General features: G+C 43.3%; 1 protein-coding gene and 1 long non-coding RNA gene across 2 annotated transcripts; both read left to right on the top strand.

Moving 5' to 3' along the window:
• The first annotated feature begins 15273 nt into the window (after positions 1-15273).
• On the top strand, positions 15274-15597 carry LOC147337472 (uncharacterized). Its single transcript, XR_015124799.1, has 2 exons — positions 15274-15351; positions 15432-15597. It is a non-coding gene; the product is annotated as an uncharacterized LOC147337472 (long non-coding RNA).
• Positions 15598-52216: 36619 nt separating this feature from the next.
• LOC147337471 (uncharacterized) lies at positions 52217-54169 on the top strand. The gene is made up of 2 exons (XM_086308715.1): positions 52217-53263; positions 53423-54169. Exons 1-2 carry the CDS (start codon positions 52217-52219, stop codon positions 54167-54169), a joined length of 1794 nt encoding a protein of 597 aa, XP_086164841.1.
• Positions 54170-72089: the final 17920 nt, after the last annotated feature.

The raw sequence follows: 72089 nt of genomic DNA, 5'->3' as shown, positions 1-72089 counted from the left end.
ATGATTTTCATGCAGGACAATGCTCCATCACACGCGTCCAAGTACTCCACAGCGTGGCTGGCAAGAAAGGGTATAAAAGAAGAAAAACTAATGACATGGCCACCTTGTTCACCTGATCTGAACCCCATTGAGAACCTGTGGTCCATCATCAAATGTGAGATTTACAAGGAGAGAAAACAGTACACCTCTCTGAACAGTGTCTGGGAGGCTGTGGTTGCTGCTGCACGCAATGTTGATGGTGAACAGATCAAAACACTGACAGAATCCATGGATGGCAGGCTTTTGAGTGTCCTTGCAAAGAAAGGTGGCTATATTGGTCGCTGATTTGTTTTTGTTTTGTTTTTGAATGTCAGAAATGTATATTTGTGAATGTGGAGATGTTATATTGGTTTCACTGGTAAAAATAAATAATTGAAATGGGTATATATTTGTTTTTTGTTAAGTTGCCTAATAATTATGCACAGTAATAGTCACCTGCACACACAGATATCCCCCTAAAATAGCTAAAACTAAAAACAAACTAAAAACTACTTCCAAAAACATTCAGCTTTGATATTAATGAGTTTTTTGGGTTCATTGAGAACATGGTTGTTGCTCAATAATAAAATTATTCCTCAAAAATACAACTTGCCTAATAATTCTGCACTCCCTATAGGAAGGCTTTCCAGAAGGCTTAGGAGTGTGTCATATAAATATCTGTTTACAGTCAACAACTGCCTCTCAAAACTAAGAAAGGACAACTCAAAAGTATTTCAGCAAAGTTTATTACTAATTTTCACAGACAGTACTTAGTGACAGTGAGAAGAAAAACTACCTTCTAACAGGAAGAAACCTGTGGCAGAAGGCCAGGGAAGGGTGACCATCTTGGGTGACCCTTTTCTCTCTGTTTAAATTCTTTGGATTTGTGCATCTATATCTTAGATTTCTGTTTCCTTATACATTGAGTACCATAAAGATAGAGGAAAAGGCCTCAGGATAAGGCTACTGTAAATACGAGAAAAGTTGTGTAGAGTAAAATAGATACAGTTCATCAAAATTCTGTTTAGAATGGCATCTGGGTCCAGATCTGGACACCAGTCTGCCCATATAGGACCTAGGCTTTAGCAGAGTCACATGTGATACCAGCGTGTCAAATTGACTCATATCAGGCGTAAAAGAGGGTCTACAGCACAGTATTCACTCACTGTCTCTGTACTGTCTCGCTAGCTTAGCTTAGCTCGTAGTCGACTCATTAGCACCATGGCTACTTCACCTCTCCCTCCTGCACTTTCTTGCTCATTGTGTCAGATGTTTAGTTACTCCTCGGCCTCCTTTAGCAGTAATGATATCTGTAACAAATGTAGCATATTTGCAGCGCTGGAGGCCAGGATTACTGAATTGGAGACTCGGCTTCGCACCCTTCATTCACCCGTAGCTAGCCAGGCTTCTGTAGCTGGTGCAGACGAAGATAGCGTAGGCCCCGCTAGCTGTTCCCCGGCAGATCCCAAGCAGCTGGGGAAAGAGGGCGGCTGGGTCACGGTGAGGAGGAAGCATAGTCCTAAACAGAAGCCCCAGGTACACCACCAACCCGTTCATGTGTCTAACCATTTTTCCCCACTCGGCGACACACCCGCCGGGGGTCAAACTCTGGTAATTGGCGATTCTGTTCTCAGACATGTGAAGCTAGAGACACCGGCAACCATAGTCAATTGTCTTCCAGGGGCCAGAGCAGGCGACATTGAAGGAAATTTAAAACTGCTGGCTAAGGGTAAACGTAAATTCAGTAAAATCATAATTCACGTCGGCAGTAATGACACCCGGTTACGCCAATCGGAGGTCACTAAAATCAATATTGAATCGATGTGCAACTTTGCCAAAACAATGTCGGACTCTGTAGTTTTCTCTGGTCCCCTCCCCAATCAGACCAGGAGTGACATGTTTAGCCGCATGTTCTCCTTAAATTGCTGGCTGTCTGAGTGGTGTCCCAGAAACGATGTGGGCTTCATAGATAATTGGCAAACCTTCTGGAGGAAACCTGGTCTTGTTAGGAGAGACGGCATCCATCCCACTTTGGATGGAGCAGCTCTCATTTCTAGAAATATGGACAAATTTATTAAACCCCCCAAAATATGACTATCCAGAGTTGGGACCAGGAAGCAGAGTTGCAGTCTTACACGCCTCTCTGCAGCTTCTCTCCTCCTGCTACCCCCCCAAAAAACCCATCTCCATAGAGACTGTGTCAGCTTCCAAAAAGACAAAAAACAAACTAAAAACCAGCAACAAACAACTTAAACATAAACAATTACAAAGTATCCACATCTGAACCAAAGAGTAAAACAGTGAAATGTGGATTATTAAATATCAGGTCTCTCTCCTCCAAGTCTCTGTTAGTACATGACTTAATAATTGATCAACAAATTGATTTACTCTGCCTTACAGAAACCTGGTTGCAGCAGGATGATTATGTTAGTTTAAATGAATCAACACCCCCGAGTCATTCTAACTACCAGAAATCTCGAAGTACAGGCCGAGGGGGCGGTGTGGCAGCAATTTTTCACACCAGCCTATTAATTAATGAAAGACCAAGACAGACTTTTAATTCATTTGAAAGCCTGATGCTTAGCCTCGTCCACCCCAGCTGTGAAACTCAGAAACCAGTCTTACTTGTTATCATCTATCGTCCACCTGGGCCTTACACAGAGTTTCTGTCTGATTTCTCAGACTTTATATCTAATTTAGTTCTGAGCTCAGATAAAATAATTATTGTGGGTGATTTTAACATCCATGTAGATGCTAAAAATGACAGCCTCAACATGGCATTTAACCTGTTATTAGACTCAATTGGCTTCTCTCAAAATGTAAAAGAACCCACCCACCACTTTAATCACACTCTAGATCTTGTTTTAACATATGGCATAGAAACTGAACATTTAACAGTGTTTCCTGAAAACCCTCTCCTGTCTGATCATTTCCTGATAACATTTACTTTTACAATAATTGATTGCACAGCGGTGAAGAGTAGACTTTATCAAAGTAGATGTCTTTCTGAAAGTGCTGTAACTAAGTTTAAGAATATAATCCACCCACTGTTATCATCTCCAATGCCCTGTACCAACACAGAGCAGAGCAGCTATCTGAACACTACCCCAACAGAGGTCAATTATCTTGTTAATAATTTCACCTCCTCACTACTCTGGATACTGTAGCTCCTGTGAAAACTAAGGCCTCAAATCAGAAGTACCTGACTCCGTGGTATAATTCTCAAACACGTACCCTAAAGCAGATGACTCGTAATCTGGAGAGGAAATGGCGTGTCACAAATCTAGAGGATCATCATTTAGCCTGGAGAAATAGTTTGCTGCTTTATAAGAAAGCCCTCCGCAAAGCCAGAACATCTTACTATTCGTCACTGATTGAAATAAATAAGAACAACCCCAGGTTTCTCTTCAGCACTGTAGCCAGGCTGACAAAAAGTCAGAGCTCTTTTGAGCCAACCATCCCTTTAAAGTTAACTAGTAATGACTTCATGAACTTCTTCACAAATAAAATTTTTATCATTAGAGAAAAAATTACCAATAATCATCCCACAGATGTAATATTATCTACAGCTACTCTTAGTACCATTGATGTTAAGTTAGACTCTTTTTCTCCAATTGATCTTTCTGAGTTAACTTCAATAATTACTTCCTCCAAACCATCAACCTGTCTTTTAGACCCCATTCCTACAAAACTGCTCAAAGAAGTCCTGCCATTAATTAATTCTTCTATCTTAAATATGATCAACCTATCTCTAATGATCGGCTATGTACCACAGGCCTTCAAGCTGGCTGTAGTTAAACCTTTACTCAAAAAGCCATCTCTAGACCCAGCAGTCTTAGCTAATTATAGGCCAATCTCCAACCTTCCTTTCATATCAAAAATCCTTGAAAGAGTAGTTGTCAAACAGCTAACAGATCATCTGCAGAGGAATGGTTTATTTGAAGAGTTTCAGTCAGGTTTCAGAGCTCAGCACAGCACAGAAACAGCTTTAGTGAAGGTTGCAAATGATCTTCTTATGGCCTCTGACAGTGGACTCATCTCTGTGCTTGTCCTGCTAGACCTTAGTTCAGCATTCGATACTGTCGACCATAATATCCTATTAGAGCGATTAGAACATGCTGTAGGTATTACAGGTACTGCGCTGCAGTGGTTTGTATCATATCTATCTAATAGACTCCAGTTTGTGCATGTAAATGGAGAGTCCTCTTCACACACTGAGGTTAATTATGGAGTTCCACAGGGTTCAGTGCTAGGACCAATTCTGTTTACATTATACATGCTTCCCTTAGGCAGTATCATTAGAAGACATAGCATACATTTTCACTGCTATGCTGATGACACCCAGCTCTATCTGTCCATGAAGCCAGATGACACACACCAATTAGTTAAACTGCAGGAATGTCTTAAAGACATAAAGACCTGGATGGCCGCTAACTTTCTGCTTCTTAATTCAGATAAAACTGAGGTTATTGTACTCGGCCCTGAAAATCTTAGAAATATGGTATCTAATCAGATTCTTACTCTGGATGGCATTACCTTGGCCTCCAGTAACGCGGTGAGGAACCTTGGAGTCATTTTTGACCAGGACATGTCCTTCAACGCACATATTAAACAAATATGTAAGACTGCTTTCTTCCATTTGCGCAACATCTCTAAAATTAGAAATATCCTGTCTCAGAGTGATGCTGAAAAACTAGTTCATGCATTTATTACTTCCAGGCTGGACTACTGTAATTCATTATTATCAGGATGTCCAAAAACCTCACTGAAAAGCCTTCAGCTAATCCAAAATGCTGCAGCAAGAGTACTGACAGGGACTAGAAAGAGAAAGCATATTTCTCCTGTTTTGGCTTCCCTTCATTGGCTTCCTGTTAAATCCAGAATTGAATTCAAAATCCTGCTCCTCACATACAAGGTCTTAAATAATCAGGCCCCATCTTATCTTAATGACCTTGTAGTACCATATCACCTTATTAGAGCACTTCGCTCTCGCTCTGCAGGCCTACTTGTTGTTCCTAGAGTATTTAAAAGTAGAATGGGAGGGAGAGCCTTCAGTTTTCAGGCCCCTCTTCTGTGGAACCAGCTTCCAGTTTGGATTCGGGAGACAGACACTATCTCTACTTTTAAGATTAGGCTTAAAACTTTCCTTTTTGCTAAAGCATATAGTTAGGGCTGGACCAGGTGACCCTGAATCCTCCCTTAGTTATGCTGCAATAGATGTAGGCTGCCGGGGGATTCCCATGATGCATTGAGTTTTTCCTTTCCAGTCACCTTTCTCACTCACTATGTATTAATAGACCTCTCTGCATTGAATCATATCTGTTATTAACCTCTGTCTCTCTTCCACAGCATGTCTTTATCCTGTCTTCCTTCTCTCACCCCAACCGGTCGCAGCAGATGGCCGCCCCTCCCTGAGCCTGGTTCTGCCGGAGGTTTCTTCCTGTTAAAAGGGAGTTTTTCCTTCCCACTGTCACCAAAGTGCTTGCTCATAGGGGGTCATATGATTGTTGGGTTTTTCTCTGTATCTATGAAGCGCCTTGAGGCGACTTTTGTTGTGATATTGCGCTATATAAATAAAATTGATTTAAATTGAATTGACAGGTACACTTACTCACTTATGAAAATCCAACATTTATTAAAAAGAAATGTTTTATAACAGAATCAAGAGAACTTGACGTGCAATAACTGCAGATGTAAAGCTTTCTCACTTTTCCCCCAAGGAGCTAGCACCTGTCTATGTACAATTCCAAAGCAATGAATTGCAATATTTCACCCTCAGGCAGGAGCCGATTTAAGACAGGCTGGATCGCAGAGGGCAGACATGAGCAAATATTAGAGGTGACAATTAGAACTGAGTGGGCTGAATGAAACTGAAAGTCAAGCTCAGCATTTACATCACCAAAAACCATGAAAAGAATGAGTCACTGCAAAACCTCCAACACGCACACATTTTTAGTAATGCTATACTACAGTCTACAAACATTCCAGGCTGACTCTGGCATGCCAACATTACCAGCATAGTGTTGAGACAACGTTGGTCTCTGCGATTCTTTTGGTCCTGGTAGAGATCACGCTGAGATGTTTCCATGTTTTACACAATCCTTTTATTACCCATTATTCTTACAGATGCATCTGGAGATCAGCACACTGCATTCCTATGCAGTCCTATGCTAAAGGCTGATCTAAAGAACTCCACACAACAGTTACAGTTATAACCTCTAGTCTCCTCGACCCTACAGTAAACACCCCCACATTGGAAATACACTAGTACAGTGGCCAAGGGTGCTGACACCCTGACACCCATCTCCTTTTAAGGTAGTGTCCGTTTGCCCTTTGTCTGCCCCTCACTCTCAGTAACTCTTGCTTCCTGGCCTGGGGGTGGGGGTTGATTGTCCTCCTGCCCTGCACCCCAGTTCTTTGTTCCCATTCCAGGCCTTCTTACACCCATTAACAGCCGTATTGTAATATTACAATCAATCCCAAACTATATTCTCTTTAACTCTGATGTATATTAAGGAATCTATTCTCAACAATAGCAAAGTCAACATTTTATGATATCTAAAACTAAAGTCTTAGTTTTAACCATACCTTAAAACTCATTCTCACTCATACTCCAACTGAAAATGTGACTGATATTCAGTATGTAATACTTTACTGAAGGGAAGAAAAGAATGAAAGATGGTAAATCATAGAAGAGCCTCTTTTAGTAAACAAACAGATTTAATGGGTGTTGTCAGCCTTTCTTTGATAGAATAGCAGAGCTGAAGTAAAGAAGATTTCTACTCATGTCACATACTTAGCGACAAGAAATCATTTAAAAGTGTTAATTTGCCCCTGAAGGATTATTCATATACTGATTGTTGAGCATGTCACAGTGTATGTGGGTGCCTGGCATTGACTGATGTGCACCATGTCTGTGTGTTGTCACCCTGTCTTTAAGAACATCTTCTTCAGGCCTCTCGAGACTAACTGAGACAGGTAGACAGGCGGGGAATGAGACAGAAAGAAACAAACTGAGAGTCAGCAGACAGACAGATATATGGATACCAAGCTGAGAGAGGAAATTTCCTAGACAGCCGGCATTTAATCACAGGGCAGATGCTGCAACATGAGACCCAAAGTGGTATTCCATCCAAAATAAATCAAACTCTGTCTCGCTGAGAGCACAGTTAGCTATATTTTGTGTCTCTGTGTAGCCTTTTGCAGACAAAAGTAATGCAGATGATAACGCCAGAGTGGTTTGTGGTGTTTCTACATAAAGCTTTTCTTGTTGCCTCTGAAGGAAACGGCAGAGCCTTCAAGGCACCAGTGAGTGGCTAATTAGCTATATCCTGCCAATAGTATATATCCTTATAGAAGCTCATGGAAACTGAACAAAAAAAATGATGTAGTCAAGGAAGACTCATAAAACAAAGTGCCTAAGATTTTCAGCTGCATTTCAATAGCCGTGTCGTGACCCCGCCTTTACATCACGGCTAACAGAGGTTAAAAGACCTTAACATTCAGCCTTATGTGAGTGAATGTGATCGGTCCTAAAAGGGAGTTTTTCTCTGTTTCCTAATAATAATACGGAAGCGTAGAGCTGCCACCCAGGCAAAAGAATATCACATTATAACATGAAAAGTTTATTGTTCTAACAAGATACTTTTCACGTTTGAACAACATAATATCACGTTATTACAATATACATAATTATCACGTTCGTACACACTATATTGGCCCAGTTTCTTTTTCTTATCATTGTTGTGAGGAGACCTTAAATAGCATTTGCATTTTCTGTTGTACAGTTCATTTGCTGTTATGGAGTTCTTGTTATGGATAAAAAGTGTCCTTTTTTTGTTATAAAATAGTTGATAACTATGCGCTGATAGCTGCCAACATCTGCGAAAAAATATAATTCTGGGAAGTTGTTCTATATAGTGTGTAACTGTTAATATAGAGCGTTATTAAATTTATTGCTAATGCAATCATATGGCACATTGACGTCTGAGGAAATTTTAGATGGCACTCATTATCAGAAAGGTTGCCAAATAAATAGATGGTAACTTACAAACACAGTTGTAAAAAGTAAAAGAACACATTCCCCTGTATTTGAACTGAAAAGGGATTAATGCTTATTCAATTCAATTCAATTTTATTTATATAGCGCAATATCACAACAAAAGTCGCCTCAAGGCGCTTCATAGATACAGAGAAAAACCCAACAATCATATGACCCCCTATGAGCAAGCACTTTGGCAACAGTGGGAAGGAAAAACTCCCTTTTAACAGGAAGAAACCTCCGGCAGAACCAGGCTAAGGGAGGGGCGGCCATCTGCTGGGACCGGTTGGGGTGAGAGAAGGAAGACAGGATAAAAGACATGCTGTGGAAGAGAGACAGAGGTTAATAACAGATATGATTCAATGCAGAGAGGTCTATTAATACATAGTGAGTGAGAAAGGTGACTGGAAAGGAAAAACTCAATGCATCATGGGAATCCCCCGGCAGCCTACGTCTATTGCAGCATAACTAAGGGAGGATTCAGGGTCGCCTGGTCCAGCCCTAACTATATACTTTAGCAAAAAGGAAAGTTTTAAGCCTAATCTTAAAAGTAGAGATAGTGTCTGTCTCCCGAATCCAAACTGGAAGCTGGTTCCACAGAACAGGGGCCTGAAAACTGAAGGCTCTCCCTCCCATTCTACTTTTAAATACTCTAGGAACAACAAGTAGGCCTGCAGAGCGAGAGCGAAGTGCTCTAATAAGGTGATATGGTACTACAAGGTCATTAAGATAAGATGGGGCCTGATTATTTAAGACCTTATATGTGAGGAGCAGGATTTTGAATTCAATTCTGGATTTAACCCTTTAAAGCCGGTCGGAGCGGACACGCTCCATTTTGCGTAACTATTTTTAAATCCCGGTAGCACTGCAACCACCTAAGCTAGCGCAATAATTTTTTTTGCATATGAAACCGGAGGAGTTGTACTTACATCTTATGCCATCAGCTTGTCCTAAGTCACAGTTTCCTTCCACATATAGCTTTGCAAAAACTGCATAAAAAGCACTTGCAGCAACAAAAACATAATATTCCAGAAACACGCTTTGCCGATCCGATCAGCTGTTTGTAACACCTCCTACGTCCATCAGCGTGAACTATCACATGACCGCATGACCTGCCCGAAACCGGAAGTGACATCATTTTGCGGAAATGTAGTTTTTTAGCATTGTGGTCTTATGAGCCTATACTTGTGTTTTTAAAAGTTATGTTTGACTTTATGACTTTCTGTGTCGTTTCTGGGATGCTGAGGACTCATATTGCACTGCTGGAAATATTTTATTTTGATGCATATGCTGTTATTTTGCAAATTTGCACTATAATATATTTTTTCGTTTTTCCTGCAGTATATGAAAATTGGTGTATCTCAAAATTAAAACTATGAAGACACTTAAAATAAATTTCCTTTGGTGGGAAACTAGTTTGTGCAACTTTTTTGTATTTACAGTTTTGAGGGATAAGCCTCTTAAATTTCTCTAACTAGAAATATATGTTAAAAAATCAAAAACGATTTTCAATTTTTTTGTAGTTTATTGCACTTTTTGTCATGGTCTGCGGTGGGTGGCCTGGAATTTCCATAAGGCTCCTGAACTGACCTGGGATCCGCCCCTGGGCAGGGCCAACTCCAGCTCCTGCACACCTGGAGCCTATTGCAGGCAATCAAGACAGAGGGATTTAAACCACACGTTGATGTTCATTCACTGCCAGTTTGTCATCAACACATTTGCTCTATTCACCTTGGCTCACGCTCCACCTCCGGACTCAGGATACCAAGCAATCATTCTGAAAATCTCTCTGTGCCTCACCTGCCTGCCCTCCTGCCATCACACTCCATCTGAAGCCCTGGATCTCAGGCCAGCCTTTCCACGCCACTCAGCCTCCCCTGGATTCTCATCACCCCCCTCTCAACACTCCATGTCCCCTACTGCAAGTAAGAATTGCTACTCTTACAACTGGCCACTTCAGAGCTGCCTCCACTACCTCCCTAACTCCTCTATCTTCTCTCTTCAGTGTGACTGTTCCCTGCTCAGCTCCACTCCGCATCTCAGGCCTCATTCCCTCGCCCTAGCCACGTTCCCCAGGCCACGCCTCGTCAAACTCCACGTCTTATTGTTTTTTTTTTTGTCTTTGCTACATTTTCTTTTTTGCACTTAAACCTAATAAATTGTTACATCATCTGCTGTCTCTGCTCTGGGTTTCTGCACCTGAGTCCTGTTCAGTACAGGCCACGCGGCCCCGTGACAGTACGAACTGGCCAGAAAATGGACTCAGCAGACCCAGTACGTGCAGCAGTCTCCAAGCAGGGAGCCATTTTAGGGGCTCATGAGCAAGCGTTGCAGGCCCTCGACACCCGGTGCCAAGCCATAGGCGAGACTCAGGCTACGATCTTAGCTTCCCTGCAGGAAATTCAGTCAGCTCTTTCCTCTACTCCATGCCCGTCCTCTGCGTCTCCTGCACCCGTGGCAGAACCTCCCCAGTCTTCCCCAGCTCCAACCCCTTCAGGCTCAGTTTTTCGCGATGCTGCATTCCCAGAACCCGAGCCGTACTCCGGGGAGCAGGGTCGCTGTACTGCCTTTCTACTAAAATGTTCTCTCGCGTTCACGCATTCTCCCCGTTCTTTTGCTAGCGATTCAGCTCGGGTAGCATATCTGGTGGCTAAGCTTCAGGGCAAGGCACTGTTATGGGCTGAGGCTTACCTGTTGGCTCATTCGCTCCCAACCTGCTTGTATGATGATTTTCTGTGTGAGTTTAAAAGGACCTTTACTCATCCAGAATCTGAGGGCAGTTCTGATGAAAGGTTGCTTGGGTTACAGCAGGGGAGCCGGAGTGTCGCAGAGTTCATTATTGACTTCCGTACCGCAGCCGCTGAGGCCAATTGGCCCGATCATGCCCTTCGGGGAGTGTTCCGTCGCGCCTTAAACGATGAGCTCAAAGACCAGCTCGCTTCCCGCGATGAGCCCAAGTCTTTTGAAGACCTGGTCTCCCTTTCCCTTAGGATAGATAATCGTCTGAGGGAAAGGGAGGCCGAAAAGAATCAGAAACATCGTAAACCCGCGCCTGATGGCGGAGGAGTTTTCACTTCCTGCGCCATCACGTCCGGTGTCCACATCCGCTCCCGTTTCCATAGAAACGGACGCCGCTCCGGAGCCTATGCAAATCGGCCGCTCTCGTCTCACACCAGAGGAGAGAGAGCAACGGCTTCGGTCGGGTGCATGTTTTTACTGTGGCTCAGTGGAGCATAGGTTAGCACAGTGTTCGGTTCGGCCAAAAGGCTCCGCCCACCGGTAATTTCGGGGATACAGGTGGGCGGATCCTCTTTCAGTTCCAAACCCCGGTTAATTCTACCAGTCACCCTATGTCTAAATCAGGTTTCTCACCCTCTCCATGCTCTTGTTGATTCTGGAGCAGAGCAAAATTTAATAGATTTAGCTCTCTCTAGACGCCTTCAGTTGCCACTCAAGACTCTCAATCCTCCCATCCCTGTTACCGCATTAAACAATCAAATATTTTCTCAGATAACCCATCAGGCTGGCCCCGTAACCCTCGTCACCACTGGAAACCCCCGTGAAGCCATTACTTTGTTCACTTTCTCTTCTTCTGATTCACCACTCATTCTAGGCTACCCCTGGCTAAAGAAACACAACCCTCACATAGACTGGTCTGGGAGTAAAATTGCTAGTTGGAGCCTTTTTTCTCTAGTCCACTGCCTCACGTCTGCCCTACTGCCAGGTACCCCTGACACTAACACCTCAGACACAGACCCGGTTGACCTCACACTCGTCCCACCTGAGTACCATGACTTCCAGGAAGTTTTCAGTAAAGACAAAGCATCATCTTTGCCACCTCACAGACCTTATGACTGTGCTATCGACCTTCTACCTGGTGCTCCGCTTCCCTCTAGCCGGCTATTCAACATCTCCAGACCAGAAAGAGAGTCCATGGAAAAGTATATCCACGAGTCACTAGCTGCAGGTATCATCCGCCCATCCTCCTCTCCAGCGGGCGCCGGCTTCTTTTTTGTGGAAAAGAAGGATAAATCACTCCGTCCATGCATTGACTACAGAGGGTTAAATGACATCACCATTAAAAACAAATATCCTTTACCCCTTATCAGCTCGGCCTTTGAACCCCTCCATGGAGCCACCATATTCACCAAACTGGATCTCCGCAATGCCTACCACCTTGTCCGCATTAGGGAGGGGGACGAATGGTAAACGGCTTTTAATACGCCCCTAGGTCATTTTGAGTATTTGGTCATGCCGTTTGGGTTAACCAACGCCCCCGCTGTCTTTCAGAACCTGGTCAACGACGTGCTCCGTGATTTCCTGAACCAGTTTGTCTTTGTTTATCTTGATGACATACTCATTTTCTCCAAGACCCCCCAGGAACACCATGTCCACGTCCCACCAGTCCTCAAACGCCTCCTGGAAAACCGACTTTACGTCAAAGCCGAGAAATGTGAGTTCCATGCACAATCTGTCACTTTTCTTGGCTATATACTCGCAGGAGGGCAGGTGAAGACTGATCCAGCCAAGATCCGCACGATTCTGGAGTGGCCCACGCCCACGTCACGCAAGCTCCTACAACGTTTCCTCGGCTTTGCCAATTTCTACCGGAGGTTTATTCGCAACTACAGCCAGGTAGCCACTCCTCTCACTACACTCACATCCACCAAAAGACAGTTCATCTGGACACCTGAAGCTGAGGCAGCATTAAGTAGGCTCAAGCGACTATTTACCTTAGCTCCAGTATTGTGTCACCCAGATCACTCCAAGCCATTCGTTCTGGAGGTAGACTCATCCGACGTTGGCGTCGGAGCGGTCCTTTCACAGCATTCAGGTCCCAAGGCCAAGTTACATCCATGCGCCTTTTTTTCGCGTCGACTCTCGTCAGCTGAACGCAACTATGATGTAGGAGACAGAGAGTTGCTGGCTATTAAGTTAGCCCTGGAAGAGTGGCGTCACCTATTGGAAGGAGCTGAACACCCATTCACCATCTTCACAGATCATAAAAACCTTACTTACCTCAAAACGGCTAAGCGTCTAAACACCCGCCAGGCCCATTGGTCTCTGTTCTTTGATCACTTCAAGTTTGCCATCTCTTTCCGTCCAGGTTCCAAGAACACCAAGCCCGATGCCCTGTCTCGTCTTTACGACCCAGACGCTGAACCCACCGAACCAGCTCCTGTGCTTCCTACCTCCTGCCGCGTAGCGTTTTTATCCTGGGACATAGAGGAATCCATCCAGCGAGCATTACAGGATGAACTAGACCCTGGCACAGGTCCTCCGGGCCGCCGCTTCGTTCCCGCAGCAACCCGTTCGGCTGTAATTAAGTGGGCTCATACCTCCCGGTTTTCCTGCCATCCTGGAATTGGCCGCACCATCGCACTACTACGTCGTCACTTCTGGTGGGCAACTCTGGAACATGATGTGCGGGAATACGTCTCTGCCTGTGACGTGTGCGCCAGGAACAAGACCCGAAATCAGCGACCCTCCGGTCTTCTACAACCTCTGGCCGTACCTTCTCGTCCTTGGTCCCACATTTCCCTGGACTTTGTCACTGGACTGCCTAGGTCAGCAGGTAAAACAAATTCAAATTCAAATTCAAATTTTATTTGTCACACACACACAACCATACACAGTATGACATGGGGGTGAAATGCTTGTAGCTGTACAATGCCCGACCATTAAATGACAGAAGAAAAGTTTTACAATATTTACAATTTACTACAAAAATTTACAAATTAACTTAGGAATTTACAGTAAAGAATGTGCAAATAGCAGAAGAGATTATAAAGATAAGGATTATAAATTATAGGAATTATAGGATTATAGGAAATGTGTGGTGGTGCGTGTGGTGACGTGTGTAGTAATACTCTCTGTGATCGACAGGTTTTCTAAAGCAGCTCACTTCATTGCCCTGGAGAAACTACCCACTGCCACGGAAACTGCAAGACTGATGGTTGACCACGTCTTCAAACTCCACGGGATTCCTGCCGAGGTCACTTCTGACAGGGGACCTCAATTTACATCCCAGGTTTGGAAATCTTTCTGCTCTGCCCTAGGTGCACAAGCCAACCTCAGCTCTGGTTACCACCCTCAAACCAATGGACAGACTGAGAGGCTCAACCAAGAACTAGAGTCCATGCTCCGCTGCATGGTTTCCCATAACCCGGCTACTTGGTCAGCACATCTCCCATGGGTAGAGTATGCGCACAATTCACATGTTTCTGCATCCACTGGTCTCTCTCCATTTGAAGTGTCCCTAGGCTATCAGCTCCCCCTCTTCCCTGAGGAAGAGGCTGATTTGGCTGTGCCTTCCATCCAGCACCATCTCCAGCGCTGCCGCCGTGTCTGGACTCGGACTCAGGAGGCACTGAAGAAAGCTGCTGCCCGCCACTGCCGCTATGCAGATCGTCTACGATCTCCAGCTCCTCAGTACACTCCAGGGCAGAAGGTGTGGCTGTCGGCTAAAGATGTTCCCCTTAAGGTTTCCTCCCGCAAGCTGGCTCCTCGGTTTATTGGGCCGTATGTCATCCACTTGGTCATCTCGCCCTCTGCTGTGAAGCTCGAGCTTCCTCCCAGTCTACGGATTCACCCAGTTTTTCATGTTTCCCAAGTCAGACCAGTGCTGTCCAGTGTGCTGTGCCTGCCTTCCGACCCCCCCTCCGCCCGCCCGGCTCATCGATGGTCATCCGGCCTATACGGTTCGGAGGATCGTTGACGTCTGCCGCCGTGGTAGGGGTCGCCAGTTTTTGGTGGACTGGGAGGGGTATGGGCCTGAGGAACGTGCCTGGGTTCCTCGCTCGTTTATCCTTGACCCTGCTCTCGTCTCTAGATTTTTCAGGTCGCGTCGCAGGCTGGGGACCGATCGGCCGCCGGGAGGCATCCCTTGAGGGGGGGGGGGGTACTGTCATTGTCTGCGGTGGGTGGCTGGAATTTCCATAAGGCTCCTGAACTGACCTGGGATCCGCCCCTGGGCAGGGCCAACTCCAGCTCCTGCACACCTGGAGCCTATTGCAGGCAATCAAGACAGAGGGATTTAAACCACACGTTGATGTTCATTCACTGCCAGTTTGTCATCAACACATTTGCTCTATTCACCTTGGCTCACGCTCCACCTCCGGACTCAGGATACCAAGCAATCATTCTGAAAATCTCTCTGTGCCTCACCTGCCTGCCCTCCTGCCATCACACTCCATCTGAAGCCCTGGATCTCAGGCCAGCCTTTCCACGCCACTCAGCCTCCCCTGGATTCTCATCACCCCCCTCTCAACACTCCATGTCCCCTACTGCAAGTAAGAATTGCTACTCTTACAACTGGCCACTTCAGAGCTGCCTCCACTACCTCCCTAACTCCTCTATCTTCTCTCTTCAGTGTGACTGTTCCCTGCTCAGCTCCACTCCGCATCTCAGGCCTCATTCCCTCGCCCTAGCCACGTTCCCCAGGCCACGCCTCGTCAAACTCCACGTCTTATTGTTTTTTTTTTGTCTTTGCTACGTTTTCTTTTTTGCACTTAAACCTAATAAATTATTACATCATCTGCTGTCTCTGCTCTGGGTTTCTGCACCTGAGTCCTGTTCAGTACAGGCCACTCGGCCCCGTGACACTTTTTTGCAATTTATGTAATTACTATGCACTTAATGCAGACATATTATTAAAATTTGGGCTATAATGGTTGTATTGATGTATAGCAACTTGAAATCCTCCAAAAAATGGCTCCACAGCATGTAAAAATATACTATAAGCTCTGGCGGTCTTGGTTCTATGGTAGGTCTTAAAGGGTTAACAGGAAGCCAATGAAGGGAAGCCAAAACAGGAGAAATATGCTCTCTCTTTCTAGTCCCTGTCAGTACTCTTGCTGCAGCATTTTGGATTAGCTGAAGGCTTTTCAGTGAGTTTTTTGGACATCCTGATAATAATGAATTACAGTAGTCCAGCCTGGAAGTAATAAAAGCATGAACTAGTTTTTCAGCGTCACTCTGAGACAGGATATTTCTAATTTTAGAGATGTTGCGCAAATGAAAGAACGCAGTCTTACATATTTGTTTAATATGTGCGTTGAAGGACATATCCTGGTCAAAAATGACTCCAAGGTTCGTCACAGCGTTACTGGAGGCCAAGGTGATGCCATCCAGGATAAGAATCTGGTTAGATACCATATTTCTAAGATTTTCAGGGCCGAGTACAATAACCTCAGTTTTATCTGAATTAAGAAGCAAAAAGTTAGCGGCCATCCAGGTCTTTATGTCTTTAAGACATTCCTGCAGTTTAACTAATTGGTGTGTGTTATCTGGCTTCATGGACAGATAGAGCTGGGTGTCATCTGCATAGCAGTGAAAATGTATGCTATGTCTTCTAATGATGCTGCCTAAGGGAAGCATGTATAATGTAAACAGAATTGGTCCTAGCACTGAACCCTGTGGAACTCCATAATTAACCTCAGTGTGTGAAGAGGACTCTCCATTTACATGTACAAATTGGAATCTATTAGATAGATATGATACAAACCACTGCAGTGCAGTACCTGTAATACCTACAGCATGTTCTAATCGCTCTAATAGGATATTATGGTCAACAGTATCGAATGCTGCACTAAGGTCTAGCAGGACAAGTACAGAGATGAGTCCACTGTCAGAGGCCATAAGAAGATCATTTTTAACCTTCACTAAAGCTGTTTCTGTGTTGTGATGAACTCTGAAACCTGACTGAAACTCTTCAAATAAACCATTCCTCTGCAGATGATCTGTTAACTGTTTGACAACTACTCTTTCAAGGATTTTTGATATGAAAGGAAGGTTGGAGATTGGCCTATAATTAGCTAAGACTGCTGGGTCTAGAGATGGCTTTTTGAGTAAAGGTTTAACTGGCTGATGAGCTGAACACGTTTTATGCTCGCTTCGACGCCGCAGCAATTAAAACAACAAACAAATTTTTGTAGTAAATTGTAAATTGTAAATATTGTAAAACTTTTCTTCTGTCATTTAATGGTCGGGCATTGTACAGCTACAAGCATTTCACCCCCATGTCATACTGTGTATGGTTGTGTGTGTGTGACAAATAAAATTTGAATTTGAATTTGAACTACAGCCAGCTTGAAGGCCTGTGGTAGAACTACATAAAGTGAATCAAATCCATGTGTGACTGAATGTTTTAATGTGATGTGAATGTGAGTTCTTTATGTTAAGAATAACAAAGAAAATGTAATAATGTAGATAGGGTGTAGGTTGATCATATGATTAAATGTCAGCAGTCCAGAAGATTAGATCTAAGAGCCTCACAATTGAAAATTTCATTTGGTACGCTAAAAGGGGAATCACAGTCCAACCTGTGAATTGATTTCGCAATTTTTGGTTTTTCATCTGCTCATGTTTTGCCCTGTTAGATGTTTAATTCAGAAAGATTTTGGTTTACATTAAACTTCCAATGAAAGCCCAGCTGCTTTCCTGTTCGGTGATTATCATCAACACAGATCTCGGGGATAAGTGCATCTTTAGATCCAGTTGTGCTCATCCTTCCTCCAACCTCTCTCCACCAAAGATAAGAACAAACTCAGCACTAGCTCGGATCAAAAGTAGCCATGGTCTTGGTACAGTTATAATGTGGGAACTCACTGACTTGTCTATTGACCTAAGCCATTACCACCTTTTCAGGGGTAGTAATGGCTGACTGATTTAGATGTTCTCATTGATTTAGATGAGGATATCCAGATAGCAGCTAACAACTAATGATACTCTAGTATTATTATCTTCCAGTGATTCTACTCTGACATACAGGCAATTCTGCAAATGCAGACTCTTAATCCCCTAATTAAACATCTTTCACATTTGGTGTGATGTGACAAAATATGGAAGAGAAAGTCCTTGTCACACTTTGTCCACATCCGCATATAAATCATCGCAATCCTCCTGGCACTTAACAGCGTACACTACAGGGAGTGCAGAATTATTAGGCAAATGAGTATTTTGTCCACATCATCCTCTTCATGCATGTTGTCTTACTCCAAGCTTTATAGGCTCGAAAGCCTACTACCAATTAAGCATATTAGGTGATGTGCATCTCTGTAATGAGAAGGGGTGTGGTCTAATGACATCAACACCCTATATCAGGTGTGCATAATTATTAGACAACTTCCTTTCCTTTGGCAAAATGGGTCAAAAGAAGGACTTGACAGGCTCAGAAAAGTCAAAAATAGTGAGATATCTTGCAGAGGGATGCAGCAGTCTCAAAATTGCAAAGCTTCTGAAGCGTGATCATCGAACAATCAAGCGTTTCATTCAAAATAGTCACCAGGGTTGCAAGAAGCGTGTGGAAAAACCAAGGTGCAAAATAACTGCCCATGAACTGAGAAAAGTAAAGCGTGCAGCTGCCAAGATGCCACTTGCCACCAGTTTGGCCATATTTCAGAGCTGCAACATCACTGGAGTGCCCAAAAGCACAAGGTGTGCAATACTCAGAGACATGGCCAAGGTAAGAAAGGCTGAAAGATGACCACCACTGAATAAGACACACAAGCTGAAACGTCAAGACTGGGACAAGAAATATCTCAAGACTGATTTTTCTAAGGTTTTATGGACTGATGAAATGAGAGTGCGTCTTGATGGGCCAGATGGATGGGCCCGTGGCTGTGTTGGTAAAGGGCAGAGAGCTCCAGTCCGACTCAGACACCAGCAAGGTGGAGGTGGAGTACTGGTTTAGGCTGGTATCATCAAAGATGAGCTTGTGGGGCCTTTTCGGGTTGAGGATGGAGTCAAGCTCAACTCCCAGTCCTACTGCCAGTTTCTGGAAGACACCTTCTTCAAGCAGTGGTACAGGAAGAAGTCTGCATCCTTCAAGAAAAACATGATTTTCATGCAGGACAATGCTCCATCACACGCGTCCAAGTACTCCACAGCGTGTCTGGCAAGAAAGGGTATAAAAGAAGAAAAACTAATGACATGGCCACCTTGTTCACCTGATCTGAACCCCATTGAGAACCTGTGGTCCATCATCAAATGTGAGATTTACAAGGAGAGAAAACAGTACACCTCTCTGAAGAACAGTGTCTGGGAGGCTGTGGTTGCTGCTGCACGCAATGTTGATGGTGAACAGATCAAAACACTGACAGAATCCATGGATGGCAGGCTTTTGAGTGTCCTTGCAAAGAAAGGTGGCTATATTGGTCGCTGATTTGTTTTTGTTTTGTTTTTGAATGTCAGAAATGTATATTTGTGAATGTGGAGATGTTATATTGGTTTCACTTGTAAAAATGAATAATTGAAATGGGTATATATTTGTTTTTTGTTAAGTTGTCTAATAATTATGCACAGTAATAGTCACCTGCACACACAGATATCCCCCTAAAATAGCTAAAACTAAAAACAAACTAAAAACTACTTCCAAAAACATTCAGCTTTGATATTAATGAGATTTTTGGGTTCATTGAGAACATGGTTGTTGTTCAATAATAAAATTATTCCTCAAAAATACAACTTGCCTAATAATTCTGCACTCCCTGTATATTTCTCTGTTTGTGTCGGGTGACCCGATCCTTGGGATGGACCAATTTTTGGCGCAGCGTGTTTTGGGGTTTGAAAGCCACAGAGACTCTGTGTTTAGAATAAAATGTCTCCCACCTGCAACTCAAATGTGTCTCTACTTTTTAAATTTAGCCAAACCAATTTGCAGTCATTGCCATTTGCAGACAGTCTTTGGCAGAAGGTACACATTACATTAAATGCACAGAATTACAAAGAGAGAGTAGAGGGTGAAGCAGGCAGTATTTTAATATTAAAATCACAACTTGTGTTCAAGCTAAAGTTTTTCTTAACATTTGGTGTTCAAACAGCGCTCGGTGTTCAAAGTATTTGCTCCAGGGTTTATATTTATTGCTTTGTATTATATTTCTCCTGTCAGACCCCTCACCACAGTTAATTGTGACCGTGAAAATACCAGTCTGTTTCGAGCTGCCTTTTTAACTGCAAAGATGGGTCATAAAACTGTGATATCCTCCCAGATAATATCCTCTGATAGCCTCTGTCCCACAACACAGCCGGGCTGTTAGATGACAGCTGGCTCAGAATTAGAACAGATAAAAGGGGAACTTCCCCATCTAGAATATAAAGCATCACTGATGTTGTGTTACAAATAAGCACTGTTGTATGTATGCAGAAGTCCTTGCCAAGAGTCTGGGTAGAGCGTGGCAGGAAGGTGATGGTTTGGCAGCTACCTGCTCTGCTGAAGTGTCCTTGAACAAGATTCCAAGTTGCCTCCTGGTAATGGGGCGATGTACTGTGGCAGCTTCTGATCGCTGTAACCACAGTCATAGCTGAATTTTGTACATTAACATATTGTAGTGTGGGAATAAGGGGTTACAGGATAATGAATCAGTTATGAAATTATCCACAATACTCTGATTGACAAGCGGAGTTGGCTGACTGAATGTGGGCTGAACAATGCTTTCTTTTACTTTCAGTGTCTGCTCTTCCAAAGTCCTAGTACTGACCGTCAGACCCAATTTTACACCCCCTAAAATTTATACCACTGCTTAAGACACCAAAACTATCTTTGGTTTAGGAAATAAAACCACTCAGTTTGGTTTAATAAGCTGTTTAAACATTAGGACCTAGACTCTGAGCAATTAACAATTAGGAATTCTAGCTAAAGTTGGTCTCTAACCATAAAACAATATATAAGGGTCTGTCACATCTACATAAGGTAGACCAGGGAAAAATGTTATTCAGCAAATGTAAGATAAATGGAAGTGCCCTTTCTATCTTAATCTATTCAGATGCTGGTGTTTGCCAGGGCAGCTAGATTCTGACAAATAGGCAGAGCAGCCACAGTCAGATAAATGCAGAGAGAATGGTGAGAGGAGAAAAAACATTTTAGAGACTAATGGAAAACAATGGGGATATCTAAGTGAAGGGACAAAAACGAGCAAATCAAACAAATAGAAAGAAAATATGGAAAATAAAAGATAATCAGTATATTTTATTATACACCACGCAAAGCACAGTTTTTGTGTATAAATGTAATATAAGCTCAGTGCTCCACAGACAAAAAAACAGATGGAAAATAAAATACACAGTTATCAGGTAACAGTTGAGAACATCTAAATCAGTCAGCAAATGTGTGTGTATACTTGTATTATTGACATGGCAAGCACATAAATCACTTTAACAGCCACACTGGAGATAAAAAAAAAATCCCCATTATATTAATCATTTTAAAGCTAGCCTTAAGGTCAGTTTTAGGTTATGGGAAGGTCACTGTAATGAACTGTGAAGTGATGGGAACATGGAAAAGCTGTGGCATGAAAACCACAGCCACGAGGAGATGATTTACTTCCTTTTTTTGGTCATGAGGTGAGAGGCTGTTCTTTTTTAGTCACACTCACACACACAAAAAGTAATGTCTTTCTCTGGTGTCTGCAGGTGGCCATACATCCACTTGATGTGTTGTTATGAGTGAGCACGACTGAGTGAGGTCGAGCCAAAAAAAAAAGAAAAAGAAAAAAAGGTGAAGCCATACAAAGTTTATGGGGCATGCAATGGCCCTGCTGTCAGCACTAATGGGACACTGTAACACAGTGCCCTGAGAGCAGGAGGTGGAAGTGCTGCTGTGGCCAGTACCTGCTGGCTGTTGTATGTCACATAAGTTACGGATGCAGAATCTAACAGCAGTGTGGCTGATAGGGCAGGTGGCTACAGTAGCAATGGATACAGAGGGAGTTGAATGGCAATGAACATCATGTTCAGGTCTGGCAACATAGACCACTACACTGCAGCCAGATCCAACCTGAAGAGATGCATCATAGAGGTGAAGGGGGGCTATAGGAGGAGGATTGAGGACCATCTGGAGAGTAACAACAGCCGGCAGGTGTGGCAGGGCATTCAGCATCTAACAAAGTATAAGATCAACCTCGGAGCTGCGGAAGGTGACCTGGCGCTGGCGGAGGAGCTGAATATCTTCTTTGCCCACTTTGAGGCCATGGTACCGGACATACAGCAGCAACATGCGGCCCACAGCAGCACCACCCTCACCGTGGGAGAACACAAGGTGAGGCGCACTCTGCAGGCCGTTAACCTGAGGAAGGCGGCGGGTCCTGATGGTGTGCCAGGTCGACTATTGAGGGATTGTGCAGAACAGCTGGCTGGGATCTTCACCAGGATCTTCAACAAATCCCTCGCATAGGTGACTGTCCCACTCTGCCTGAAGTCCTCCACCATAGTCCCCTTGCCTAAGAAGCCCCACATAACCAGCCTGAATGACTACAGACCAGTGGCACTCACCCCAGTGGTAATGAAATGCTTTGAGAAGCTGGTCCACAGACACATCACAGCAGCCCTGTCTTGCAGCCTGGATCCACAATACAATACAACTTTATTTATATAGCACATTTAAAAACCAATGGTATACCAAAGTGCTTCACAATAAAACAGCAGGTTAAAACATGAATAATATAAGACCATTAACAAAGTAATGAATATGCTAACAGGTCAATGGCACTAGCTACACAAGAATAAAAGTGAATATCAAATCCTCACATACAAGGTCTTAAATAATCAGGCCCCATCTTATCTTAATGACCTTGTAGTACCATATCACCTTATTAGAGCACTTCGCTCTCACTCTGCAGGCCTACTTGTTGTTCCTAGAGTATTTAAAAGTAGAATGGGAGGGAGAGCCTTCAGTTTTCAGGCCCCTGTTCTGTGGAACCAGCTTCCAGTTTGGATTCGGGAGACAGACACTATCTCTACTTTTAAGATTAGGCTTAAAACTTTCCTTTTTGCTAAAGTATATAGTTAGGGCTGGACCAGGCGACCCTGAATCCTCCCTTAGTTATGCTGCAATAGACGTAGGCTGCCGGGGGATTCCCATGATGCATTGAGTTTTTCCTTTCCAGTCACCTTTCTCACTCACTATGTATTAATAGACCTCTCTGCATTGAATCATATCTGTTATTAACCTCTGTCTCTCTTCCACAGCATGTCTTTTATCCTGTCTTCCTTCTCTCACCCCAACCGGTCCCAGCAGATGGCCGCCCCTCCCTTAGCCTGGTTCTGCCGGAGGTTTCTTCCTGTTAAAAGAGAGTTTTTCCTTCCCACTGTCGCCAAAGTGCTTGCTCATAGGGGGTCATATGATTGTTGGGTTTTTCTCTGTATCTATGAAGCGCCTTGAGGCGACTTTTGTTGTGATATTGCGCTATATAAATAAAATTGAATTGAATTGAATCAAACTTGCTAAAAACACACAGGTTTTAAGTACAAGAAGATATATATAGAAAGATAAAATTGGAATTGAGTATAAAATACAGGCGTTAACCACACCAGTTTGCCTACAGAGCAAACCGGTCCACGGAAGACGCTGTAGCCACAGCACTCCATGCTGCCGTAACACACCTGGAGGGGCTTGGGAGCTATGTGCGGATGCTTTTCGGGGATTACTGCTCAGCTTTTAACACCATCCTTCCACACAAACTGGTGGTAAAGCTACAAGACCTGGGGCTTCCATACAGCACCTGCATGTGGATCAACAGCTTCCTCTCAGGCCGTAGACAGAGAGTGAGAATTGGCCATTGCACATTCTCAGCTCTGAGCTTCAGCACTGGCTCACCCCAGGGCTGTGTGCTCAGTCCACTGCTGTACTCTCTCTACACACACGACTGCACTCCTCTCCACCAGAGCAACATCTTTGTGAAGTTTGCAGATGACACTACCGTGGTGGGGCTCATCTCCAGGGGTGACAAGTCTGCTTATAGAGACAAGGTGGAGCATAAGGCCAATAACCTCCTCCTCAATAATTCAAAGACCAAAGAACTCATAATAGACTTCAGAAGGAAAAAAGCAGAGATCCCACCACTAATCATTAATGGGAACAGTGTAGAAAGGGTGGCAAACTTTCGCTTCCTGGGAGTCAACATAGAGGAACTTTTCATGGAGTGCGAACACCTCCGAGCTGCTGAAAAAGGCCCAACAGAGACTGTACTTCTTGAGAATTCTCAGGAGGAATAACATCACACAGAGACTACTGGTGTCCTTCTACAGAGCCACCATCAAGAGTGTAATAACCTATTGCATATGCATCTGGTACAGTAGCTGCACAGTGGCTCAGAGTAAAGCACTCCAAGGGATCATTAACACCACCCAAAGGATCAGTAGCTGCCCCCTCCCCACGCTGGAAGATCAACACAATACCTGCTGTCTTAAAAAAGCTCAAAACATTATAAACGATACCTCACACCCTGGCCACTCCCTGTTTGAACTGATGATGCACTGATTGGGGACCACTTTTAATTTCGTTGTACCTGTGACAATGACAGTAAAGACATACTGATTCTGAGATAGTCAGCCAGGAAAAAACCTCCACCAAGGGAGTTCTCTCTCTGAACTTTCTGCAAAGTGCAGGCTTTTGTGATTTGCCCTGCTGAAACCCATTTTAAAATACTAAAATACCAATTTTGAGAGAAATGATTTGTATTTTTGTGGATATAGACAAAGATTGGAAGGATTAGGTTCATGTCAAGAAAACTGAAATAGAATTTTAGTGTGCATTAAAGCATGACAAAAACCCTAACCTTTGCTATACAGTTATAAGGCACTTTTCTATTTGGTTCACTTTTCAGACCCAGAGGTCATACAGGGTTGTAATAAGCACAAATAACCTCTGGTTCACTTACATTATTCTTCCAGGACAGTCTGTTACTTTAATACATATCAAATGCTGGCAGTTTGTGAAGTACAGAAGATGTTAGCCTGAGCATAATAATGTTGGGGAAGTACAGAAGAAAAATGGGAGGGAGAAAAAGAAAAACCAACAGATCAATGGTGAAAGACCTTGAATTCAACTGGAGCTCAACACAAAATGAAAATAAATACTGAGCAACATTCATGCTTCCACAATCTCCCTGCTGCTTCCTTCCCTCTCAGCTGTAATAATGGCATTGTGGATCTGAGTGGACGTAAACTCCATTGTGATGAATAACAGAATTGATTCAGGCCATTGTTACCATTCTTCTTTGTGGTTCCATTCATGTATTGTTATTTGTTATGAGGGAAGGCCTGCCTCCACTAAACACCACTATCCTTTTACATTTACTGCATCATGGATGATACATGCAAAACATTTATTTATTTGCTACTCTATCTAGGATTTGTTTCCAAGTAACCTTTTGCATAATTTTCTTTCCTTTCATTTACATTTTATATGCCAGAATTTTCCTCCCATTTTTTTGTAGTTTGTCAAAACTTTTGTTCATTCATCCTTTTCCAATTTTTTTTTTTGCCTGTCCCATTTGGTTCTTTAGCCATCAGAATTGTTGTCTCATCCTTTTCCAATTTTGAATTCCAAAATTTGGTGTGGCTGTGGCGAGGCAGAAACACCCGAGTGGCATCAGTGATCGTGTCGCACCCGTATAAAAGTCTGAAATGGGTCCTAACTGTTGGTGATGTGTTCGGCTGTGAGCTGCAAAGCTGCAGCCGTGTAGAAATGACAGCAACCGTAAATAAAAGTGTTTGAAAGTGTTGAGATGTGGGCGGTTCCGTCATTCTCCTGTCACATTTGGAAACTATTGTGAAAGTAGCCAAAACATGAGCAACAAGCTATTGCAATAAAATTCTAATTGAACTAAATAGCTCAGAAAGGTAAAGAAAAAAAAAACCCTAAACAAACAAACTGTTATGTGTAGGCTGTGTGCGGACAGGAATAGGACCCAAGGTGCAGACTCTGGAGCCAGATGTGAACTCAAAACAGCTTTAATGTTAAACTCAAATATAACATAACTGGAAAAAATCAAAATAAACTTACACCGGAGGCCTGACAGAACACACAGCTAGGTAAACGGTAGATCACAACCCAGACACAAAGAAACACAGGGCTCAAATACACAGAGGGAGCAATCAGGGAATGGGTAACAGGAGGGAAACACAGCTGGGGCAAATCAGGCCTAACGAGACAAGGGGAAGCAAAACCAGACACATTAACATCAGACATGGACTTTCAAAGTAAAACAGGAAACCCATATCACAGACTGAACAAAAGACACAGACTCACATGCAGGCAGTACAACAGAGGGAACAGAGACGTGGGACCTGGGCAGACACAGACACTGACTGGACACGGGGATATAGCAACTAAGGATACACAGAGACGCGAACTAGACAAGGGGATACAGCTGACAGGGGAGACAGAGCAACTAGAGAAGACAAAGACATAAACCATAAGACAGAACTCAAAGAAACCAAAGACTAGAAATTATAAATAATATAATAAACTCAAAAACCCTGGGTCAACGACCCAGGCATCCTAACACAAACAAGAAACACAATAACAAAAAGTCTTGATGCATGCTCAATCATCCAGGTAAGTAAATCCCAAAAGGTGGATTCTATTCATCTGGATGCTTCTCCCACTGAAAAAGCTACTTTCAGATGAACAGAATCAACCTTTTGGGACAATAACAAAAGCAAAACAAACGAAAAACATTAGCTTTGAAAGTTCTTCCACTTTTGTTGTTTTCTTGCCTTTGTCTGACCTTTTTCTCTATTATTTCAATTGGTCACTATCACAACTTAACTGAAAAAAGAAAATGTATAATAAAAGCAATTTTGGGGCTCGCTCGGGCCCCTTCGGGGGTGGGGTGCCCCCGGCCTCTCGGCCTGGGGCTCGGTCACTCAGGCACAGCTGGCGGCCGGCGGAGCTCATGGGCGCGTCACTGCAACTCCCCCTGGCTTCTGCTCCGCGGCTGCTGAGTGAACCCTCATCTGGGACTCTCCTCAGCTCTTACTGGAACAGTGGCGCGGCTGCCCCTCTGTTGGTCTTCCATGGTCTCTTGTGTTCTGGGGACCTCCGGATGTCTGGAGTTTTGATCTCCTCCATACCTGCTTCACACCCTGGAGGACGGGGCTGTGGCCCCCCCACACTCCCTAGCAGATCGTTACATGGAGAAACCTTTGGAATACAAGCGCGCTGATCCACACAGGTATGCACACGGGTGTTCACTGCTCGTAGACCCAAATTACACCTTTCTTGGCTTCTACTTCGAAGCACATCTGTCCTGCGTGCTGCACAACAACATTGAATATTTAGTATTTACTGCTGTTTACACTTAGCTAGATTAATGCGATGGTGTTGTGTTTAGTATGTTGCTTTGTTTTTTTTTGTCTTTTTTTGCTTGTTTTCTATTCTTCTCTCAACAGGTGATCCAGGAGATTTTTATTTTTTTTCTCCCCCCCTTTCTCACTGTCCCTCTCCCCTTCTGTTTTTCCTTTCTTTCCTCTTTCTTTCTCCCTTTCCTATCCCTCACTCATGTCTGTCCCGTCTGTAACATCTGAAAATAAAATATAATAAATAATAAAAACAAAGATCGACCAAATGGACCAATACGGCAATGCCACGATGATCCATTTGGCAAAGTAAATCCATTGGGTATCCTTGTTGGTCTTCAGACAACAATTCTGATGGCTAAAGAACCAAATGGGACAGGGGAGAAAAAATAAAAAAATAAAAAAATAAAAAATTTTTTTTTTTTTGATTTAGTACTTTTTTGTAAAATATCAAGAGTTGAGCAATTTAGATGCCGGAGACACTTGCTATTATAATTCTTAATAAGTCAGAATGGAGCACAGTGAGATGATATATTATAAATGATGGATTGTGCTTTTACTACTGCACCATTTCCAGCACAGCCAAATGGAAAAATTATAATAAAAAATGTCTCTCAGTGTTTTTACTAAAAATATGCATTGAAACAGGAAGATGGAATAGGCATGCTTTACATCAGGGGTGCCCAATCCCGGTCCTCAAGAGCTACCGTCCTGCAGCTTTTAGATGCATCCCTACTCCAACACAGCTGAATCAAATGGTTTGATTACCTCTTCAGCATGCCATCGTGTTTGGCAAAGGCCTGATAACAAGCCATTCATTTGATTCAGCTGTGTTGGAGTAGGGATGCATCTAAAAGCTGCAGGATAGTAGCTCTCGAGGACTGGGATTGGGCAGCCCTGCTTTACATAAATACATGTAACTGCCAAAATTGTTCAACACAAAGTTATTCGGTGGTGGAATCCAGTCCATTCAAGTAATGTGCCAGAACAGCAGAAAGGAACAAGCTTCTCTCCGTTGTTTAGTTACCAGGGTGACATGATGTTTTGCCCTGTTAACCCTCTGTGATCTAAGCCATCACAGGTGATAATTATTACTACACTGTTAAAAAAAACATCCTAAAACAACGGTAATATTCCGGCAGCTGGGGCGCCAAAATACAACCGTGAAATAACAGAAAATAACTCCCGCATAAAAATACGGTTATTTCCAGTAATGAAAATACAATTAGTTGCGCTAATTTGACATGGGATCTCGCCTTTTTCAAGTGCCGCTAAACATTAAATCAGGAACATGTTAATGTGATCAAACAATGAAATCATCTATAAATAGGGAAAAAAAAACATCTTAAAAAAACGGTAATATTCCGGCAGCTGGGGTGCCAAAATGCAACCGTAAAATAACAGAAAATAACTGTCCCATAAAAATACGATCATTTTCAGTAATGAAAATAGAGTTTGTTGCGCTAATTTGACATGGGATTCTGCCTTTTCCAGGTGCTTTTAGACATTAAATTAGGAACATTGTTACGTGATCAAACAATGAAATTACCTATAAACAACAATCATAATACGTAAATGTACAGAAATATACAGTTAACAGTTGGTTTAAATAACAATCGATTGCATGCCCTGGGACAGACTGACAGAGGCGAGGCTGCCATATCGCACCATCGGCCCCTTTGGCCATCACTAGTAGGCGGTAGGTGAAGAGTCTTGACCACGGACACAACGACGGAGAGTGTCCGAGCTGGGGCGCGAACCGGCAATCTTCGGATCACAAGGCGAACTGCCAACTCTTGAGCCACGAACGACTTTTTTTTTTTTTTTTTTTTTTTTTTTCTTTTTGCCTGTCCTGTTTGGCTCTTTTGCCATCAGAATTGTTGTCTAAAGGCAAACAAAGATGCCCAACGGATTTACTTTACCAAATTGACCATCCCAGCCTTGCCGTAATGGTCCATTTGATTCACCTTTTATTGTTTATTTTATTTTCACTTACTGAATACGGGACAGACTTGACTGGGGGAAAGAAGGGGAGAAAGAAAGAGGGAAAGAGAAACAGCTGAGAAGAGGGACGGGGGGAGAAGGGCAAAAAACATAAACCAACAGAACGGGCAGAGGAAAAAAAAAATGCATATATCGATCACCTGGATCACCTGCTTAGAAAGAAAAAAGAAAACAAGCAGAAGAGAACAAGAGTACTAGAATAAACAACATCACAATGATATATGGGAATATGACAGTAAATACTAAATATTAAACATTATTGTGCAGCACATAAGATCAACAGAACACAGTGTGCTTTGAGGTAGGAGCCAAGAAGGGTGTAGTTTGTGGGTGTGATCACCCGTGTGTACATCTGTGAGCATGGACGGGCTTGTTTTTTGTTTTTTTTAAAAAAGGTTCCTTCATGTAATAATCTGCTAGAGGGTGTGGGGGGGCCACAGCCCCGTCCTCCAGGGTGTGAAGCAGGTATGGAGGAGATCAAAACTCCAGACATCCAGAGGCCCCCAGAACACAAGAGACCAAGGAAGACCAACAGAGGGGCAGCCACGCCACTGTCCCAGAAAGAGCTGAGGAGAGTCCCAGATGAGGGCTCACTCAGCAGCCGCGGAGCAGAAGCCAGGGGGAGTTGCAGTGATGCGCCTGTGAGCTCTGCCAGCAGCCAGCCGTGCCTGAGTGACCGAGCCCCAGGCCGAGAGGCCGGGGGCACCCCACCTCCGAAGTGGCCCGAGCGAGCCCCAGGCTCCAGGCCCCGATAAGCGGCCGCCAAGGAGTGAGCCGGTGTGTACCTGGACGCCCATCCCCGGACACAAAGAACCACCAACGCACCGATGTCTGAGGGAGTCCGCCACTGGCAGGGGAAGTGGTGGTAGGGGGAGATAGGCCTCCAAACCTTGGAGGGCCTGAGATGTCCCCAGAGAGGTGGCGCCTGACACCCAACCTGACATATAGACACAGACATACAGGCACACACAGATACAAACATCCATTCCCACCCTCATGCTCTCATATGCACTTACTCCACACTCAACCAACGTGGAGACAGACATAAAGAGACGCTGTACACACGATCACACTCCCCAAGCGTACTTTACAAACCGGGTCTAGGTACCCTTGCCCCTGGAGGGGGGAACTGCACCCAGACCCAGGTGGTGTTACCCTTTTCCCTGCGGTGGGGGGAGGCAGACCGCCCCGACTCCGCAGCAGCAGGAAGGCCCCACACTCCAGACCGCAGTCGGACGGCCAACTCCTCCTCCTAGCCCCCCCGCTCCAGCAGGTCGCAGAGAATGGGGGTGAGAGAAGACTCCAAACCTCCCTCCACCCGCTCATTGTAGTGTTGATGCATGTGTGTTCTAAGGTGCATTTAAAACCCAGGAGGGCATGGAGCTACCTGCCAGAGAGCAGCAGGTAAGCGCATAGTCCCTCCTGCTAGCCCTCAATGTCTACGTGTATTTAAAATTGAGAGGTGGGCAACGACGCCAGGGGTGGGGTGTACACCCTGATGGTACTTTGGATTCCGTGTATCGTGCCCACCCCCAAGATCCTATATGTATGTGTAATGAGAGTGTGAGTAATGTGAATGTCTAAGTTGTGGGATAAAATTGAGGCAGAGGCAGCCAGAAGGGGACGGGGGGGGGGTAGCCTCCTCTGCACCCTGGTGACATACCCCTACTCCAAGGTCCTGCATGTGTGGGTGGTTGTGGTGGAGCGGGAAGAGGGAGGCAGCTGGAGATGGGGAGGGAAGGAAGGGAGGGGCAAGTGACCCCTCCCTGGGGCCAGCTCCCCCGCTGACCCCAGTAGGCACGAACGACCTAACTAGCAATGATAATAATACTTATGTGATGTAACACAAGCTTATAGGGATCATGTTATATACTTTTCCATAGCATTACATTTGAATTCAACAGTTCAATCTTTCAAATAACGGACAGATATTTGTGAAATCATGATACATTTGTGAATTTAATCTAAATATGCATATGTACGGACAGATACATTTAATAATCATTACAATTATGTTGTATTACATTACAGTGATTTAACGTTAATTTACATTCAAAATGTGAAGTCAAAGTCTATTTACGTAATTACCTTGTTGTTGTTAGTTCACATTCACTGGCCAAAGCTTAGCGTCATGTTATTTATATTTTTTGCAACTCCTACCTCTACATTTCTTTTTCAAAATATTTAATTAGCACAGCGTGTCCGTGCAATGCTTTACATTGTGGCATGCAGAGAAATCTTAACAAGGAAGCTCACAGAGAGAGATTGAGCTTGTTATTTAACTCCAAGGTGGTAGGGGGAGTTCTTCAATAAAACACTTGCCAGTGCTACTATGTGCCTCAAGGTTCAACAACAGCACAACAGAAGTTACTCATGGTACAGCACTCTCTCTACGAAACAACAACTGTCAGTGACGCTGCACCACGGCGTAAACACAACATTCAAGATAACAGTTAAAAGTAACGTAACCATAAACAATAAAACAAGAACATCTAAACAGCAGCACATGTCCCAAGGCATGATGGGAGACATTTCTGGACGTATTTTTATGATCTAAATATGCATATGTACAACAAAATATATTTAACAAACAAGTAAATTGTGTTTTATTACATTTACAGTGATGTTATGTTATTTTACATTTGACGTGTCAGATCACAGTCTACTTATGTAAATGTAATGATATTCTAGAAAAACAGTACGCAACTGTAAAATACACAGTAAAATAATTTGACATTACTATTTTTTGGAACAGTGTAGGTATTCAACTAACTATACTATGCTATTTAATGATGCAATTTTTGTTCTTTTAAAAATAGTGTCCTGCCACGTCTTTGCATGGAAATGAATCACTGCATATGACACATTATAATCTCTTTACATTTTGTCTTAAAAATAAAAAAGTCATTTTCATTTCTCTTGAAAACATGAGGTTATGGGCATGGTTGGGCTAGTCACCAATAACAACTTATATTTCAAAGAGATAGAGAAGCTTTTGTGAGCTCAACCTTTTCATTCACCTAACCAAGTAGTTTTGTTGCCACAACCTGAAAACTAAATTTAAAAATACTTGCCTTGACTCTCTGGGGTCTAATTTGTCAGTGGTGTTGACCCCAGTCCTAACTCCATATCCCTAGGCAATAAGTATATTTATTTTCTTTTTTTTAATTTCTTGTTTACTGTTCTCCCATGTCTTGGCAGTCAGTGAATAGCATTCTACTTTCTAATCGTTCTGACAAAGACCTAGTGAATAATGATCTGAAAGCACTCCAGTTTTCTGGGTTGTGTTCAGTGTCGGAAAAAACAAAGTGTATTAAATTTATTTAGATGGTCCCACCCTTGGAGGCCAGACTTCTGCTGCTTCCCATCCTCATAGACTGCTTTGTGATCTCCTACCTCCAGATGTTGCTGTTGTTACATTTAGACGGGAATTTGAAAAATGGATTATTTCCAGAAAAGTATATAAGTCTGATTGTAGTAAAATTCACTTTGACAATGCATTTCAAGATTAAAAAAAATTTAGCAATGAGTTCACAAATTCTATGTACACATTTCAAAATATTACATTGTAATGTTATTGCACAGGAGTTGTGTTATGTAGGCTTGTAATCATGTGTGGAGTGTGTGTGTATATATGTATCAGCGTTTATGGATGGCTTTAGAGAAGAAGCTATTTTTCAGTCTTGTGTGTTTTGAGTGTAGTGATCTGTACTCCTGCCTGAAGGGAGAAGTTCACCCCATTAGAGCACTTCGCTCTCACACTACAGGCTTACTTGTTGTTCCTAGAGTATTTAAATTTAGAATGGGAGGCAGAGCCTTCAGTTTTCAGGCCACTCTTCTGTGGAACTAGTTTCCAGTTTGGATTTGGGAGACAGAAACTATCTCTACTTTTAAGGTTAGGCTTCAATATAGTTAGGGCTGGATCAGGTAACCCTTAATCCTCCCTTAGTTAAGCTGCAGTAGGCGTAAGCTGCTAGGGGATTCCCATGATGCATTGAGTATTTCTTCTTCAGTCACCCTTTTCACTCACTTTGTGTTAATAGACCTTTCTGCATTGAATCATACTTGTTATTAATCTCCGGCTCTATTCTACAGCATGTCTTTTATCCTGTCTTCCTTCTCTCACCCCAACCGGTTGCGGCAGAGAGCATAGCCGTAAACCATAGCTACTCCATGAGCCTCTTTATCACGTCACACTTCCAACCTTGATCAAATGGTGCATGCAGAGCTGTCCTCACGGGTTGGAATAGTTTACTCCAGCTCTTGCTGGATCATGCTTCAGGTGAGGATCTCACACACACTCATACGCACACACTAAACACAGTACCACTGGAAATGGCATTTAAAAGGGACTTATACAAAATCCACTTTATCAATTCCTAACATCATCACTGTACGGGACTAATGACAATGATAATGGAAACTGACGATGGTGATCATTATTTTGTTATTCATAATAGCTTTAATCCATATCTGCTCTTGCTCTTGACGAAGGCGGTCGCACTTTTCTCCTCTCCTCCTCCTCCTCTCCCTTAGCTTCCCTGCTTAGCCTCTTATGTCCTTGTCTAGTCTCGTGTTTTTTGTATTACTTTTCCCTGGAACACTCTCTCACAGTCTGTTCTCTAAAACCTAAAAGAGAATTATGGATTTGATCAACTGGTCTCTGAATGCAATTGACACCCCTTCTCAACGAGAAGTCTGGGCTCGGGTGAGCCTGACTGCTGAAGATATCTACCTCTTTGGAACCATGATAACAGGGTTCTTGCTGATCAGAGCTGGCTTGGCCCTGGCTTATTGAAGAATTAAGGAAGCGGAACCGGCTGTTCAAACCTTTCTCTCATCCTTTACCCTCCCCTGTTGCTTGTCATGTGTTTCTTTGGTGTAAGAGTTTAAGAGTTTTTTTCATGTGCTATGTGCAGAGGTGTTTTTTTTCTGTTCTCAAACTGATCTCCCTGCTGGAGCTCAGTCTGGGGGAGTTATTTTTTTCTCCTTATCTTTCCTCATGTGGTGCATTTTCCATTGTTATACCTCTCTGACCTGTCTTCCCCATGTGATGTTTTGTGTAATGTATGTATGGTCGGAGGGTAAGATGGTGCCGCCATTGCGTGCAATAGGTCGGCAGCCTTATGAAAGGAAATTTCCCCTTGTGGGACTAATAAAGGTATATCAAATCAAATCAAATCATCTGACTGACACTAGCAACACAGGCATGTTTTTGCATGCACACACCCACTGCAGGGCACACTGAAGCGTGCAGAAGAGACAGATGTGATATTTTACATGGAAAAAGCTGATAGTTATTATATTTATAGTTTACTAATTACACACGTTGTTCACTAATTATGGTTTGCTACATCAATCACTATTGAATATCAATGTGCAAAAATTTCTTGGTGGGTTTGGGTTACAGATAGGGAATAGTGCTAGCATCATGATAGAATCCTTTGTTTCCCAATGGCTAAGTCACCATTCACCTGCCAATAGGATGGCAATAAGATGGTATTACTCTGAAGCAAATTGCCCAGTCCTGGTCCACAGCTCTCCTCCCCAGACAACTACAGATAAACCTCATAAGCACACATCCACTTGTGGCAGCAAGAGTTGCTGTGAGCATGTGCAAAATTATGTACTGTTCCTGTTTGTCACAATAAAACTTACCAGTGGCAAATTAATATGATATCCTATAGACATGTTACTAGCAGAAAGACAATATTTGCAATCAATACTTATACCAAACAATAGAGAAGGCAACTTGTGGGTTGAGACTGTATCTCCCAGCTAAACTAAGAGCAGGTCTTTGGGTCATCCAGGATGACCTGGAAGAATTTGCCAGATACAGGGATGCCTCTGTGTCTCTTCTCTCCCTGTTACTACAGTAACCGTGAAATGGGCTAAGACATTTGGAGGATGAGTGTAATTCTCCTGCTTAGTTAACCTTTTTGGTATTCTGTTTGAATTCATGTAGTACAGTCAACAAAGGAAAAATTATTAGAATTTCATTTTTGTACGGAGAACCACAGACATTGTGAATATTAATATTTTAATCTGAGATTTGTTCTTTTGTTGTGTCATCTTGTAACTTGTCGAGTGTAGTTTGAGATAAGGAACAAGATGTCTCAGACAGGCAGTGACTGGAGTGAATCCAGACTTCAAACTGAGCAGCTGGGAATGTCTATTGAAAACGGTTTGTCCACATGGCAAGAGACACTGCAGAAATGCACATACAGTCAATGGATTGTGTTTCATTTGGAAATACATGGGCTTGTATTTATACTAGCCACACAGGGGCAGTGCCAGATCAGTAATGCTGCTTCAGGCTCTCTGTGCTTGTGCATCATGCCTATCATGTGTATGTTGGTGTGTGTGAGGACAGACTTAAATCAGGAAAATTAACTTCCAAAGGTCACCTTTAATAAATAATCGTTAAACGATCTTTCACCTTCTGTGCATCGATTAAACTGGCTTTATATTTGATTTTCTAGAATTAGTGTTATCTAATCTGAACTATCATGCAGTATAATCTAATATGGCATTAAAATGCAAATACAAACTATATTATAAACCAACTTGTGGTGTGGATCATTGAATCTGCAAACCTTTTACTGACTGCAGAACTTTAAGAGCGGTGTCTCATTGACCACTAATTAACTCTACGTTCTGTTTATATAGTCAAAGTCTGTAGTTGATGCCAGTGTTTATTTGGCTGCAGCTTTCAGTGAACCATTGATTAGAATAGAGCAATGGAAGTAGACTGGAATGAATAGAGTAGAATGGAAAAGACTAAAGCGAATCTGTGGAGTCTATTGTCTGTGCTCTGCAACAGTTCTTATTTTTACAGATATCTTTTAAGAGGTTTGTAGTCCATTGTCAGGGATATTCTGGGTCTCTAGCAGTGAAAAAAAATCACAAGTGTGGTCCTCATGCATTCTTTGGATTTATATTGCAATTACAGCAAAGGGAGGAGTCGTGATCATCTTTGATCACAGAGCAGCTTTCAGAGTGTTTTTTCCAACAGTTCGGTTTGCTTAGATAAATTATAAAACCAAATATTTAAAAAGATATACAATTTAATGTGAAAATTAATACCCGATTGACAGCTAGAGATTCTTTGTGGTTTCTTTTTAGGAGCATCCTTTTTCTTAACTGCTTCAAACAATTAAAATACACAGAACTTGTTGCACCCCGTTGTTGTATTCAGGTCTTTAAAAGCATATTAATGTCAAAATGTAATTTTAAAACTCATGTTGTTAGTTTGCCCTCTTGATGAAATCATGCAATATTTAATTTGATACTGTGTGGACTTCTCTTCTTAGAACAACTAGATGAGCATGATTTTTGGACAGTTTTGCTAATATTAATTGTAATGTCACAATCTGATGCAGCACTAAACGGCATTGCCCCAGTCCACAAAAAGATGCTTAGCTTAGAGGGGGAGCAGGGGGTACTGTGGAGGTGTGTGTAGTTGTTGATTGTGTGCTGTCATTTAAGGGTAGTGCATCAGTTGGTGTTTTGTCTGGTGTCCTTCCCTGCACTGTCTCCTGTGGTTTCTCAGTCTTCTTTTATGTAATGTGTTTTGATGTTCAAGTGATACTTTTTTCTATTTTTTTTTCAGCTTAAGCTGGGATGAGTGATGAGCTACAGTTACCCTTTCCCTGAAGGTGGTTAGTCCAAAGCACTTACAGTCTCTTGTGACCTGCAGTGACCTGGAATGACTGGCTGCTTCATCATGGAAAAGTTGCTGGAGAAGGCAACTTTTCCATGATATGCCTTTATATGCCATTATTTCATCCCACTGCACAAAATTGGGCAGAAATATTTTGGGACTGGGTGCTGCTGTCTTGTGCTCATGATATATATATCTTTAACTGAGTGGCTAGTAATTAGCAATTAAGTCATCCTTTAAAACACAAAGTTATACAATAATAACAGGAAACTGTAGTTTTTACTTATTAATGCATAATAATAACTAATAACAATGTGCCTTTGACCTGTCTTCCTCCCCTCACTCCAACAGCTCTGAGCCTGCCTCTGCTAGGTTTCGTCCTGTTAAAAGGAAATTTTGAGTGTTTGAGGCACATCTGAGTGTTGCTTTTTTAAAAAAAAATGTATTATTATTCATTGTAGGGTCTTTATCTGACAATATAAAGCACCTTGAGGCAACTGTTGTTGTGATTTGGCACTATTAAAATACAATTCAATTGAACTGACTATCGCACACAGGTCAACACTAAAATAGGAAGATGAAATGTTTGCTCTCTTTTCAAGAAGATCAGTCTACCTGTTTGTTTAGCATAATCTGTATATAAATATTATACAAAAACTCTCTGAAGTCAATTATTCATTTGCTTATAGCTTTGGTTTAACCTCAATCTAAGCATTTTGGCCTCTGCCATCTTGGTACAGGGTTTTGCTGTTCCACGTGAAAGACGTATTGTTGTTGTAGTGCGCTTTCTTGTGTGCTTTTCGTTTGCAATTAGCCTATCGTTCATTCATAATGGGGCCGGCATAAGGCATAAATATGAGCGAGTTTAAAAAAAATGTTAAAAAAAATATCATTGCACAGTGTACGTACGTACGTACATTAATTAACGTAAATGTAAGTTTTAGTTTGAATGTTTAGAATTAAATTCCATAATGTTATGTACATGTACACGTACGTATGTATGCATGCATACGTATGCCTTCTTCAGCCTCCACCAAGAACTTCATCTTCAGCCAACATCGCCTCACTCAAAAGGTGATGGAAAAACGTGCTTCGACTTACGAAAATTTTGACTTACGAAAGACCCTCTGGAACGAATTAATTTCGTAAGTCAGGGTTCCACTGTACTTGGAAACAAGATGTCACAGGTGAGTGGTGGACCTGAATGCAAACTGAGGACAGTAGTGTCTTGTCAATAACAAAGTAGCTGTGCCTATCCTCCTAAAATTTTAATGTGTATTCTACCTGTGCCGACCAACTGGCTCCTGTGTTCACCAGACTATTCAACATCTCCCTGACACATGCCACTGTCCCTCACTGCCTGAAATCATCAACAATAGTCCCAGTCCCCAAGTCCACCACCATCAATAGCCTTAGTGACTACAGACCTATCGCACTGACTCCAGTGGTTGCAAAGTGCTTCGAGAAGCTGGTCCTAAAACACATAAAGGACTGCCTCCCCCCCAGCTTCGACCCCCACCAGTTTGCCTATAAGGCAAATAGGTCCACAGAGGATGCAATTTACCACCGCCCTCCACTTCGCTCTGCATCACCTGAAGAATCCTGGGACATCAGCAAGGATGCTCTTCATTGATTTCAGCTCGGCCTTCAATACCATCATCCCAGACATTCTTATAGACAAGCTGGTAAACTTGGACTCCCCCCCCCCCCCCATCCACATGTGCATGGATCAAAAACTTCCTCACAGACCGTTCAGAATCGGTCAAGGTTGGCAACCCGCAATCATCCACCCTGTCACTCAACACTGGCTCACCACAGGGATGTGTGCTGAGTCCACTCTTATACACCATCTACACCAGTGACTGCACCCCTACGCACACCTGCAACATCATCATCAAATTTGCAGACGACACCACTCTGATGGGGCTCATCACCAACGATGATGACACTGCCGACAGGGATGAGGTCCAGCGACTATCAGAATGGTGTAACTACAATAACCTCACCCTAAACACCAAGAAAACATAAAAGGTGACTGTGTGGAGAGGGTGTCCTCCTTTAAGTTCCTTGGGTTTTCAGATGGAACAGGCTGCAGACTGAACTCCTAGTGTCCTTCTACCGTGCCACTATCGAGAGTGTGCTGGTGCATGCCATCCCTGTGTTGCACAACAGCTGACAAGAAGAGACTACAGAGGGTCATCAGAACTGCAGAGAACTCCACTTAATTGCCAGCTTAAGATGTCTCTCCAGAGCCAGGGCAATTATAAAGGACCACCTCCATCCTAACCACCACCTCTTCAACATCCTGCTCTCTGGAAAAAGGATCCATCAGGTGCAAAACCAACAGACTAAAGAACAGCTTCTTCCCGTGGGCTGTCAAAACTCTTAATGCAAACTAAGAGTGTGTACAGACTTCCCCAACACATCCACTCTGACACTGCTGTTGATCATCTATGTGCAATATCTCAGTCTTTCCATGTTCTGTGCAATATTTTTGGCTCATGTGCAATATTTTGGTCCCAGTAGTACCATTTCCACCCTAAATGACCATAGCCCCTCCACCCTTATTTATTTATTATATTATATAACTGCCCTTGTATACAGACCCACAATGTTTCTGTTCCAATGTTTCTCACACATACACCATGTATATAGTTTCACTCACATATATGTATACATATACATTGCTTTTTAAAAAATGTATTTATTTATTTATTTCCCCCCCTTGTTGTATATTGTTTTCTCTTCTTCTTACTTTTGCACCTTTGTGGTCCAGCTACCCAATTTCGCTGTGCAAGAAACTGCACAATGACAATAAAAAGCTCTAAGTCTCTAAGTCTAAGTCTAACTAAACACCTTCCAGTATTTTAATTAGACTTTATATTTGCCATCAGGACATGAGGAAAATGTCTACTGACATCATGTGAGAGGATTTTTATGAAATCAAGTATAATCAAGTGTGCCTTATAATCGAGTGTTCATATATTTTCACATAACCAAGTTTATTGTTAAAGAGAACATAATGCATTCCTTACTTTAGTGTCTGAGATGTTTGACAAGTATACAAGTATGTATTCTTTAACCCAGTGTGTGTGATGTCAGATAAGTGTGATATACTTCTATGTTTTTATTCTTAGTTTGTGTACAGAGGTCAGATAAGCTTAGGTGATGTCTGGCCTTTTCCCTTTCGGTTAAAAGAGGAAGTACTATGTAACCCATTTTGCCTTATAAATAAAGCAACCAGCCTGCGCTGAGTGTGTGTGATTTTGCTGAGAGGCACACACCCATGCGCATGTCTTAATACTCTCTGAGTCGGTCTGCAGTGTCTTATTTCTCTTACTTGTGAACAAATGTCTTAACCCCTGACATTTAATTGGTCCTTCGAGCCGGAGAACTAACTGTTATTTTTAACGTCTAGTTTTCCACAGACGGTCTTCATCGATCCTGACGTCGTGTTGCCTGCGCTGGAAAAAACCTGTGCACAGTAAAGGAGAAAAACCGGGACCATTCGATCTCCGGTCAGCGTCTTATACAGGCCCCACGGCGCCAGGACCAGATGAACCGGATCCAAAACGCAGCGCCACAGTAAGGTGAATATGAAACACTGCACTCCATCAAGCGCTAAAATACGTTGATATTGAGATTTTCCTTTAAAATAGTGTGTAAACCTGGTTAGCGCCGACAGATCTCAGTCCAAGAGGGACTTAGAGACGACAGGCAAGAGCGAGATTCTAGAAATCGCTATTAAAAGTTCCGGTTGCTCTGGGTAGCAGCTGAACGGAACGAGTTCCGGTCGCTCTGGGAGTGGCTGCAACGGAACAGGTAGAAGGTTGCACAACGAAAATACGGAAAATCTCAATAAAAATTATAAAAGCGCGCTCTAATTGTGTTAACTAAGAGGAGTGAGTTGTCATTTACGACCCAATACGCGGTCGAACCGCTTCTCAAGCTGTTTTCCTGTGTACACTCACGAACTGGTTGGAGTGGAGATAAGGTTGTGCATCATCACGTAAAATCAATAACCGCTCTCTCAAATAGTGGGAGAGTAGAAGCCTGTTATTGATAACCTGCCTGCTTCGTCATACCAGAGACAGTGTCACAGTTCTGACGTAATTAGTTCAAAATGGGTAATTCTAAAGCTAAAGTAAAATTAACAGCAGATGAAGAGTGGTTAGAAAAAAAAACTGTTCAAATGCAGGAATAATCAGTGCAAAAAGATGGAGAAATCCACATAAGATATATTGTCCAGCTTGGCAAGGCAAATGCACCCCTGATTCAATAAATGCTTTAAAAACCGCTTTGCAAAAAGAGCTATATGAGGAAAAAAGTCAAAAGAAAGTAAAAAGCAGGACAAAGAAGGGACAAAAGAGAGATTAAATGCTGTAATTGTGGAAAAAAACGGGCACTTTGCTCGAGACTGCAGGAGTGTAATTCAGGAACAGGAAAGTGATGAATGACTAGCACGAGAGGAAGGAAGTGAAACAGATGAAGCGGAGGTTTACAATGTAGAACAACTACTGTTAGGTTCAGAAGACAAGCCAACAGTTGTAATATATGTGAAAGGTGTGCCGTTAAAAAATGTTTTGGGACACAGGAGCTTGTAAAACTGTTTTAACTGTAGAAGTCCCAAATGTAACATTCTCAAAAAACACTATAATTGTGAAATCAGCCTCAGGACATGTGACAAAACAGCATCTAACCGATCCCCTTTTATGTCACATAGAGATAGTGGCCGTGGCTGCAAAAATCAGTGCATTTATGACCCATCATGCCCAGATTGTATGAAATAAATAAAAGGAAATCATTCATATGAAGACCTTTTCTATAAAAAAAAAAAAAGAGAGATGCATAAGGTAGATTAAGGCTGTGTCATTGTTCAGCCAAGGAAAGTGTGTGAAAAGATAAATGTTTCCATCCTGGAGGGTGGGTGAGACTGCAGCTCACTCACAGTCCCTGATGGATACAAAATAAAATATAATAATCTGAAGGTTGGATCTGAGATGAGGCAAACAGAAGACCAGTCTAAAACTAGGCACAAACCTGTTCAGAGAAAAAGCAAATTCGTACAGATTGGATGAACTATAAATTATCTGTTTGCTGAGTAAGATGATCCTAACTATTAAGTTGGCTCAGTAGTAGTATAGTGATATACACTAATAAAATATTGTGATATACTATTGTTATTATATATAGAGAAAAAGATGATAATAATTAATAAAAAATATAATATTAATATTGACAAGAAGTATCTTAGCCAGTATGATGTGAGATGGACAATTGTTATGAAGTAGTCTGCATCAAGCTTAAAGGTTTGCTCAAACTCAGTATAATGAAATATGAGATGAAGAAAATAAAAGCAATATCTAAACCAATTAGGTGCATAGAGGCACTTAACCTGCTTGAAAACCTGTCATTTATCCTAGATAAATATTACTGCGATACAGAGCACATCTATAATAACAACTAATAAGCCAAACCCTGTAGATAATAACTAAACCTACAGGATTATGAAGCTGAATTAAATGTGTGGACACCGCTAAGTTGATAAGCATGTTACACATTTTCTTTTATTTTTTATTTATTGGTTTTTTTAGAACAGAGGCTGCATGCTATTAAAAGCGAACACATGCAGCTGTCTGTGAGCTCCGTTTCCCCTCACACTTCTGCTCTGTTTCTGGCAGCATTTTTCTTTGTCTTTTTGTATCCTGACTCATGTATGTTTTTGTTTGTTTTTGTTTTTTGATTATTTTGTTGGTTTGGAAACAAATTTGTGCCAATACTTGTGGATTATGGTGACACATAGTGATTAGGCATATGATTTACAAATGCATATGATTTACAATTGCCCAGTTTTAGAACTGTGAGCTATGAACAATGCAAAGTTTAGGAAAAAATATATATATACACAAAACAAAAAACTTCAAAGTTTGAAATATGTAAGATGTGTGAATTCTTTGAAAAACTAGAAGGTATCTAAAAATGCCTCAAGTGAAAATGAGATTCTCTAATGACACTCTGATAGTTAGGTCAGCATCAGGGCCAGAAGGCCTGTGAAACCACAATATCCTTTGAGTGCAGAAGCAAAGGAAGGAATTAGGCCAGTAATAGCAGACATGCAGAAAGCAGGTATTCTCGTGAAAACTAATAAAGCCACGTGTAATACACCAATTTTTCCAGTAAAAAAGGCCAATACTGGAAAATATCGCCTAGTTCATGATCTAAGAGCAATAAATAAGGTCACAGAGCAAATACCTCCAGTGGTTGCAAATCCACATATCATTTTAAATCAAGTAACACCAAAAGAACAATGGTTCTCGGTGATTGACCTCTCAAATGCATTTTTCTCTGTTCCCTTACATAAAGATTCACAGAATCTATTTGGATTTACTTTTGATAATGAAAAATACACATACACGAGGCTACCACAAGGATTTCAAAATAGCCCAACACTGTATGCAGAAGCTCTAAAGAAATCAATGTCACTTTGCTCTCTCTCTGCTCCAGGAAAATTTCTGCTGTATGTAGATGACATATTGATTACAGGCCATACACAAGATGATTGTAAAGAAAACACAATGACGGTTCTGCAACATCTGGCAGAACAAGGCCACAAAGTATCACAACACAAGTTACAACTGTGGAGTGATAAAGTCATCTATTTAGGACATCAGCTAACAGGCCAAGGCCGCACCCTACTAGAGAGCAGAAAGACAGCAGTCCAAAATGCAGCAAAACCAAATAACTAAGCAACAAATGATGAGTTATTTAGGTCTGTGCAATTTCTGTAGGTGCTGGATCCCAGAGTATGCACTGCTGGCCCAGCCACTACAGAACCTAATTTATGGAAAAGACCTAGCATTAAAAGACAAAATACAGTGGACCCTAGAAGCAGAAAAAAAGCCTTCACTGATTTAAAAATAGCATTGCAAACATGTACCGTCTTAGCATTACCAGACTATGAAGAACCTTTTGTTCTCCATGTCGATGGAGTAGCGGGGTACATGAAGGCAGTTTTGACTCAAGCTTTCGGAGACAACTCTCTTATGTAGGTATTCTGCTCTCACACTCACACATTACTATAGAGAAGTGTAATCAGCTAAACCCCAGCACCCTGCTTCCTGCAGAAACAACGATGGCAGAATGGATGACAAAACTGTTTGAGAATAAAGAAGTGATACTAAGCAATCAACTGCCGAGTGATCTATCTCCAGTCTCTTGCAGGTTGAACCCCGGTGATTGGATTCTGATTAAAGTCCTCCAGCGGAAAAACTGGAGTGCTCCGAGGTGGGAGGGGCCCTTCCAGGTGTTGCTTACTACACCGACAGCTTGTAAGATAGCCGAACGACCTTCGTGGATCCATCAAAGCCACGTGAAGAAAGTGTTTGCACCACAATAAGACGCCGGTTCCCCTAGCTTCCAGGTGATCTGCCGGTGGAGGAAGGGCTGATTGGGTATATCCCGCCACTCCACTTTGCTGGCAGTCTACTCACCAGAAGTTTAGGTGTACCAGGTCATCCTGAAGAACAGACACATAGTAAAAGAGTGACCTATCCCACCAAGGAGAAGAACCAATAACGACACCAGGGACGCCTGAAGACCAACAAGTTGACTGAGGAAACCAGCCCGATGAATCCAGAAGAAGCACCAGCCCCAGCACCAGCACCAGCCCCAGCCCCAAAGCTGTTGTGCTTAGGTGCTTGTAAGTTACAACTCTGGACCAACGGCCAGAAGGTAATGCACGCTTTGTTTCCCTGGATCGGAGTAGGAAAGCACGCACTACAAATAGAGACTTTAGACTATCGTTTTGGACTGTTTTTGAATGCTTCCACCCGCATTGACAAAGCACAGAATGAAGAAATTGATGCAATCCGCATCACTGTCATGCAACATCGAGTAGCTTTGGACATTATTCTTGCAGAGAAAGGAGGTCTCTGCGTGTTGTTCAACACCACCTGTTGCACCTACATACCTGACAACATACATTCATTAAACATGACAAATGCTTTGAATGTTCTGAAACAATTGAGAGACGCTCAGCAGCAGGACTACGTAGCCGTTAAGCAAGGCTGGTGGGACTGGTTGCTGAGTGGCTCCTGGAAATCCTTACTGATTAAAGGCTTGTTGGCCCTTTTCAATGAGATGTTACTATTTTGCCTTTTCACTGCTTGTATTATCCCATGTCTGAAAAGCATAATGTCAAACATGTTCAAGCGTATGTTAGGAAACTATGTTTTGGTTCAGAGGAATATGGAGGATCCCTATCGCCAATATGATATGCTGAATATGGAGGAAAGAGTGGAAAATCCCTATTCTAGTCTTTACAGAACTGTTGTTTAAATACTTCACTGAATGACATGCAAGTTGAAAATGTGACTAACAAGTGACTATGCATTGATTAAAACCTGTGAAATATATTAACAACAGGAGGGAAATGTGAGAGGAGTTTTATGAAATCAAGTATAATCAAGTGTGCCTTATAATCGAGTGTTCATATATTTTCACATAACCAAGTTTATTGTTAAAGAGAACATAATGCATTCCTTACTTTAGTGTCTGAGATGTTTGACAAGTATACAAGTATGTATTCTTTAACCCAGTGTGTGTGATGTCAGATAAGTGTGATATACTTCTATGTTTTTATTCTTAGTTTGTGTACAGAGGTCAGATAAGCTTAGGTAATGTCTGGCCTTTTCCCTTTCGGTTAAAAGAGGAAGTACTATGTAACCCATTTTGCCTTATAAATAAAGCAACCAGCCTGCGCTGAGTGTGTGTGATTTTGCTGAGAGGCACACACCCATGCGCATGTCTTAATACTCTCTAAGTCGGTCTGCAGTGTCTTATTTCTCTTACTTGTGAACAAATGTCTTAACCCCTGACACATCATAAATCAAGTGAGGAGCTCTGTTATTTTCACACGGTCTTCTATACAATCTGACTTTGCGACAATGAGAGTCACCGTCAGCTGATCATTAGCATTAATGCCAACTCCCTTCTCTAAAGGTCTAACACTGTTCACAAAAATGTGACTTTTAAGGTGCAGAAACTAATTCATCACTTAAATTATCCCAGTTATCGTCTCAAGATGGCTGCTAGGGTGCAGACACACAGCTTGGCAGGTACTGTGCTTTTGCCAAAAAACCCACCTAAAAAAACATCTAAAAACCTGGATCTTGACATCAACTTGTCTTTTTGATTTTATACATTTTTATATTCTGTGGAGTTCGACATGTCCAAGAAAGCTGGATAATTATACCACTTTCCCAGCCAAATGAAGTCAACATCTTTTGTTCACAAGATTCTTGGATTTTGGTCATGCTAGACCACCCCCAGGTAAACATGAACAATCAAATATACCACAACTATCGCTGGAGATTCTGAAACTTGTTCCGGTGCTACTTTTGGCTGGTGATATAGAACTAAATCCTGGACTTAATTTAAACATCAGTGACTTGGACTGGCTACAACTAATTAGCCTAGTTAGCCTATGGGCACAGCTATCTCTGCATTGCTTTCCACCTCAACTAACTGTGCTACAACCACCGTCCCAGTTAGTAAGGCTACATCTTCAGCTAATAGTGTTTACGCCCCTGTTGTCCGGGCCTCCACTTCTGCTGTTTGGGTTACCACCTCAGCTGCTTGGGTCTCCACCTCAGCTGCCTGGGCCTCCATTTCAGCTGCCTGGGCCTCTGCCTCAGTTGCCTGGGTTTCTGCCTCAGCTGCCTGGGCCTCCATCTCAGCTGCCTGGGTTTCCGCCTCAGTTGCCTGGGTTTCTGCCTCAGCTGCCTGGGCTTCCACCTCGGCTGCCTGGGCCTCCACCTCGGCTGCCTGGGCCTTCATTTCAGCTAGCTGGGCTTCCATCTCAACTGCTCAGTCCTCCACCTCGGCTGCCTGGGCCTCCACCTCGGCGGCCTTGGCCACCAACGCGGCTGACTTGGCCACCAACGCGGCTGCCTGGGCCCCCATCTCGGCTGCCTGGTCCTCCACCTCGGCTGCCTGGGCCTCCACCTGCTGTACCCAAACTACAGTCTCCGGACAACAGATGGAAATGCAAAGCCCTTGGCTATAATCTGGCCACCGTGGATCCAGCTGATATCCCCGAGGTGATGGAGGTGATGAGATGGATCCAGGAGAGGGGATTTTTGCTGTCAGGGGGCCTGCATGGTGGCACTGTGGTCGCCAGTTACCCTTTTGATGACTCAGCCTCCCATGAGCAAGAAGGTCACTACAGCCCGTCGGCGGATGATGGTCTGTTTCGCCACCTGGCCCTGGTACATTCCCAGAACCACCCTGTAATGAAGACCGCTTTTTGTCTACATGAGGTGCAGGAAATGTCTGTGGAGCAAGAGACACCATACTTCTTACTCCTCTCAAAGGGAAAGGGGTGGGATTTTACATCTTTTAGAAGTTTCTCAAACGTGATCATCAGCAGAGATCTCATTTCAACTGATTTACAGTGGGGCAAAAAAGTATTTAGTCAGCCACCGATTGTGCAAGTTCCCCCACTTAAAATGATGACAGAGGTCAGTAATTTGCACCAGAGGTACACTTCAACTGTGAGAGACAGAATGTGAAAAAAAAAATCCATGAATTCACATGGTAGGATTTGTAAAGAATTTATTCGTAAATCAGGGTGGAAAATAAGTATTTGGTCACCTCAAACAAGGAAAATCTCTGGCTCTCACAGACCTGTAATGTCTTCTGTAAGAAGCTTTTCTGTCCCCCACTCGTTACCTGTATGAATGGCACCTGTTTGAACTCATCATCTGTATAAAAGACACCTGTCCACAGCCTCAAACAGTCAGACTCCAAACTCCGCCATGGCCAAGACCAAAGAGCTTTCGAAGGACACCAGGAAAAGTATTGTAGACCTGCACCAGACTGGGAAGAGTGCATCTACAATAGGCAAGCAGCTTGGTGTGAAAAAATCAACTGTGGGAGCAATCATCAGAAAATGGAAGACATACAAGACCACTGATAATCTCCCTCGATCTGGGGCTCCACGCAAGATCTCATCCCGTGGGGTCAAAATGATCATGAGAACGGTGAGCAAAGATCCCAGAACCACACGGGGGGACCTGGTGAATGACCTGCAGAGAGCTGGGACCAAAGTAACAAACGTCACCATCAGTAACACACTACAACGGCAGGGAATCAAATCCCGCAGTGCCAGACGTGTTCCGCTGCTGAAGCCAGTGCATGTCCAGGCCCGTCTGAAGTTTGCCAGAGAGCACATGGATGATACAGCAGAGGATTGGGAGAATGTCATGTGGTCAGATGAAACCAAAGTAGAACTTTTTGGTATAAACTCAACTCGTCATGTTTGGAGGAAGAAGAATACTGAGTTGCATCCCAAGAACACCATACCTACTGTGAAGCATGGGGGTGGAAACATCATGCTATGGGGCTGTTTTTCTGCCAAGGGGACAGGACGACTGATCCGTGTTAAGGACAGAATGAATGGGGCCATGTATCGTGAGATTTTGAGCCAAAACCTCCTTCCATCAGTGAGAACTTTGAAGATGAAACGAGGCTGGGTCTTCCAACATGACAATGATCCAAAACACACCGCCCGGGCAACAAAGGAGTGGCTCCGTAAGAAGCATTTGAAAGTCCTGGAGTGGCCTAGCCAGTCTCCAGACCTCAACCCCATAGAAAATCTGTGGCGGGAGTTGAAAGTCCGTGTTGCTTGGCAACAGCCCCAAAACATCACTGCTCTCGAGAAGATCTGCATGGAGGAATGGGCCAAAATACCAGCTACTGTGTGTGCAAACCTGGTAAAGACCTATAGTAAACGTTTGACCTCTGTTATTGCCAACAAAGGTTATGTTACAAAGTATTGAGTTGTATTTTTGTTATTGACCAAATACTTATTTTCCACCCTGATTTACGAATAAATTCTTTACAAATCCTACCATGTGGATTCATGGATTTTTTTTTCACATTCTGTCTCTCACAGTTGAAGTGTACCTCTGGTGCAAATTACTGACCTCTGTCATCATTTTAGGTGGGGGAACTTGCACAATCGGTGGCTGACTAAATACTTTTTTGCCCCACTGTAACTGATTTATTCATTCCATATTACTGGTTTATTTTCCAATCTTCTCACCCCCCAAAGAGATTGGGCACTAAGAGAAATCAGTCTGTAATCCTACAAAAAAAATCTGTGAAAAAAAAATGTTTTATTGTTCTTCTGCTTCTTTTATCTGGAAATGTGCAACCTAATCCCGGTCCAGACTGCAAATGCTTAAGTACTCCTTGTGATTTCAAAACTCGAACAGGTCTTGGTATCACTCATTTAAATGTCAGAAGTCTTCTTCCCAAACTTGATTTTGTGAAAATTTGGATGAAAGAGTTAGATACTGATATTCTTATATTATCAGAAACCTGGCTTACTAAATCAATTACTGACAAAGACATTGCAATAACGGGCTATAATCTTTTCCGTTGCGACCGCCCCAGAAAGGGTGGCGGTGTTGCAATTTATGTAAAAAGCAAATTCCATGTTACTGTCGATTCATCGGTATCTGTTTGTAAACAGTTTGAACTTCTTGCCCTCAAGCTCCAACTTTTCAAGGGCTATTTTATTACCATTGTGGGCTGTTAAAGACCCCCCTCAGCTAGTAGTGAGGCTTTAGTTTCACTTAGTGAAAAACTATCTACTTGTGAATGAAATTGTGCTGGCCGGAGATTTCAACTGGGACTGGTTGTCCTCTGCCTCAGACAGTTTTAAATCCATGTGTGATTCATATAATCTCACACAACTAATTTACAGCACAACTCGTCCAAATCTTAAATGCCCAGAAAAGTCATCACTTATTGATTTATTTTTAACTAATATGCCGTATAAAAATTCTCACACTGGGGTTTTTGCAAATGATATCAGTGACCACTGTGTGGTAGCTGTAGTGAGACAATCAAAGCTCCCAAAATCAAGGCCACAGATAGCTTTTAAATGAGATTTTAAGCATTTCTGTGAGCAAGCTTTCTTTCATGATTTATGGGACTATAACTGGAGTAGAATCTACCTGATAACTGATCTTGAGCTGGCATGGAATTATTTTTATGATACTTTTATCAAAATTATAAATAAACATGCCCCTATCCGCAAATTTAGAGTAAAATGCAGAAACAACCCTTGGTTTTCTCTTCAGCTCTCTAGTCTACTCAAAAAAAGGGATGCTGCCTGGGCTAAGGCCAGAAAAACTAAATCCGAAGCGGATTGGCTGATTTTTAGACAGCTCAGAAACTGTTCAACTTCCTTAATTAAAAAGGCCAAATCAGAATTCTATCTTTCAAATACTACTAAACATTTGAACGATCCTAAAAAATTCTGGAAAATAATAAAATCTTCTTATGGGGACATAACTACAAATGAGATGCCAACTTTTGTTGTAAAAGACTCCTGCACTTTAACAGAGAAATGCGACATTCAAAACTGCTTTAATGAGCATTTTGTTTCTTCAGGATCTCTATTTGAATCTTTATATCCAGATTTAAAACAGCTTAATCAACAAGAGGCTCTCTCTGCAACCGCTCAAACTGAATCTGTGGTCCAACCCTTCAGTTTTTCTCCGCTAAATGTTTTTGAGGTCCACAGGGCTTTAAATCTGTTGGATCTAAATAAATCTGCGGGACCAGATCAACTTGATCCCTATTTTCTTAAGTTGGCTGCAGATTTTATAGCAGAACCAGTAACTTACATTTTTAATCTTAGCCTCTCGAACAGTGAGATCCCTGTAATATGGAAATCTGCCTATGTTCTCACTTTGCTGAAAGGAGGTGATCCTTCAGATGTTAATAATTACAGGCCCATATCTAAATTGTGTGTTCTAGCAAAAGTTCTAGAAAAGTTCATTAGTGAACAACTGAAAGACTTTTTGGACAAAAATTCAGTTCTTTCCCAACATCAGTCAGGATTCAGAAAACAACACAGCACAATAACTGCTGCTATTAAAGTGGTTAATGACATTGTTGATTCAATGGACTGCAAAAAATACTGTGCTGCTCTTTTTCTTGACTTGTCAAAGGCTTTTGATACAGTTGACCATGCTAATTTATTAAATAGACTAAACAATATTGGTCTATCTGTAAATGCTGTAAGTTGGTTTTCAAATTACTTGTCAGCAAGAAAACAGTGTGTTCATGCTGCTGGGTCTTCTTCCTCTTTTCTCCCAGTATCCAAAGGAGTTCCGCAGGGTTCCATATTAGGACCATTGCTATTTTCTCTTTACATAAACAACCTTTGTGATAATTTGTCAAATGCAGCATTTCATCTTTATGCAGATGATACAATTATTTATTGTTCATCCCCTTCAGTAGCACAAACCCTGCAATTTCTGCAGTCTGCCTTTGATGTCGTTCAGTCCCATTTAACTCAACTTAAGTTGGTGTTAAATCCAGAGAAATCCAAGTTCGTGTTATTCTCAAATGGCAAAGAGTTGTTAGCTACGTCTCCTAAGATTAAAACAATTCAAGGATCTGAAATTGAAATGGTCACATCTTACAAGTATCTAGGGATCATTATAGATCAGAATTTGTCATTTAAGACTCACATTCAAAGGCTTGTGTCGAAGTTAAAACTAAAACTAGGTTACTTTTTTAGAAACCAATCCTGTTTCTCCCTCCAAGTGAGAAAACATTTGATTCATGCAACCTTTTTACCTTTATTGGATTATGGTGACCTGCTTTTTATGAATGCACCTGCCCACTACCTAAAGAGGTTGGATACTGTGTACCATTGTGCTTTACGTTTTATTACTGGCTGTTAGGATGCCTGGGTCGTTGACCCAGGGTTTTTGAGTGTATGATATTATTTATATTTTCTAGTTTTTTGGTTTCTTTGAGTTCTGTCTCATGGTTTATGTCTCTGTCTTCTTTAGTTGCTCTGTCTCCCCTATCACCTGCATCCCCTTGTCTAGTTCGCGTCTATGTGTATCCTTAGTTCCTATATCCCCGTGTCCACTCAGTGTTTGTGTCTGCCCTGGTCCCACGTCTCTGTTCCCTCTGTAGTGCCTACATGTGAGGCTGTATCTTTGTTCAGTCTGTGTTATGTGTTTCCTGTTTTACTTTGAAGGTCTCTGTCTTTTCTCAGTGTGTTCAGTTTACGCTTCTTTGGTCTCGTCAGTTCTGATTTGTCCCAGCTGTGTTTCCCTCCTGTTACTCATTCCCTGATTGCTCCCTCTGTGTATTTAAGCCCTGTGTTTCTCTGTGTCCGTGTCGCGATCTACCGTTTATTTTGCTGTGTGTTTTGCCTGTCCACCGGTGTAAGTTTATTTTGAGTTTTTCTAGTTATGTCATGTTGCGTTCCGCATTAAAGCCTTTTTGAGTTCACGTCTGTCTCCGGAGTCTGCACCTTGGGTCCTATTCCTGACTGCACACAGCCTCACCTAACAGAAGATCGCGACCAGAACATGGACCCTGCAGACTCTTCAGCTTTTGGATTCGATGCTGAGATGGAGCGGATGATTAGGCTCCTTGACCGCATTGCTCAGGCCAATGATTTGAGGACCATGGCAGTTGGGCTAAGTGCTGTGGATGCCATCATTCGGAGCAACCCTCGGCTTACTCAGTTTTCTATCGACACTGTGCTGGGCAGCTCCATAGCTGCCTGGAGGGAGCAAGTCAGGGCTGGCGAGCTTGCTCTCTCTACCTTCACTTCCACTTCTTCACCGCCGCCCCAGGACAACACACACTCACCACCTGCCTCGTCTCTACCTCTGACTGCCTCTCCTTCCTCACACCAGCCAGGACCTTGTTCGCCTGCCCATTCGCCTGCCTTTTTCCTGGCGGCCATGTGGTCGGATGAGGAGGAGGTCTCCGTATCTCCCCCAGTTTCAGTTCCCTCATCTAGAAGGAAGCGACGCCATCGTCACTCCTCTCTTCTGTCATCCGTCCAGCAATCTGCCTCCGCTGGAGGGTCCGAGGGACTGCTTCAGCCGTCTGTTCCCGCTGGAGGGTCCGAGGGGCCCGTTCAGCCTCCTGTCTCCGCTGGAGGGTCCGAGGGGCCCGTTCAGCCTCCTGTCTCCGCTGGAGGGTCCGAGGGGGGGCCCGTTCAGCCACCTGTCTCTGCTGGAGGCTCCGAGGGGCCCGTTCGGCCACCTGTTTCCGCTGGAGGCTCTGAGGGGCCCGTTCAGCCTCCTGTCTCCGCTGGAGGGTCCGAGGGGCCCGTTCAGCCACCTGTCTCCGCTGGAGGCTCCGAGGGGCCCGTTCGGCCACCTGTCTCCGCTGGAGGCTCCGAGGGGCCCGTTCGGCCACCTGTCTCCGCTGGAGGGCCCGAGGGGCCCGTTCAGCCACCTGTCTCTGCTGGAGGGCCCGAGGAGCCCGTTCAGCCACCTGTCTCCGCTGGAGGGCCCGAGGAGCCCGTTCAGCCACCTGTCTCGTCAGCTGGAGGGCCCGAGGAGCCCGTTCAGCCTTCTGTCACGTCAGCTGGAGGGCCCGAGGAGCCCGTTCAGCCACCTGTCTCCGCTGGAGGGCCCGAGGAGCCCGTTCAGCCACCTGTCTCGTCAGCTGGAGGGCCCGAGGAGCCCGTTCAGCCTTCTGCCACGTCAGCTGGAGGGCCCGAGGAGCCCGTTCAGCCTTCTGCCACGTCAGCTGGAGGGCCCGAGGAGCCCGGTCAGCCTTCTGCCTCTGCTACGCCTGGTTCAGCTTCTGCCTCTGCTACGCCTGGTCCAGCTTCTGCCTCTGCAATGCCTGGTCCAGCTTCTGCTTCTGCTCCGCCTGGTCCGGCCTCCGAGTCTGCAGCTCCGCCTGGTCCGGCCTCCGAGTCTGCAGCTTCGCCTGGTCCGGCCTCAGCCTCTGCAGCAGCCTCTGTTCCTGCTTCGCCTCAGCCTGGTCCGGCTTCGGCCTCTGCAGCTCCGCCTGGTCCAGCCTCCGAGTGTTCAGCTTCGTCTGCTCCAGAGGTCTCCATGCTGTCTGTTCCTGCACATCCTGTCCGGCCTGCTCGTCCTGCACGTCCTGTCCGGCCTGCACGTCCTGTCCGGCCTGCACGTCCTGCACATCTTGTCCGGCCTGCACGTCCTGCTCGCCCCGTCCGGCCTGCTCGTTCTGCACGTCCTCTCCGGCCGATGACTGGACGTCATTGCTGTCATGGACAGCCCCCTGAACTACGTCGCCGTCGGTGTCTCCCGCCCGGCCGGCCTCCTGATCTGCTCCGTCGCCACCGGTGCCTCCCGCCTGGCCGGCCTCCTGAACTGTTTTCTGGGCTCTTGGGCCGTCAGCCTCCGGGCCGGCCCCCTGAACTTTTTGTGAACTGTTTTTCCTGGCTGCCTCTGCCTGTCATGAGCCTGTTTTTTGTTCTGTTGCTTTCCGGGCTCCAGTGTTTGCACTTTTTTTGTTTCTGGCTCAATGTGTTTCATTTGTTTTGAGCCCTCCATCCTGTTTCCCCCGCCGCCCACCCTGGTTGGGTTGTTTTTGTTTTTTTTGATTTTGAGGTTTTGGTTTGGGCTGTCTGGAAGCCAGCCCTTAAGGGGGGGGTACTGTTAGGATGCCTGGGTCGTTGACCCAGGGTTTTTGAGTGTATGATATTATTTATATTTTCTAGTTTTTTGGTTTCTTTGAGTTCTGTCTCATGGTTTATGTCTCTGTCTTCTTTAGTTGCTCTGTCTCCCCTATCACCTGCATCCCCTTGTCTAGTTCGCGTCTATGTGTATCCTTAGTTCCTATATCCCCGTGTCCACTCAGTGTTTGTGTCTGCCCTGGTCCCACGTCTCTGTTCCCTCTGTAGTGCCTACATGTGAGGCTGTGTCTTTGTTCAGTCTGTGTTATGTGTTTCCTGTTTTACTTTGAAGGTCTCTGTCTTTTCTCAGTGTGTTCAGATTACGCTTCTTTGGTCTCGTCAGTTCTGATTTGTCCCAGCTGTGTTTCCCTCCTGTTACTCATTCCCTGATTGCTCCCTCTGTGTATTTAAGCCCTGTGTTTCTCTGTGTCCGTGTCGCGATCTACCGTTTATTTTGCTGTGTGTTTGCCTGTCCACCGGTGTAAGTTTATTTTGAGTTTTTCTAGTTATGTCATGTTGCGTTCCGCATTAAAGCCTTTTTGAGTTCACGTCTGTCTCCGGAGTCTGCACCTTGGGTCCTATTCCTGACTGCACACAGCCTCACCTAACACTGGCTATGAAAATCATGTACAGTACATCATTGTTCTTTGTATGCTGCTGCTAAATGTCCATCTTTGCATATTCTCAGACTCTCCCATTGGTTGATCTTTATCTATAAATCTCTCCTTGGGCTGGTTCCATCTTATTTATGTGTTTATATGTGTAAAAACCACAACCAATACAACCTTCGTTCGAAAAAAATCATACAATTGATTGTCCCAAAAATCAGAACAGAATTGGGGAAAAGGGCTTTTAAATACTATGCCCCTGCTTCCTGGAATAATCTGCAGAAGGAACTTAAATTATCAGAATTGGTTACCTTGGGAGAGTTTAAGTCTGTCTTAAAGGAACGATTTTGCGTGATCGTGGATCGTTCGGTTCCCCGAAGCTCATCCGGGACTTGCTGTCATAGCAACAGAGCCGTAAGTGTAAACCTGCTCGGGAGCAGGTTTACTTTATGTAAACAGGATTAGATCGCGGCCACGCAGGTGTGTCCGCTTCATTTATACGAAAGCAACAGCGATATTCCACCACTGTTTCACCATAAATAAATAACATCAATGTAACTGAAGATAATGCAGCACTTGATCCTTTTATTGATTTCACACAGATACATACAGGTCATTTCCTAAAAAAGGGAAATGTACTATTAACATTCTATTACATGTATGTGATTATTACAGATGTAATTCATATTTCAGAGTAGTAATTGTAAATTACTTCGTGTAATCAAGATGAGAGACCACGGCTATAAAAGCGAAGGTGGATTTGGGAAGCCTGTCGCAGCCATGTCCTGTCCGTATACGCGAGCAACCCATTGTGGAAGGTGCAAGATTGATAAGGAGAGTCCTCAGAATCCAGCGTATATTGCGGGATAGACAGGATCCTTTAGCTCAGCGTGACAGTGTGCTCATTGAGAGATATCGATTTTCCCGTGAGGGTATTACACTCAACAAAAATATAAACGCAACACCTTTGTTACTGCTCCCATTCCCCATGGGATGGACGTAGAGACCTAAAATTCATTCCAGATACACAATATAACCATCCCTCCCAAACAGTGGTCACAAATCAGTCCAAATGTGTGGTAGTGGGCACATCTGCCATATTGAGATAATCCATCCCACTTCACAGGTGTGCCACATCAGGATGCTGATCTGACATCATGAGTAGTGCACAGGTGTACCTCAGACTGCCCACAACAAAAGGCCACCCTGGAATGTGCAGTTTTGTCTCACAGAAAAATGCCACAGATGCCACAAGCAATGAGGGAGCGTGCAACTGGCATGCTGACAGCAGGAATGTCAACCAGATCTGTCGCCCGTGCATTGAATGTTCATTTCTCAACCATAAGCCGTCTCCACAGGCGTTTCAGAGAATATGGCAGCACATCCAACCGGCCTCACAACCGCAGACCTCGTGTAACCACACCAGCCCAGGACCTCCACATCCAGCAGGTTCACCTCCAAGATCGTCTGAGACCAGCCACCCAGACAGCTGCTGGAACAATTGGTTTGCACAACCAAACAATTTCTGCACAAACTGTCAGAAACCGTCTTAGGGACGCTCAACTGCATGCCCGTCGTCCTCATCGGGGTCTTGACCTGACTCCAGCTCGTCGCCGTAACAGACTTGTGTGGGCAAATGCTCACATTCGATGGCGTCTGGCACGTTGGAGAGGTGTTCTCTTCACGGATGAATCATGGTTCACATTGTTCAGGGCAGATGGCAGCTGAGAATGTCCCAGTTCTTGCATGGCCAGCATACTCACCGGACATGTCACCCATTGAGCATGTTCGGGATGTGCTTGACCGGCGTATACGACAGCGTGTACCAGTTCCCACGAATATCCAACAACCTCGCACAGCCATTGAAGTGGAGTGGACCAACATTCCACAGGCCACAATTGACAATCTGATAGACTCCATGCGACGATGTGTTGCACTGCATGAGGCAAATGGTGGTCACACCAGATACTGACCGGTTCTGGGTCCCCAGACCCCCAATAGCGCAAAAAACTGCACATTCCAGGGTGGCCTTTTGTTGTGGGCAGTCTGAGGTACACCTGTGCACTACTCATGATGTCAGATCAGCATCCTGATGTGGCACACCTGTGAGGTGGGATGGATTATCTCAATATGGCAGATGTGCCCACTACCACACATTTGGACTGATTTGTGACCACTGTTTGGGAGGGATGGTTATATTGTGTATCTGGAATGAATTTTAGGTCTCTACGTCCATCCCATGGGGAATGGGAGCAGTAACAAAGGTGTTGTGTTTATATTTTTGTTGAGTGTATTTACTTAACCAACTTGTTGACGAGGGGGTGCAGGACCACCACCTGTCTTTTTTTGCTCTGCCCTTTTCTTGGTTGCTGTTATGAACAAACAAACAGAGTATTCCAGGGTCTTTTTCCAAAAGACGAAAAGCAATATAAGTGATAAATATTACCATTCTGTAGAATATCCTTATATTTCACTTTTACTTGTTCCCATGTTCTAGTGGGTCCTGTTTTGGCTCTAATGTGAAAGGGGATATAATATAACATATTATAATATAATATAATGCAATATAATATTGGATAATATAGTGTGATATGATAAATCTACCCTACCGCCTACTGGTGTTGGCCAGAGGGGCCGATGGCGCGATATGGCAGCCTGGCTTCTGTCAGTCTGCCCCAGGGCAGCTGTGGCTACAACCGTAGCTGCCTCCACCAGTGTGTGAATGTGAGAGTGACTGAATAGTGGCATTGTCATGCGCTTTGGGTGCCTTGAAAAGCGCTATATAAATCCACTCCATTATTATTGTTATTATTAAATTACTTACGAGTTTAATTTGTCAGCAACTTTCTGCCAGCCCTCTCTCCTTGCTTTTGCAGCCTTTGCAGTGTTCCCTTGCGTTCTGATTAAACTCTGAAACTCCTGAAATCCCTCACTCAAGAGTTCTTGCTCTGCTGCTGAAAAATACCGAGCGCGCTCCTTCAACATTTTCGCCGACCAATCGGAGGGTTGCCGATCAATGTTTCTACTATCGATGCATAGCCCCTTTTACGACACCCAGTGATCTCACATTACTTCATCAAGTATTTCAAGTATTTCAAGTATTTATTTATTTATTGTCATTGTCAAAGAACAATGAAATTGCGTTTGGGGCTTCCGTACAACCCGTAAAAAAGAAAAACAAACATCCAGCTGTACTAATCGTCAACAGCAGGTGTGTTCGGAGAACCGGATTAGCGAGCTCACGGTTAGCACGATGATTTGGTCTTGGATGTGTCATTTGATCTTGGATGTAGTAAGCGGATGTAGTAAGCGACGTACGAAGAACGGGCCCCGGCTCTTTTACTCAGTGTGATTGTTTTTAATGTACTCTTAATTTGATCTGTTATTGTATATTTTACACATGTTTGTATGGGATATTGTATTTGTTTTAAATGTTATATACCTATGTGGTATGTGACTTTTGTTGCTTTGATGCCAGGTCTCTCTTGGAAATGAGATTTTTAATCTCAATGAGATTTTTTACCTGGATAAATAAAGGATTAATAAAAATTGTGCTCACTAACACCAAAAATGACAGGTTTATCACTCATGGCTACTTAAATTTCACTGAATCATTTAAAAATATTACTTGCCTAGGATGTTAAATTGACTGATAGTCACAGTTGGCAACCTTTCAAATCATTGAGTGCAGCACTCTAAAATCAGGGTGAGTTATCAACAAGGTTGATTTCTGTTTTACAGAAGAAACTGGGAAAATACAGAATAAAAATATAGTTAATAAAACATTTGTATGCATTTATAAATTCATTGCGTTTTTAAAGAAGACAGGCAGAAATTAAGTTTGACTCAAAATGTCCTGTCTCAGACTGGTGGAATAACAAGCAGTGGGTTTAGAAAGTAGAAGGCATCTCTTACTCTTGATTCTTGTCAAGGTGCTGGGAGTGCTGAAAGGTTTATACTGGGCTCCGCCACTTTCCTGTTGCCAGTGGTTATTTTGGTAATTAGCTTACAGTGTGTGCATAGCTTTAGAATAAGTAGGGCAGACATTCTGTCTATAACAGATCAACTTTTATTCCTTTTGTCTAAAAGACAGTCACATCTCACTTACCCTTATTTTTCTTTATTACTGAGCTGCAGACCAAGCATCATATTTCTCACTCACTATGTGTTGATAGACCCCTCATATCTGTTATTAACCTCTGTCTCTCTTCCACAGCATGTCTTTTATCCTGTCTTCCTTCTCTCACCCCAACCGGTCGCAGCAGATGGCCGCCCCTCCCTGAGCCTGGTTCTGCCGGAGGTTTCTTCCTGTTAAAAGGGAGTTTTTCCTTCCCACTTTCGCCAAAGTGCTTGCTCATAGGGGGTCATATGATTGTTGGGTCTGTATCTATGAAGCACCTTGAGGCTACTTTTGTTGTGATTTGGCGCTATATAAATAAAATTGAATTGAATTGAATTAAATATACTCATAATAATAGAACCTGCAGAACCATTATGTATGCTTGGGTTGTATTAAAGGCACAAAAGGAAAATTAGACTGAAACCCTAAACTATTTAAATGACACACATAGCCAGGGTGATCGTGGTCTATTTTGAAACAATAAATTGGCTAAATAGATAAATAAATGCCAAGACATATTGATCATATTTTCTCATATTATTAATGAATAACGTATATGTTGTGTAAACATTTTTAATGTGCGTGTGAAGGTTCTCAGTCATCCAAGTGTAACCCATATCAACTACTCCCTGTCACATGACCCACGTCAGCTGATTTGAGGTCCCTCTTCTGATTGGCTCCTCCCACGTCGCGGCAACTCTGAAAACCGGCTGTGGAGGGATACTTCCGGGTTCGACTCCTGCTGTGGCTGTGAGCTTATGGTATTTAGAACGGTGTTGGAAAACAAAGCGTTTTCTCCCCTCAATTCATCTTTAAACTTTAAACTCAGCGGTAAGTGTCCTTAATATCTTTCAACCTTTGGTTGTCAGTAACCAGCCGATCGTTTTCGCGATTTAAAAAATGACTTTGTGCGGCAGCGCTCCCACCGCAAGCAGAACTCCGGTTCAAAAACCGCTGTTTTTGAACACTTTTATTTACTTAAGCATGTTAATGGGCTTACTTTGAAACAAAGTGCGATTGAAAGATTATTGTTATGTGTTGCCTTGAATTCGGCTATGCTGTCTGTTAGACAGTTGTTTTTCTTTATTGTTGTTTTTGTATTGTTTGTAGCGAACGCTACTGGAATGTATAGATTAAGCTACGTAGCCAAGATGATTAATGATTTAACTGTTGTACATTGATTGATAATGATTTATGATTTGCATTGTTACCTAGACTTGCAGAAGAATATATTTGTTTACCGGTACACTGAATCGAACTTGATGTGCTAATGGACATTTTTCTGACCTACAGGTCAGGTTTTTTTCCCCCTTTGAATTGATCTTCTTCATATTGAAGTGGCGAGCCGGTAGGACCATTCTTTGTTTTCCCCTCTTTTCCCCCACTTAGCCGTCTTTGGATTACGGACATATTTCCCCCTTGTATGAAGCTGGACCCTAAGGAGGAATACCTTAAAAGTGAACTTTAAAAAGAAAAGGACCAAAAAAAAGGACTCTTAGCAAAAGGACTCTTGCACAGAAAAATCACAGCACTGATTGATTATTTAATTGTGGACATTTACGTTGTGTGTTGTGTTAATTATTTTGTTCCATTTCCCCTTTCCCCTATTTATTCAATATATTTTTGGTACAAGACATTGCAGTTTTTGGTCTCATCATTCACACCATCTGGGCTCCATAAAGAACTATTTCTTCTGCGCGTCAGTCAGTAAATTCATCCATTGACATAAACTAGTCCTTAAATAACTTAGCGTTACACGTGGCGAGCCAGCCAGGAGCCTGATGGGTGAATGAGTGGGGTTTTTTTGTGTTATTTGATGTAATTTGATATTCAGTATTTTCTGTGGTTTTGATAAGGTCCGCGACAAGAAAAAATGAAGTTTATTCAGGAAAGTGGGGTCAATGTTGCACATTCTGTCATTGTTTCTGGTGCCACGAACACTGAGAAAGATGAGGAAATTCTTGATTATTTGAAACAATACGGTCGTATAAAAACGGTTATTTTCGTGGATGACGCAAATAGTGTTTTTTACAAAAACCTGATCGTTGAATATTGTGATAGTTCTGCGTTAACTGCTCTTAATACGGTTTTCCCATATACTCATCGGTCAAAGAATCACTCGGCTTTGACTTTTTGTGTAAGATCGCTTGCCGCAGAATGCACAGCCACAGGAGGAGTCAGGACCCCTGCAGATTACCTCGGCGAGCTCAAGCAACTTGCACGCTGCAGCGGCAGGGATTTTCCAGATATTCTGCGGGAAATGATGGGACAAATTAGTGAGCATCTGGAAGGAATCGAACAAGACAGTGACTTAGAGGGAGCCTCAGTCCAAATTGTGGAGCCTGCATCATCTCTGCCTGGCCAGCAGGGGTAGTTGTCTGGACACTCCACAATCCCTGAGACAGCTACCAGCAATCCCTCACCTGACCAACAAGGGTCACTGCCACATCCACAAAGATTTTCACTGTCACAGACTGAAATGAACCCCCCAGAAATACAAAAAGTAGTGGTGGAGCATGTTGTAAAAACAGACACCGTACCTGCATTCAGACTTCGTCCTTTCTCTGGGAAGATCCCCAAACCAGCCAACGAAACAGATTATGAGACCTGGAGATCTCACATTGAACTGCTGTTAGCAGATCCAAATTTGGCACCTCTACAGATCACTCGTCGCATCCTTGAAAGTTTGCTACCTCCAGCAGCAGATGTTGTGAAAGGGCTGGGCTCAAACACAATTCCATCCATCTATTTAAAAGTGTTGGATTCTGCTTTTGCTTTAGTACAAGATGGTGAAGAGTTGTTTGCTCAATTCCTGAATACGTTACAGGACCCGGGTGAGAAACCCTCTGCTTTTTTGCAACGTTTACAACTCACATTGAACACTGTGATGAAAAGAGGTGGTATCTTGTCTTCAGACTTCAACAAACATTTACTCAAGCAGTTTTGTCGAGGATGCTGGGATAGCGATATCCTAAACAAACTACAGTTGGAGAACTTGAGGAGCGATCCCCCATATTTTGCAGAGCTCCTCCTACTGCTTCGAACTGAGGAGGGTAGACAGCTGGCCAAGGAGAATCTCATGAAGAAGCACCTAACTGCATCCAAGCCTCGTGCCGCTGTTCATTCGCAGAGCACATGTGCTTGTAGCCATTCAGACACCAAGGCTATTAATGAGCTGAAGCAACAGATGCAGAAACTGCAGAGTCAAATGGCTGCTCTTCTCTCACAGAAATCTCAATTCTCCAAGCCAGCACCACCTCAACTCAGATCAGCACAACCAAGACCCTGCAGCAGTGCAACCAGTTCCCGGCCTAGAGCAGGCTACTGCTTTAAATGTGGAGAGGATGGGCACATGTCAGCAGGATGCGCCAACCCTCCGAACCCGACACTGGTTCTGAAAAAGAAGAAACAACTTGAAAAAAGACAGCAGGCTTGGGACAGCAATCACAAATCGTCAAACTAGAGGCAGTCTCTGTGGAGGGACAGACGGAGGCTGCAGTCGACCCATGTCCCAGTTACAAGCAGGATGGACATTCCATCACATTGCCTAAAGGACTCATTGGAACCAGAAGCACAGCACAGGTCACGATTGGAGGAACTGTATTCAACTGCCTGTTAGACACTGGGTCTCAGGTAACCACCATCTCTCACTCCTTCCACCATGATTATCTTTCTGACCATGAAATACAACCTCTGAAAAATCTCCTGGAGATAGGAGCAAATGGCCAAGCTGTTCCATACCTTGGTTATGTGGAGCTGAACGTCACTTTCCCTCCCGACTTCTTGGGTTCCACCACAGCTGTTGACACACTTGCCCTGGTAGTTCCTGATGTCCAATCAGCTCAACAGCCGTCAATACTGATTGGTACGAACACTCTGGACTTGGCATATGAGAAAGCATTCTCAGACCAACAACCCTCCATTCCAGCGCCACATGGATACAGAGCGGTGCTGAAAATCCTTGAGCAACGATACAGACTGGCCAACAGTAACCATCACGGAATCATCAAGCTGCACACTGACGGACCACAGACCATCCCAGCTGGAAAAACTGTTGCCTTGGAGGGGTTAATTTGCGGACGCTGCCTCCAGGCCGAGAAGGCTGTGTTGGTGGAACATCCAACTTCATCACCTCTGCCAGGTGGCTTAATGGTCCCGTCTTGTGTCATGGATTTCCCTTCTCACCAGCCATACCACTTACCTGTGGTAATCTGCAACCAGTCTGATCATGATGTAACCCTCCCAGCCAAAGCCATCATTGCGGAGATCAGTGCCATTCAGTCTATTCAGTGTCAGGAAAGGAGTCATGACAGTATGCCTCCTAACCCTGTGACCTCTGGGTTCAACTTCAACTTTGGTAACTCCCCCTTAACACCGGAATGGAAGAGTCGTATTACTGAGAAGTTAAACGCCCTCCATGATGTCTTTGCAAAACACGACCTTGACTTTGGGAAAACCAACAAAGTGAAACATCAGATCAAGCTCTCTGACCCTACTCCCTTCAAACAGCGCCCAAGACCAATCCATCCTCAAGATCTGGATGCGGTGCGCCAACACCTGAAGGAGCTGGTTGACTCTGGGGTCATCAGAGAGTCAGAGTCACCTTTTGCATCACCCATTGTCGTGGTGCGAAAGAAGAATGGGAGTGTGCGGCTCTGCATTGATTACCGGAAACTAAATCTGCAGACCATCAAAGATGCATATGCATTGCCAAAGTTGGAGGATACTTTTACAGCTCTCTCTGGATCAGAATGGTTTTCAGTCCTTGACCTTAAATCTGGTTATTATCAGATTGAAATGGAGGAGGAAGACAAGAGCAAAACAGCATTTGTATGTCCACTTGGATTCTATGAGTTCAACAGAATGCCCCAGGGAGTCACAAACGCACCCAGTACCTTCCAACGACTAATGGAAAAGTGCATGGGAGAAATGAACTTGAAAGAAGTCTTGGTCTTCATTGACGACTTGATTATTTTTGCACCAACGCTTGAAGAGCATGAGAGGAGACTACTGAAAGTCCTTCACCGTCTGAAGGAATTTGGACTCAAGCTCTCAGTTGAAAAGTGCATGTTTTTCCAGAAATCCGTTAAATACCTGGGGCATGTTGTGTCAAAGGATGGTGTGCAGACAGATCCAGATAAAATCGAGACACTTAAGTCCTGGCCGATTCCAAAGAATCTTAAAGAACTTCGCTCTTTCCTGGGTTTCGCAGGATATTACCGTAGGTTCATCCAAGGCTACTCTAACATCGTTAAACCTTTGCATGACCTTACTGCTGGATATCCTCCATCACAGCGGAAACTCAGAGCCACCTTCAAGCAAGAGCAATATTTGGATCCTAAGGAACCACTTGCCAGTCGCTGGACTCCTGCATGTCAACAAGTCTTTGACACAATTATCAAAAAACTCACGACAGCACCAGTACTTGCTTTCGCCGATCCCCAGAAGCCTTACCTTCTCCATACAGATGCTAGTTCTACTGGGCTAGGAGCTATTCTGTACCAGGAGCAACAAGGACAAAACCAGGTGATTGCTTATGCGAGTCGGGGTCTGTCGAGGTGTGAGTCCAAATATCCAGCTCACAAACTGGAATTTCTGGCTCTCAAGTGGGCTGTTACGGAGAAGTTTCATGACTATCTCTACGGCACCAACTTCACTGTCATTACTGACAGCAACCCACTCACCTATCTACTTACCTCTGCTAAATTAGATGCCACCAGTTACCGTTGGCTCTCTGCTCTTTCTACATTTTCATTCAAAATCATGTACAGATCTGGTAGGCAAAATCCAGATGCTGATGCTCTCTCTCGCAGGCCACATGGAGAACTCTCCAATGACCAGATGTCCCAAAAGGAGAGGGAGAGAATTCTCCGATTTGCCCAACATCATCTGGATCAGTCTTCCTCAATTTCCATCGATCAACACACAGTCAAGGCCCTTTGTGACCGGCAGCTCGTTTATAGTACGGCTGAAAAGATGTCCACCACCGCACTCATCCAGTCACTAACTGCCCATGCCGACAGTTTGCCTGACAGCTTCGTCAACGACACTCAGTTTGCACCTCCTGTTGTTCCTCAGCTGACGAATGCTGAAATCGCTGAGAGACAGAGGGAAGACCAGACCCTGAGGCATGTCATATTGCTGCTAGAGACTGGGGAAAGCCCACCTCCCGTCTTGCGGGATGAACTCCCAGAACTGCCCCTTCTACTCCGAGACCAACATCGCCTGGAGCTCCAAAACGCCATTCTCGTGAGGAGGAGGCAAGTTGGGGACCAGCTCTATCACCAGTTAGTGTTACCTCAGAAATTTCGGGCTGAAGTACTGTCAGAACTGCATGACCAGATGGGTCATTTGGGCATCGAACGTACTCTTGACCTCGTACGTCGAAGATTCTACTGGCCAAAAATGGCCAATGATGTGTGGAATAAAGTGAAGACATGTGAGAGATGCACCAAACGAAAAGCCTTACCTGAAAGAGCGGCACCCCTGGTGAACATTCGAAGTTATCGACCTCTGGAACTGGTTTGCATGGACTTTTTATCACTGGAACCCGACAGGAGCAGAACCAAAGACATCCTGGTAATAACAGATCACTTTACCAAGTACGCTGTCGCTGTCCCCACTCCAAACCAAAAAGCAAAGACTGTCGCCAAATGTCTCTGGGACAGTTTTCTGGTTCATTATGGTATCCCAGAAAAGCTCCATAGTGATCAAGGACCAGACTTTGAGTCACGCACAATAAAAGAACTCTGCAAAATGGCTGGAATTCACAAAATAAGAACTACACCATACCATCCACGAGGAAATCCAGTCGAGCGCTTTAACAGAACACTCCTGAATATGCTCGGAACACTCACCACAGAAGAGAAAACTCACTGGAAAGATTTTGTTAAGCCCTTGGTCCACGCATACAACTGCACCCGGAGTGATGTTACTGGCTACTCACCCTATGAGCTCATGTTTGGTCGACAACCTCGCCTCCCGATTGACCTGGTCTTTGGACTGCCTGTGGACGGCAATCAACTGACTCATTCGCAATATGTCCAGAACCTGAAGTCAAATCTAGAAAAGAGCTACAAAATTGCCATTGGCAATGCGGAGAAGCTCATGGAAAGAAACAAGAGCCGTTTCGACCAACATATCACCCCCTCTGAACTGGACGTTGGTGACAGGGTGCTGGTACGTAATGTGAAACTCCGAGGCAAACACAAAATCGCAGACAAATGGGAACCAGACATCTATGTGGTGGTAAAAAGAGCAGAAAATCTTCCAGTGTACACTGTCCGACCGGAGAACAAATCCAAACCGATTCGTACTCTACACAGAGATCTCCTATTACCATGTGGATTTTTGCCGCATTCCACTCGAACCAACCGAACAACTGTAAAACCAACCAGGAAGCAGTCATTCAACCCTTCTGATGAGGACTGTGCACAACCTCAGTCAGACGATGAGGATGAAATGATACCGCATCAATGGTATGATCCTGTATCAGAGCCTCTGCAATTCACCACTGTCCACAATCTGCCAGAACCGTCATCTGCCGTTCCAGCCACTGAACCTTTACCATCTGATACACCAGTCTGTGAACCTGCTACGCTCCCTTTGCCTCCTCTTGAGCCAGCAGAGAGCGAAACCCCTGACTCAAAAACCCCCGTCAAGGAGGAAGCTCCTGATACTGTGGAATCAGAGGACAGTCTGTCCTCTGCTGAACCTACCAATGTTGAATTGCGGACTGAGTCCAGTATGTCCTCTGCTGCTGATCTACCATCTAACTCTGACACCTCCAGCTCTGAACTAGAACCTCTGAGAACATCAACTCGGATCAGGAAACCTCCGGACCGGTTACAATACTCTACGCTTGGTCAGCCCATCTTGAAGAGTATTCAGGCACTAGTCCATGGCTTAACCACTGCCTTTACTCATGCACTGGAGGATGAAGAGGACCATCTGCTTACTGCCACTGAACAACCTGTCATCCGGACCCAACCACCATGTACAGGGACGTACATGAGATTGAGGGGGGAACCTGTAACCCATATCAACTACTCCCTGTCACATGACCCACGTCAGCTGATTTGAGGTCCCTCTTCTGATTGGCTCCTCCCACGTCGCGGCAACTCTGAAAACCGGCTGTGGAGGGATACTTCCGGGTTCGACTCCTGCTGTGGCTGTGAGCTTATGGTATTTAGAACGGTGTTGGAAAACAAAGCGTTTTCTCCCCTCAATTCATCTTTAAACTTTAAACTCAGCGGTAAGTGTCCTTAATATCTTTCAACCTTTGGTTGTCAGTAACCAGCCGATCGTTTTCGCGATTTAAAAAATGACTTTGTGCGGCAGCGCTCCCACCGCAAGCAGAACTCCGGTTCAAAAACCGCTGTTTTTGAACACTTTTATTTACTTAAGCATGTTAATGGGCTTACTTTGAAACAAAGTGCGATTGAAAGATTATTGTTATGTGTTGCCTTGAATTCGGCTATGCTGTCTGTTAGACAGTTGTTTTTCTTTATTGTTGTTTTTGTATTGTTTGTAGCGAACGCTACTGGAATGTATAGATTAAGCTACGTAGCCAAGATGATTAATGATTTAACTGTTGTACATTGATTGATGATGATTTATGATTTGCATTGTTACCTAGACTTGCAGAAGAATATATTTGTTTACCGGTACACTGAATCGAACTTGATGTGCTAATGGACATTTTTCTGACCTACAGGTCAGGTTTTTTTCCCCCTTTGAATTGATCTTCTTCATATTGAAGTGGCGAGCCGGTAGGACCATTCTTTGTTTTCCCCTCTTTTCCCCCACTTAGCCGTCTTTGGATTACGGACATATTTCCCCCTTGTATGAAGCTGGACCCTAAGGAGGAATACCTTAAAAGTGAACTTTAAAAAGAAAAGGACCAAAAAAAAGGACTCTTAGCAAAAGGACTCTTGCACAGAAAAATCACAGCACTGATTGATTATTTAATTGTGGACATTTACGTTGTGTGTTGTGTTAATTATTTTGTTCCATTTCCCCTTTCCCCTATTTATTCAATATATTTTTGGTACAAGACATTGCAGTTTTTGGTCTCATCATTCACACCATCTGGGCTCCATAAAGAACTATTTCTTCTGCGCGTCAGTCAGTAAATTCATCCATTGACATAAACTAGTCCTTAAATAACTTAGCGTTACACAAGTCATCGTAGTCTAAGGAGCTTGGAAAGAAAAAAAAAAAGCATCTGGACTTCTTTGAGTTGCTTGAAGACGTTTCACCTCTCATCCGTGGTGAAACGAGGGCGATCGTGGCTCAAGAGTTGGGAGTTCGCCTTGTAATCGGAAGGTTGCTGGTTCGAGCCCTGGCTTGGACAGTCTCGGTCGTTGTGTCCTTGGGCAAGACACTTCACCCGTTGCCTACTGGTGGTGGTCAGAGGGCCCGGTGGCGCAAGTGTCCGGCAGCCTCGCCTCTGTCAGTGCGCCCCAGGGTGGCTGTGGCTACTATGTAGCTTGCCATCACCAGTGTGTTAATGTGTGCGTGAATGGGTGGATGACTGGATATGTAAAGCGCTTTGGGGTCCTTAGGGACTAGTAAAGCGCTATATAAATACAGGCCATTTACCATTTACCATCCGAGAAGCTTCTTCAGTACTAAGGGTCAAATGGTGAGATCCCTTCCAAGACGCCTTAATGCCCACTCACATCCTGGGCCATCTGACCTCAGGAAATCACATGATAGGGTGGGGCCAGGTTTCACAATGAGCTCACCCGAAACCCTGGCTGATTGTGACCCACACCCGGTTTCACACCTTGGCTCATTTGATTAGGTAGAGGATCATCAGGGGGTCATTTGTCCCTCTTTGGGGGGAAACTCCCACTCGGTTTAAATCTGGGACTCTCCACCATTTGACCCTTAGATCTGAAGAAGCTTCTCGAATGAGAGGTGAAACGTCTACAAGCAACTCAAAGAAGTCCAGACGCTTTTTCTTTCCAAGCTCCTTAGATTTTTAATGTGCATTTTAACTTCAGCATAATGATGCTGTATAATGCCTAGGTAGTGACTTTTGGTTATACGCTATTTTCCTGAGGCATTGTGGGAAACTGATTGGAACCAATTACCATTATAACTCCTGTTCAGGAGGCATGAACATGCCCTTTATCTGCAGTGCATACAGTTCTCAAAGGGTTACAATAAACCAGTGTGATTTTTAATCCGTCCTTGAGGTCTTAAACCAGCCACTTGAGGAAGCAGGAGAGTGTACAGTAGAGTTTTCAGTGATACTCACTGCACATTTGGATAACATTACAAATTGTGCTATAAAGTCTATAGTGAGTAATTTTTAATAAGAGCTCATTACATTCTGCTCCATTGCTGTGACTGCTTTATTTATTCATTTACATTATTTCAAATATACTGTGAAAATTTTGAAAAATTCCTCATCACATATTACATAACAAACCGAAACGTATGCATGTAAGCCAAATTTCCTATCATGGGAAAAAAAAATTTAAAAAGGGAAGAAAAAAACAAACAACAACAACAATTTAAAAAAGTATCTCAAAAGTGAAGCGACTGAGAAAAACAGACAGATGGGATGTTGGGGGAAAAGTAAGTAGAAATGGGTAAATGTGAGAAATCACGTCTCTGCTGTTGTTTTTCCTCTTTGGCATTCCTTCCAGGCCCCAACTACATTGCACTGGATTAAGGATGACTCTGGCCTATATTGTCCAAGTGTCACCACATATCACAGGGGTTGATGTAGAAATGCACTTTAAGAAGTGTCACTTTTTTTTTTCTCCAGCAGCATCTGGCCATTTCTAAATGTCAACATGTTTCTAGAAGTGTACAACTTTACCATCAAACCACAAAGAGCAAACAAAGATGCACTCTTTTCATGCAAAATGAGGAGCTTTTGTAAATCTCTCTCTTAAATATTTAATGGATTCTGTAAAAAACAAAACTGTTCCTTATCTGACTACCAACACAGATGATGAAGATCATAGCTGTTGAATGATTTATGAAGTTTATATGAGGAAATTTTGTGACATCAGGAGTATTTAAGAATTCTAAACTAATATTGCAATTTTGTGATAGTAATTACAAGCAATATGTAATTTTCTTCTCCAAAGAAAGTGTTGCAGCTAAAGAGCATCTGACAACTGTTTTTTTTTTTTTTTTTTTTTCTTTTTGGATGGGGGGGGACGGGGGGACGGGGTGTTGCTAATCATGTTTTTTTTTAAAATTGAGATTATAGTAACAGCCTATGCTCCCCCATTCTCCAACTAGCAAGGACAACCCACAGCTGCTGCAAGGGTTCATATGATGTATCTAAATGTACTTAAAAAAAAAAAATACTAGTCTACTTTTTCACCTTTGGCCTTCTACTATCTACTAGAGATTTCAGCTGTGTTGAGAGTGACTGATGATTGACAACTGCATATAAGGCAGATCAGTAGCAGGGATTTATCAGATTTCATTTATTGAGCTGTATTGTGTATCTGACTTTCTAGCATTTGTTTTACTACATAGTCTGACACAGAACAAATCAGATTTTTAGTTTAGCATTTATCAACATTAAAAGGAAAAAAATACCCCTCAGCCTGTGAATATGTCTTTTTAGTATACTGAGACTTTGTTGGCAAGACTTTATCCATATTATATAGTAGTGGCATGTAGTTTGTTAAAACAACATGCAAACACCAGAAAATGTTTCAAAAGAAAGTCATTTAAGACTTTTGCTGTCGATGGATTCCACTTCATGTAAGGTTGCAGCATAAAGGGAAGCATGAAGTCTGCTGTAGAAGAGCTTGATGAACAAATCAATGATGATAAATCTGCTTGGTTAGATTTAGGAAAACATTAGGGTTCATGTGAGTAAGTGCATGTAAAATCTTTGACCTGTAAGATTTTTGTGTGGTCACCATCTCTTGGGATGGTAATGGTAGATGTAACATCCAAGCCTGAAAACTGAAGCCAGTGTCTCTTAAATCTGCATAATGAGAAAGAAACCCAGATCTTGGCATCTCTGCTCTGTGATCTCTGTAAACATTTTCTGATAACATTATGGGCTCAGTTTCTAGTCACAGTTTATAAGGAATAAAGGACATGCCTAATTTTTGTATACTCTGGTCATTTTAAGACTCTGGAAGGAGGAGGTTATTTTATCAGTTAATAACTTGTCTATCAGCTCAGCTCAGTAAGAACGAACCCTTGGTCAATGCAAAAGATATGAACAAAATTTATAAAATGTAAAATTTATAAAAACACTTGAGAATAATTAAAATAGATGAAATACATGTTCAGAAATAAAACTGTGATCACATTTGTGCATTTGTGTATGTAGAGGCACCGTCTCTGAGTATGTGGAGTCAAGCAATCACCTTGCCAAAAGGCAGGTTAAAGACACCATCTGATTAGATCTGACTAGACTGCTTCACTTACAACACACACACACACACACACACACACACACACACACACACACACACACACACACACACACACACACACACAGCAAAAGCCAACTGCATCCATATTACACAGAGCAAGAGGGTGCTTCTGATGTGAATAAAATAAATAATAGAAAAGAACAGAATTTATACTGAAGCTGCTTTATTTATGCGGTTGAAATACACCTTTATTTATTGTAATTTGGTAAGTGAATGAACTTTGACAAATGTTGGCATTTTCAGAGTGTGTGTGTGTGTGCGTGCGTGTGTGTGTGTGTGTGTGTGTGTGTGTGTTTATCTCAAGCAATTTGCAAATTGGTTCCAATCAGGCAAATTGCAGAAGGCAGGTGGTCAGCTGAAGACAATCTGTTAACACAGAAACCACTGCACTGTTACTGCTGGGAGACATTTTGTCCAGAACGTATAACAACACATAAAACGTTATCACCAAGACAACCGTGGTTCTGAAATGTAAATCTGGGAGCTCATTACACAGCAACCTATGTATTAACCTCGCAGCAGTGTGTACATATCTGTGCACAAAATAACAACCTCTATTAAAGACAAAACAGAGCTGACACGGACATCCAATCATACCCATGTTAAAAGGTCCCTGCTGCAGGGATCTGC

The sequence above is a fragment of the Aulonocara sp. 'chitande type north' Nkhata Bay genome, linkage group LG2, assembly GCF_057382095.1.
Source record: "Aulonocara sp. 'chitande type north' Nkhata Bay isolate Kocher_YH1m ecotype deep benthic linkage group LG2, A_spYH_male_GT1.1, whole genome shotgun sequence".
NCBI classification, from domain to species: domain Eukaryota; kingdom Metazoa; phylum Chordata; class Actinopteri; order Cichliformes; family Cichlidae; genus Aulonocara; species Aulonocara sp. 'chitande type north' Nkhata Bay.
The sequence above is the reverse complement of the archived record's forward strand: the minus strand, read 5'-3'. Positions and strand labels throughout refer to the sequence as shown.

Coding starts and splice junctions, on each gene's coding strand:
- LOC147337471 (XM_086308715.1), top strand. CDS start 52,217: ATGGACCCTGCAGACTCTTCAGCTTTTGGATTCGATGCTGAGATGGAG. Junction 53,264..53,422: donor AGGAGCCCGTTCAGCCACCT/GTCTCCGCTGGA, acceptor GAGCCCGGTCAG/CCTTCTGCCTCTGCTACGCC.